The sequence below is a fragment of the Papio anubis genome, chromosome 2 (genome assembly GCF_008728515.1).
Source record: "Papio anubis isolate 15944 chromosome 2, Panubis1.0, whole genome shotgun sequence".
Lineage (NCBI taxonomy): Eukaryota > Metazoa > Chordata > Mammalia > Primates > Cercopithecidae > Papio > Papio anubis.
The window spans coordinates 120,102,187-120,174,275 of NC_044977.1; the positions used below are offsets into that span (position 1 = coordinate 120,102,187).

The following is a 72,089-nucleotide window of genomic DNA, read 5'->3' on the forward strand; positions in this document are numbered from 1 at the left end:
CAAGGAGAACTACAAAACAATGATGAAATTAAAATGACATAAACAAATGGGAAAATATCCCATGCTCATGGATTGGAATAATCAATATTGTTAAAATGACCATACTGCCCAAAGCAATATACAGAATCAATGCAATTCCTATCAAGTTACCAATGTCATTTTTGACAGCATTAGAAAAAAAAAATCCTAAAATTCATATGGAACCAAAAAAGAGCATAAATAGCCAAAGCAAAGAACAAAGCTGGAGTATCACATTACCTGACTTCAAATTATACTACAAGGTTATAGTAAGCAAAACAGTATGGTACTGGTATAAAAACCATATAGATCAATGGAACAAAATGAAGAACCCAGAAATAAATCCACATACCTACAACCAATTGATCTTTGATAAAATACACAGTGGGGAAAAAACATCCTATTCAAGAAATGATGCTGGAAAAATAAGCTAGCCATATGCAGAAGAATGAAACTGGACGTGCATCTCTCATCACATACAAAAATTAACCCAAGATTACATAAAGACTTAAATGTAAGACCCTAAACTATAAAAATCCTACAAGAAACCCTATAAACACTCTTCAGGTCACTGGCCTAGGCAAATAATTTATAACTACAACATCAAAAGCAAATGCAACAAAAACAAAAATAGACAAATGGGACTATATTAAATTAAAAAGCTTCTGCAGAGTAAAAACAATAATCAACAGAGTCAACAGACAACTTACAGAATGGGAGAAAATATTTCCAAACTGTGCATTTATCAAAGGACTAATATCCAGAATCATCAAGGAACTCAACCATATCAACGAGAAAAAATCCCATTAAAAAGTGGGTAAAGGACATGAACAGATACTTCTCAAAGGAAGATGCATAAGTGGCCAAGACACATGAAAAAAATGCTCAACATCACTAAGCAGAAAAATGCAAATTAAACCCATGTAATGGTTAATAATGAGTGTCAACTTGATTGTATTGAAGGATGCAAAGTACTGTTCCTGGGTGTGTCTGTGAGGGTGTTGCCAAAAGAGATTAACATGTGAGTCAGTGGACTGGGAAAGGCAGACCCACCCTCAATCTGGGTGGGCAAAACCTAATCAGCTGCCAGTGAGGCCAGAATACAAGCAGACAGAAGAACTTGAAAAGACCAGTCTGGCTTAGCCTCCCAGACTACATCTTTCTCCTGTGCTGATGCTTCCTACCCTTGAACATCAGACTCCAAGTTCTTCAGCTTTGAGACTCAGACTTGCTTCCTTGCTCCTCAGCTTGCAGATGACCAATTGTGGGACCTTGTGATCATGTGAGTTAATACTCCTTAATAAACTTATATATATATATATGATATATAACAGGATATATATGATATATAACAGGATATATACATATATATATATATATATAATCCTGTTCGTTCTATCCCTCTAGAGAACCGTGACTAATACAATCCACAATGAGATGCTATCTCACACAAGTCAAAATGACTATTATTAAAAAGTCAAAAAAAAAAAAAAAAGATGTTAGTATGAATGTGGAGAAAAGGGAACACATACATTACTGGTTTAAATGTAAATTAGTACAACCTCTATAGAAAACAGTATGGAGATTCCCCAAATAACTAAAGTAGAATTACAATTCAACCCAGGAATCCTACTACTGACTACTGGGTATCTACTCAAAGGAAAAAAAATCATTACATAAAAATGACACTTGCGCTCATATGTTTATTGCAGTGCTATTCACAATAGCAAAGTCATGAATCAACCTAAGTGTCCATCCACAGATGAGCAGAGAAAGCAAATGTGGTAAATATACACCATGAAATACTATGCAGCCATAAAAAAAGAATGAAATCATGTACTTTGCAGTCCAGGATGGAGCTGGAGGTCATTCTCCTAAATAAAATAACCCAGAAACAGAAAAACAAATATATATGTTCTCATTTGTAAGTGGGAGCTAAACAGTGGGTACACCTGGACATAAAGATGAATATAATAGACACTGGGGACTCCAAAAGCGGGCAGGGAGAGATGAGGGTAAGGGTTGAGAAATTAATTGTTGGGTCCAATGTTCACTATTTGGGTTATGGGCACAATAGAAACCCAAACCTCACTATTACATTGTATATCCATGAAATAAAACTGCACATGTACCCCCTGAATCTAAAATAAAATAAATATAAATGTTCAATATATCAAAATTATCAATATAAAACCTTAGTTTTTAAGCTTTTTTCTCCCTAAGGAGTTTTTTTATTTAGGTAAAATTTACTATACTACAGTGAATTGCACATCTTTATTTTACAAACTGATGACTTTCAATAAATATATATACCCAAGTAATTCACACCTGTCAAGATACAGAATATTTCCATCACCCAAGGGAGTACTCTCATGCCTCTTTCCAGACCATACACCACCCCCTCACCCAGAGAAAACAATTTTTCTGATTTTGTTCACTATAGTTTTGCCTATTCCAGATCAGATAAAGTACATTACAGTATAAATTATTTTGCTTGGGTTCTTTCACACATTCATGTTGTGGCTGTCAGTTTGCTTCATTTTATTGCTGAGTAGTGCTCCATTTTATGAATACCATACAGTTTGTTTGTCCAGTGAAGATAAATATTGATGGACATTCGGGTTAGTTCCAGTTTTTAGCTGAGTTAAGGTGCTATAAACATTCATGTATAAGCCTTTTTATACACATATAATTTATAGATATATAATTTCATTTTTGTTGGATAAATACCTAAAATTGGCATTGTATAAGAAACTGCCAAACCTTTCCCTCAATTGGTTGTACCATTTTATAATCTCACCAGCAATGTATGAGTTATATTAATATTAATATATCTTGATCAACATTTTATCTTTTCAGTCTTTTCATTTTAATCATCTGGTGAGTCAATAGTGCTTTTTCATTGTGATTTCACTTTTGAGTTTCTCTGATAACTAATGATATTAAGCACCTCATGCTCTTTATTTTATTGTTCAAAGTGTTCCAGCTTTGGCCATTGGAAGCTGTTTTTGCTTGCTTTTGTGCTCTTATAAAGCATCCTTATAAAGGTAGGTGTGTCTTTTGGTTTTTTGTTTGTTTTGAGCACTTCCTTACATTCTGTTACCACAGGATGTTCCTGGCTTATCTTGAGTATTTCCTGCCCCAGTTCTGGAATCAGTCATTTCTCCAAGTCCTGATTCCTTTTATTAGAGAATGTTATTAGAAACTAGAATCTGGAGACCACACTTGCTCATTGCTACTGGGATATTGTTGCTTGTAGGCTGTCTTAGCTGACAGAGCAAGGATATATGTGTGTGTATGTGTGTGTGTGTGTGTGTGTACTAACCTGTGCAATACATATATCTATAAATATTTCTGCTTGCAACTATCTGTAGATCTATTTAGCTAAACATAAGTTCATACATATGTCTCCAACTCTTATATAGTACCATATAGATCATTCTAATCTTCTTTTCCGGCTTATCTGTAGATTCTCACTCCAGCAGTGAGAAAACTGGCTTGTACCCTACATCATCCATTTACTTAATTGTTCAATTCCAGTATAGATATATAGTAGTATTAGAATTGTTAATCCATATCCTCATGGAAAACATCTTTATCAACTAGAGTACAGTGCTTATATGCAGTTCCTATTGTATTTAGCCTTATAGACTTCACTCATTTCCATAGTTATCTAGGTTGTCACCTTCCCCATCACCTTCACTGAGGTTGTTTTACATATCTGTAATACAGATTCTCTTGTCATATATGCATTCCTTCTTGGATATCCCAATCTCTTAAATGATTTTCTTAAATTGCATACATTGAGTTTCACACTAGAGTTGTAAAGTTGTATGGGTTTTGACAAATGCATGCCATGTATCTACTATGACAGTAACATATAGGATAGTTTCACAAACCTAAACTTTAACTAGTCAACTATTAAACTTTCAACTATTCAACTAAAACTAAAACTAAACTTCAACTATTGAACTCTCCCTACATCCCCCTAAACTCTTGCTAACAACTGACTTTTACCAACTCTTTAGTTTTGTCTATGCCAAAAAGTCTTATAATCAGAATTATGCAGTATGTAGCCTTTTCAGACTGGCTTCTTTCACTTAGTATTACACATCTAAAGCTTATCTGTACATTTTTCATGGCTTGATAGATCATCTTTCATCACTGACTAAGATTTCACTGTATGGATATGCCATCGTTGGTTTATCCATTCACCGATTGAAAAGTTATCTTGGTGGCTATATATATTTTCTTTCTTATTTTCTCTCATTATAGCTTGGCCACTCATTTTGATAAGAAGTTTTATATTTGATTAATTTTAACGTATGTCTTCTTTTACGGTTATTCCTTTCTATGACTTGTCTAAAAATTTTTTGCCCTCTCCCATGGTACAAAGATATGTCCTTACATTTCCTTCTGTAAGTTTTATTTCATGTTTATGTTCATAATCTACTTTCAGTTAATATTTTTTATAAGTGGTTCCTTCTATTAAAAAATCAAATTTTGTATTGTTTCTTGCTAACATATAGAAATACAATTGATTTTCCTACTGTCTGTTTTATACTCACTTATTAATTCCAGAAAACTCACTTGTTAATTCCAGCCCCCTCTTCATAGATTTCTTGTCATTTACCACATAGATTAACATGTCATCTATGAATAAAAGCAATTTATATATTTATTTCTGATCTATATAGTTAATTTTTTTCTTGCCTCTTGCAATAGGTCAAATCTCCAATACAATGTTGAATAAGAGTGGTTATGGTGAATATCCTTGTCTTGTTCCTGTTCTTAAAAGGTATGATAGGCAGAATTCTAAACATGTGCCCTAAGATTCCCATCCCCTGATTATTCAAATACTAATCTAGATACTGCTGTGTAGAGACTCTGAAGATAAATTTAAGGTTACTAATAAACTAACCTTAAATTAAAGAGATTATTTTGAATTAGCTAGGTGGACCCAATGTAATTACATAAGCCCTTGAGAGTAGAAGAAGGCAGAAGAGTCAATCAGATACATGCTGAAGAGGAAGTAGCAGAGAGAAGATGATGCAGAAAGGGAGTTCAGAAAGATTCAAAGTATAAGGAGGATGTAACCTGCCATTGCTGGCTTTGAAGATTGAGAAAGGGGCCATAGGAATATGAGTGGGTTCTAAAAGCTGAGAACAATCTTCAGCTGACAGTAAGCAAGGAAATAGGGACCCCAGTACCTCAAATGCATGGAACTGGAATCTGCCAACAACCTGACTGAGTTTAGAAGTAGATTCATTTGTAAAGCCTCCAGAAACACACACACACACACACACACACACACACAAAACCAACCAAACAAACAAAAAAACAGCCTTGTCAATCTTTTGAGATGGTCCTGCTGAAATCCAGAGGAGAACACAAACTGAGCCATGCTATGCACAAGCTTCTGACATAGAGAACTGTAAGATTAAAAAACGGATATTATTTTAGGCAGGGTGCAGTTGCTCACGCTTATAATCCCAGCACTTTGGGAGGCCAAGGCAGGAGGATCATGAGGTCAGGAGTTCAAGACCAGCCTAGCCAACACAGTGAAACCCCATCTCTACTAAAAATAAAAAATTAGCTGGGTGTGGTGGCAGGCACCTGCAATCCCAGCTACTCAGGAGGCTGAGGCAGGAGAATCACTTGAACCCAGGAGGCAGAGGTTGCAGTGAGCCAAGATTGTACCACTGGACTCCAGCCTGGGTGACAGAGCTAGACTCTGTCTCAAAAAAAAAAAAAAAAAAGTATTGTTTTAAGACACCAGATCTGAAGGGGAGGTTCCAAGATGGCCAAATAGGAACAGCTCCAGTCTACAGCTCCCAGCATGAGTGACACAGAAGATGCGTGACTTCTGCATTTCCAACTGAGGTACCAGGTTCATCTCAATGGGGCTTGTGGACAGTGGGTGCAGGACAGTGGGTGCAGTCCACGGACTAGGAGCTGAAGCAGGGCAAGGCATCGCCTCACCTGGGAAAGGCAAGGGGTCAGGGAATTCCCTTTCCTAGCCAAGGGAAGCCATGACAGGCGGCACCTGGAAAATCGGGTCACTCCCACTCTAATACTGTGCTTTTCCAATGGTCTTAGCAAATGGCACACCAGGAGATTATATACCACACCTGGCTTGGAGGGTCCCACACCCACGGAGTCTTGTTCACTGCTAGCACAGCAGTCTGAGACCAAACTGCAAGGTGGCAGCAAGGCTAGGGGAGGGGCGCCCGCCATTGCTGAGGCTTGAGTAGGTAAACAAAGCAGCCAGGAAGCTCAAACTGGGTGGAGCCCACCACAGCTCAAGGAGGCGTGCCTGCCTCTGTAGACTCCACCTCTGGGGGCAGCGCATAGATGAACAAAAGGCAGCAGAAACTTCTGCAGACTTAAAAGTCCCTGTCTGACAGCTTTGAAGAGAGTAGTGGTTCTCCCAGCATGGAGTTTGAGATCTGAGAACGGACAGACTGCCTCCTCACGTGGGTCCCTGACCCCCGAGTAGCCTAACTGGGAGGTACCTTCCAGTAGCGGCTGACTGACACCTCATATGGCCGGTTGCCCCACTGAGACAAAGCTTCCAGAGGAACGATCATGCAGCAACATTTACCGTTCTGCAATATTTGCAGCTCTGCAGACTCCGCTGGTAATACCCAGGCAAACAGGGTCTGGAGTGGACCTCCAGCAAACTCCAACAGACCTGCAGCTGAGGGTCGGACTGTTAGAAGGAAAACTAACAAACAGAAAGGACATCCACACCAAAACCCCATCTGTACATCACCATCATCAAAGACCAAAGGTAGATAAAACCACAAAGATGGGGACAAACCTGAGCAGAAAAGCTGAAAATTCTAAAAATCAGAGTGCCTCTTCTCCTACAAAGGCATACAGCTCCTTGTCAGCAATGGAACAAAGCTGGATGGAGAATGACTTTGATGAGTTGAGAGAAGGCTTCAGAAGGTCGGTAATAACAAACTTCTCCGAGCTAAAGGAGGATGTTTGAACCCATCACAAAGAAGCTAAAAACCTTGAAAAAAGATTAGATGAATGCCTAACTTGAACAAACAGCATAGAGAAGACCTTAAATGACCTGATGGAGCTGAAAACCATGGCACGAGAACTACGTGACGCATGCACAAGCTTCAGTAGCCGATTTGATCAACTGGAAGAAAGGGTATCAGTGATTGAAGATCAAATGAATGAAATGAAGTGAGAAGAAAAGTTTAGAGAAAAAAGAGTAACAAGAAATGAACAAAGCCTCCGAGAAATATGGGATTATGTGAAAAGACCAAATCTACGTCTGATTGGTGTACCTGAAAGTGACAGGGAGAACGGAACCAAATTGGAAAACACTCTTCAGGATATTTTCCAGGAGAACTTCCCTAACCAAGCAAGGCAGGCCAACACTCAAACTCAGGAAATACAGAGAATGCCACAAAGATACTCCTCAATAAGAGCAACTCCAAGACACATAATTGCCAGATTCATCAAAGTTGAAATGAAGGAAAAAATCTTAAGGGCAGCCAGAGAGAAAGGTCGGGTTACCCACAAAGGGAAGCCCATCAGACTAACAGCAGATCTCTCGGCAGAAACTCTACAAGCCAGAAGAGAGTGGGGGCCAATATTCAACATTCTTAAAGAAAAGAATTTTCAACCCAGAATTTCATATCCAGCCAAACTCAGTTTCATAAGTGAAGGAGAAATAAAATCCTTTACAGATAAGCAAATGCTTAGAGATTTTGTCACCACCAGGCCTGCCTTACAAGAGCTCCTGAAGGAAGCACAAAACCTGGAAAGGAACAACCGGTACCAACCACTTCAAAAACATGCCAAATTGTAAAGACCATCATTGCTAGGAAGAAACTGCATCAACTAATGAGCAAAATAACCAGCTAACATCATAATGACAGGATCAAATTCACACATAACAATATTAACCTTAAATGTAAATGGACTAAATGCCCCAATTAAAAAGACACAGACTGGCAAATTGGATAAAGAGTCAAGACCCATCAGTGTGCTGTATTCAGGAGACCCATCTCATGTGCAGAGACACACATAGGCTCAAAATAAAGCAGTGGAGGAAGATCTACCAAGCAAATGGAAAAAAAAAACACAAAATAAATAAAAGCAGGGGTTTCAATCCTAGACTCTGATAAAACAGACTTTAAACCAGCAATGATCAGAAGACACAAAGAAGGCCATTACATAATGGTAAAGGGATCAATGCAGCAAGAAGAGCTAACTATCCTAAATATATATGCACCCAATACAGGAGCACCCAGATTCATAAAGCAAGTCCTTACAGACCTAAAAAGAGACTTAGACTCCCACACAATAATAATGGGAGACTTCAACACCCCACTGTCAACGTTAGACAGATCCACGAGAGAGAAAGTTAACAAGGATATCCAGGAATTGAAGTCAGCTCTGCACCAAGTGGACCTAATAGACATCTACAGAACTCTCCACCCCAAATCAATACAAAATACATTCTTCTCAGCACCACATCACACTTATTCCAAAACTGACCACATAGTTGGAAGTAAAGCACTCCTCAGCAAATGTACAAGAACAGAAATTTTAACAAACTGTCTCTCAGACCACAGTGCAATCAAACTAGAACTCAGGATTAAGAAACTCACTCAAAACTGCTCAACTACATGGAAACTGAATAACCAGCCCCTGAATGACTACTGGGTATATAACAAAATGAAGGCAGAAATAAAGATGTTCTTTGAAACCAAAGAGAACAAAGATACAACATACCAGAATCTCTGGGACACATTTAAAGCAGTGTGTAGAGGGAAATTTACAGCACTAAATGCTCACAAGAGAAAGCAGGAAAGATCTAAAATTAATACCCTAACTTCACAATTAAAAGAACTAGAGAAGCAAGAGCAAACACACTGAAAAGCTAGCAGAAAGCAAGAAATAACTAAGATCAGAGCAGAACTGAAGAAGATAGAGACGCAACAAAACCCTTCAAAAAATCAATGAATCCAGGAGCTGGTTTTCTGAAAAGATCAAAAAAATAGATAGGCCGCTAGCAAAACTAATAAAGAAGAAAATAGAGAAGAATCAATCAGACGCAATAAAAAATGATAAAGGAGATATCACCACCAATCCCACAGAGATTCAAACTACCATCAGAGAATACTATAAACACCTCTACGCAAATAAACTAGAAAATCTAGAAGAAATGGATAAATTCCTGGACACATACACCCTCCCAAGACTAAACCAGGAAGAAGCTGAATCCTTGAATAGACCAATAACAGGCTCTGAAATTGAGGCAATAATTAAGAGCCTACCAACCAAAAAAAGGCCAGGATCAGACAGATTCACAGCCGAATTCTACGAGAGGTAGGAGGAGGAGCTGGTATCATTCCTTCTGACACTATTCCAATCCATAGAAAAAGAGGGACTCCTCCCTAACTCATTTTATGAGGCCAGCATCATCCTGATACCAAAACCTGGTAGAGACGCAACAAAAAAAGAGAAATTTAGACCAATATTCCTGATGGACATCGATGCAAAAATCCTCAGTAAAATATTGGCAAACCGAATCCAGCAGCACATCAAAAAGCTTATCCACCATGATCAAATGGGCTTCATCCCTGAGATGCAAGCCTGGTTCAACATACACAAATAAATAAACATAATCCATCCTGTAAACAGAACCAAAGACAAAAACCAAATGATCATCTCAATAGATGCAGAAAAGGCCTTCAACAAAATGCAACAGCCCTTTATGCTAAACACTCTCAGTAAATCAGGTATTGATGGAACGTATCTCAAAATAATAAGAGCTATTTATGACAAACCCACAGCCGATATCATGCTGAATGGGAAAAAACTGGAAGTATTCCCTTTGAAAACTAGCACAAGACAGGGATGCCCTCTCTCACCACTCCTATTCAACACAGTGTTGGAAGTTCTGGCCAGGGCAATCAGGCAGGAGAAAGAAATAAAGGGTATTCAATTAGGAAAAGAGGAAGTCAAATTGTCCCTGTTTGCGGATGACATGATTGTATATTTAGAAAACCCCATCGTCTCAGCCTAAAATCTCCTTAAGCTCATAAGCAACTTCAGCAAAGTCTCAGGACACAAAATCAATGTGTAAAAATCACAAGCATTCCTATACACCAATAATAAACAAACAGAAAGCCAAATCATGAGTGAACTCCCATTCACAATTGCTTCACAGAGAAGAAAATACCTAGAAATCCAACTTACAAGGGATGTAAAGGACCTCTTCAAGGAGAACTACAAACCACTGCTCAGTGAAATAAAAGAGGACACAAACAAATGGAAGAACATTCCACGATCATGGATAGGAAGAATCAATATCGTAAAAATGCCATACTGCCCAAGGTAATTCATAGATTCAATGCCATCCCCATCAAGCTACCAATGACTCTCTTCACAGAATTGGAAAAAACTACTTTAAAGTTCATATAGAACCAAAAAGACCCTGTATTGCCAAGACAATTCTAAGCCAAAAGAACAAAGCTGGAGGCATCACGCTATCTGACCTCAAACTATACTACAAGGCTACAGTAACCAAAACAGCATGATACTGGTACCAAAACATAGATGTAGACCAATGGAACAGAACAGAGCCCTCAGAAATAATACCACACATCTACAACCATCCAATCTTTCACAAACCTGACAAACACAAGAAATGGGGAAACGATTCCCTATTTAATAAATGGTGCTGGGAAAACTGGCTAGCCATATATAGAAAGCTGGATCCTTTCCTTACACTTTGTACAAAAATTAATTCAAGATGGATTAAAGACTTAAATGTTAGACCTAAAACCATAAAAACCCTAGAAGAAAACCTAGGCAATAGCATTCAGGACAGGCATGAGCAAGGACTTCATGTCTAAAACAATAAAAGCAATAGCAACAAAAGCCAAAATTGAGAAATGGGATCTAATTAAACTAAAGAACTTCTGCACAGCAAAATAAACTACCATCAGAGTGAACAGGCAATCTACAGAATGGGAGAACATTTTTGCAGTCTACTCATCTGACAAAGGGCTAATATCCAGAATCCACAAAGAACTTAAACAAATTTACAAGAAAAAATCGATGCTGGGCGCAGTGGCTCAAGCCTGTAATCCCAGCACTTTGGGAGGTTGAGATGGGCGGATCACGAGGTCAGGAGATCGAGACCATCCTGGCTAACCTGGTGAAACCCCGTCTCTACTAAAAAATACAAAACACTAGCCGGGCGAGGTGGTGGGCACCTGTAGTCCCAGCTACTCGGGAGGCTGAGGCAGGAGAATGGTGTAAACCCGGGAAGCGAAACTTGCAGTGAGCTGAGATCCGGCCACTGCACTCAAGCCTGGGAGACAGAGCGAGACCCCATCTCAAAGAAAGAAAAAAAAAAGAAAGAAAAAAAAAAAAGAAAAAATCGAACAACCCCATCAAAAAGTGGGGAAAGGATATGAACAGACATTTCTCAAAAGAAGACATTTATGCAGCCAATAGACACATGAAAAAATGCTCATCATCACTGGATTAAATAAGAGAAATGCAAATCAAAACCACAATGAGATACCATCTCACACTAGTTAAGAATGGCGATCATTAAAGTCAGGGAAACAGCAGGTGCTGGAGAGGATGTGGGAGGAAACAGAACACTTCTGCACTGTTGGTGGGACTGTAAACTAGTTCAACCACTGTGGAGACAGTGTGGCGATTCCTCAGGATCTAGAACTAAAATGCCATTTGACCCAGCCATCCCATTACTGGGTATATGCAAAAAGTTATAATCATGCTGCTATAAAGACACATGCATGCGATATGTTTATTGCAACACTACTCCCTATGCCTGAACTGGAACCAGCAAATGTGCATCAATGATGCGACTGGATAAGAAAATGTGGCACAGATACACCATGGAATACTAACTGCAGCCATAAAAAGGATGAGTTAAATTGTCCTTTGTGGGACATGGATGAAGCTGGAAATATGTTCTCAGCAAACTATGTGGGACAGAAAACAAACACTGCATGTTCTCACTCTTAGGTGGAGTGAACAATGGTACACTTGGACACAGGGTGGGAACATCACACACTGGGCCCTGTTATTCAGAGGGTGGGGGGTGGGGGAGGGATAGCATTAGGAGATATACCTAATGTAAATGGCCAGTTAATGGGTGCAACACACCGGCACATGTATACATATGTAACAAACCTGCACATTGTACACAAGTACCCTAGAACTTAAAGTATAATAAAAATAAAAATATAAACAAAAAAAAAAGACACTAAATCTGTGGCAATTTGCTATGGTCACAATAGAAAATAAATAATGGAGGGAAAGCATTCAAACTCTTACTGTATAATGTTCATTGTTGGGCTTTTTTCATAAATGCACTTTATGTCATTACAAAAGTTCCTGTACACTCCTAGTTTGCTGAGAGTTGTTTTCAAGAACGGGTATTAGGTGTTGTCAAATGCTTTTTCTATACAGACAATCATATAATTTTTTAAACACTTTTCTGTTAATGTGGTGAATTATATTAATTTTTCTATCTCCTCTGTAGGACAGTCATGGAAAGAAATGTAATTTTTCATAGAAAGCATACAAAGGAATAAATCTGTAATAAGACCTCCACCATGGCATATTAGAATTATGAGTGAGGGAGTATTAATCATTACGTTTCTTCTTTTTTAACTAACAGATTTATTGAGATATAATTCCCTTACTATAAATTGCATCCTTTTAAAGTATTTTAAGTAACAAACTTGGTGATATAATTCCCTTACCATAAAATTCATCTTTTTAAAATATAATTCAATGGTTTTTAATATATTCAGCATTGTGCAACCATCAACATTATCTAATTTCAGTAAACTGTCATCACCAAAAAAAAAAACCTTGTACCCCTTACTAGTCACTCCTAAATTCTCCCCTCCACCCAAGCATTATAGATTTGCCTATTCTGGGCACTTCACATAAGTGGAATTATAGAAGATGCAACCTTTTGTGACTGGCTTCTTTTACACTGTACAATTTTTCAAGTCTGATCTACATATAAGAACTTCATTCTTTTTATTCCTGAATATTCCGTTATAGAATACCACATTTCATTTATTCATCCATCAGTTGATGTTTGGGTGGTTTCCACTTTTTTACTATTATAAGTATGCTGTTATGAACATCAGCATACGAGTTTTTTGATAAATGTACATTCTCAATTTTCTTAGGCATATATCAAGGTATAGAATTCCTAGGTCACATGCTGACTCTAAGTTTAACATTTTGAGAAACGGACAAACTTTTCCAAAGCAGATGCACCATTTTACAATGTATGAGAGCTCAAATTTCTTCACTCTTTGCCAGCACTTGATATTGTCTGTGTTTTTTGTTTTAGCTATCTTACTGGGTGCAAAGACGTATCTCATTGTAGTTTTGATATGCATTCCCCAATAACTAATGATGTTAAGCATCTTTTTATTTGCCTATTCACCATTTCTATGTATTCCTTGGAGAAATGTTTATTGAAACTGTTTGCCCATTTTTTAATTGGGTTGTCTTTATTGTTGACTTAAAACAGTTCCTTTTTTTTTTTCTTTCTTTCTTTTTTTTTCTTTGAGATGCAGTCTTGCTCTGAGACCCAGACTGGAGTGCAGTGGCACAATCTCAGCATATTTCAATCTCCGCCACCTGCATTCAAGCGATTCTCCAGCCTCCGCCTCCTGGGTTCAAGAGATTCTCCAGCCTCTGCCTCCTGAGTAGCTGGGATTACAGGAGTGCACCACCATGCCTGGCTAATTTTTGTGGTTTTAGTAGAGACGGGGTTTCACTATGTTGGCTAGGCTAGTCTCAAACTCCTGGCCTCAAATGATTCATCCGCCTCGACCTCCCAAAATGCTGGGATTACAGGTGAGAGCCACTGCGCCCGGCCCTTTTAACAGTTCTTTACATAGTCTAAATAAAAATCCCTTATCAGGTATTTTATATATTTGATATGATATATATATATATGAAATATTTTCTCCCTTTCAATGGTTTTTTTTTTTTTTTCACTTTCTTGATGGTGTCCTTTGAGGTACAAACAATTTTGTTTCTTTAAAAAAAACAACATTTGGAGGCGGAGCAAGATGGCCGAATAGGAACAGCTCCAGTCTCCAGCTCCCAGGGCCGGCGACACAGAAGATAGGTAATTTCTGCATTTTCAACTGAGGTACTGGGTTCACCTCACTAGGGAGCACCGGACAATAGGTGCTGGTCAGCTGTTGCAGCCCAACCAGCGAGAGCTGAAGCAGGGCGAGGCATCGCTTCACCTGGGAAGTGCAAGGGGGAAGGGAATCCCTTTTCCTAGCCAGCGGAACTCAGACACACAACACCTGGAAAATTGGGTAACTCCCACCCGAATACTGCGCTTTAAGCAAACGGGCACACCAGGAGATTATATCCCACACCTGGCCGGGAGGGTCCCACGCCCACGGAGCCTTACTCATTGCTAGCACAGCAGTCTGCAATCTAACGGCAAGGCAGCAGCAAGGCTTGGGGAGGGGCACACGCCATTGCTGAGGCTTAAGTAGGTAAACAAAGCCCTGGGAAGCTTGAACTGGGTGGAGCTCACAGCAGCTCAAGCAGGCCTGCCAGTCTCTGTAGACTCCACCTCTGGGAACAGGGCACAGCTAAACAACAACAATAACAACAACAACAAAAAAAGCAGCAGAAAGCTCTGCAGACGCAAACGACTGTCTGACAGCTTTGAAGAGAGCAGTGGATCTCCCAACATAGAGGTTGAGATCTGAGAACGGACAGACTGCCTGCTCAAGTGGGTCCCTGACTCCTGAGTAGCCTAACTGGGAGACATCCCCCACTAGGGGCAGACCGACACCCCACACCTCACACGGTGGAGTACACCCCTGAGAGGAAGTTTCCAAAGAACCAGACAGGTACACTCGCTGTTCAGCAATATTCTATCTTCTGCAGCCTCTGCTGCTGACACCCAGGCAAACAGGGTCTGGAGTGGACCTCAAGCAATCTCCAACAGACCTACAGCTGAGGGTCCTGACTGTTACAAGGAAAACTAACAGGAAAGACACCCACACCAAAACCCCATCAGTACGTCACCATCATCAAAGACCAGAGGCAGATAAAACCACAAAAATGGGGAAAAAGCAGGGCAGAAAAGCTGGAAATTCAAAAAATAAGAGCGCATCTACCCCTCCAAAGTAACGCAGCTCATCGCCAGCAATGGATCACAGCTGGACGGAGAATGACTTTGACGAGATGAGAGAAGAAGGCTTCAGTCCATCAAACTTCTCAGAGCTAAAGGAGGAGTTACGTACCCAGCGCAAAGAAACTAAAAATATTTGAAAAAAGAGTGGAAGAATTGATAACTAAAATAATTAATGCAGAGAAGGCCATAAACGAACTGACAGAGATGAAAACCATGACACAAGAAATATGTGACAAATGCACGGGCTTCAGTAACTGACTTGATCAACTGGAAGAAAGAGTATCAGCGATTGAGGATCAAATGAATGAAATGAAGCATGAAGAGAAATCTAAAGAAAAAAGAAGAAAAAGAAATGAGCAAAGCCTGCAAGAAGTATGGGATTATGGAAAAAGACCAAATCTACGTCTGATTGGGGTGCCTGAAAGTGAGAGGGTAAACGGAACCAAGTTGGAAAACACTCTTCAGGATATCATCCAGGAGAACTTCCCTAACCTAGCAGGGCAGGCCAACATTCAAATTCAGGAAATACAGAGAATGCCACATAGATATTCCTCGAGAAGTGCAACTCCAAGACACATAATTGCCAGACTCACCAAAGTTGAAATGAAGGAAAAACTCTTAAGGGCAACCAGAGAGAAAGGTCGGGTTACCCACAAAGGGAAGCCCATCAGACTAACAGCAGATCTCTCAGAAGAAACTCTACAAGCCAGAAGAGAATGGGGGCCAATATTCAACATTCTTAAAGAAAAGAATTTTCAACCCAGAATTTCATATCCAGCCAAACTCAGTTTCATAAGTGAAGGAGAAATAAAATCCTTTACAGATAAGCAAATGCTTAGAGATTTTGTCACCACCAGGCCTGCCTTACAAGAGAGAGACCCTGAAGGAAGCACTAAACATGGAAGGAACAACGGTACCAGCCATTGCAAAACATGCCAAAATGTAAAGACCATCGAGGCTAGGAAAACTGCATCAACTACTTGAGCAAAATAACCAGTTAATATCATAATGGCAGGATCAAGTTCCGCATAACAATATTAACCTTAAATGTAAATGGACTAAATGCCCCAATTAAAAGACACGAACTGGCAAACTGGATAAAGCAGTCAAGAGACCCATCGTCTGCTGTATTCAGGAGACCCATCACATACAGAGAACATACATAGGCTCAAAATAAAGGAATGGAGGAGAATCTACCAAGCAAATGGAGAACAAAAAAGCAGGGGTTGCAATACTACTCTCTGATAAAACAGACTTTAAACCATCAAAAAGATCCAAAAGAGACAAGAAGGCCATTACATAATGGTAAATGGAGTTAATTCAACAGGAAGACCTAACTATCCCTAAATATATATGCACCCAATACAGGAGCACTTGAGATTCATAAAGCAAGTCCTTAGAGAGACTTACAAAGACACTTAGACTCCACACAATAATAATGGAGACTTCAACACCCCACTGTCAACATTAGACAGATCCACAAGATAGAGAAAGTTAACAAGGATATCCAGGGGTGTAGACTCATCTCTGCAGCAGCAGACATAATGAGCATCTACAGAACTCTCCACCCCAAATCAACAGAATATCACGTTCTTCTCAACATGCACTTATTCAAAATTGACCACATAGTGGAAGTAAGGCACTCCTCCCAGCAAATGTACAGAACAGAAATTATAACAAACTGTCTCTCAGACCACAGTGCAATCAAAACTGAGAACTCAGGACTAAGAAACTCAATCAAACCGCTCAACTTCATGGAAACTGAATAACCTGCTCCTGAATGACTACTTGGGTATATAACAAAATGGAAGGCAGAAATAAAGATGTTCACTGAAACCAATGGGAACAAAAGATACAACATACAAGATATGTTGTATAGGACACATTAAAACAGTGTGTAGAGGAAATTTATAGCACTAAATGCCCACAAGAGAAAGCTGGAAAGATATAAAGTGTACCTAACATCACAATTAAAGAACTAGAGAAGCAAGAGCAAACACATTCAAAAGCTAGCAGAAGGCAGAAATAACTAGATCAGAGCTGGAACTGAAGGAGATAGAGACACAAAAACCCTCAAAAATCAATGAATCCAGGGTTGGTTTTGAAAAGATCAACAAAATAGATGAGCTGCTAGCAAGACCTAATAAAGAAGAAAAGAAACAGAATAAAATAGGCCTTAATAAAAAGTAGTGAGAGCAGATATCACAACCGACCACACACAGAAATACAACCATCAGAATACTATAAACACCTCTCGCCAAATAAACTAGAAAATCTAGAAAGAAATGGAAAATTTCCTGGACACTTACACTCTCCCAAAGACTAAACCAGGAAGAAGTTTAGTCCTGAATATAGACCAATAGCAGGCTCTGAAATTGGGGCGTGGTGGCCGCCTACCAACAAAAAGTCAGGACCAGATGGATTCCTGTGAATTCTATCAGAGGTACAAGGAGGAGCTGGTACCATTCCTTCTGAAACTATTCCAATCAATAGAAAAGAGTCTCCCTAACTCATTTTATAGAGGCCAACATCATCCTGATGCAAAGCCTGGCAGAGACACACACGAGCAATTTTTAGACCAATATTCCTGATGAACATTGATGCAAAATCCTCAAATAAAATACTGGCAAATCAGATCCAGCAGCACATCAAAGCTTATCCACCATGATCAAGTGGAAGCGATCCCTGGGATCTAAGCCTGCTTCAACATCATGATAAATAAGCATAATCCAGCATAAACAGAACCAAAGACAAAACCACATGATTATCTCAATAGATGCAGAAAGACTGACAGCATTCAACAGCCCTTCATGCTAAAGCTCAATAAATTAGGTATTGATGGAGCGTATCTCAAAATAATAGAGACCATTTATGACAAACCCACAGTATGATTACTGAATGGGCAAAAACTGGAAAAATTCCCTTTCCAAAACTGGCACAGACAGGGATGCCCTCTCTCACCCTCCTACTCAACATAGTGTTGGAAGTTCTGGCTAGGGCAATCAGGCAGAGAAAAGAGGTGAATTAGGTTAGGAAAGAAAGTCAAATTGTCCCTGTTTGCAGATGACATGATTGTATGTTAAACCCCCATTGTCTCAACCGAAATCTCCCTTAAGCTGATAAGCAACTTCAACAAAGTCTCAGGATACAAAATTAATGTGTTACCACCAAAATCACAAGCATTCTTATACACCAGTAACAGACGACAGAGCCAAATCATGAATGAACTTTGAAACGAATTGCTTCAAAGAGAATAAAATACCTAGGAATCCAACTTACAAGGGATGTAAAGGACCTCTTCAAAGGAGAACTACAAACCACTCTCAGTGAAATAAAGAGGACACAAACAAATGGAAGAACATTCCCGATCATGGACCGGGAAGGAATAATATGCATTTGAAAATGCCACCATACCAAGGTAATTTATAGATTCAATGTCATTCCACGTCAAGCTACCAATATGAGTTTCTTCACAGACTTGGAAAAAACTGCTTTAAAGGGTCATATGGAACAAAACCCGCATTGCCAAGACAATCCCACAAGTCAAGGAGAACAAGCTGGAGGCATCAAGCTAACTGACTTCAAACTATACTACAAGGCTACAGTAACCAAAACAGCATGGTACTACAGTACCACTGGAGCAGAGGTACCGAGTCCTCAGAGCCAATACCACACATCTACAACCATCTGATCTTTGATAAACCAGCAAAAACAAGAAATGGGAAAGGATTCCCTATTTAATAAATGGTGCTGGGAAAATTGCATGGTATACATAAGTAGAAACTGGATCCCCTTTCCTTACTCCTTATACAAAGAAATTAATTCAAGATGGATTAAGAGATTTAAATGTTAGACCTAATACCGTAAAAAGCCCTAGAAGAAAACCTAGGTAATACTATTCGGGACATGAGGCATGGGCAAAAGGACTGCATGTCTATAACACCAAAGCAATGGCAACAAAGCCAAAATTGACAAATGGGATGCTAATTAAACTAAGAGCTTCTGCACAGCAAAGAAACTACCATCAGAGTGAACAGATAACTTACAGAATGGGAGAAAATTTTACAATCTACTCATCTGACAAGGGCTAATATCCAGAACCTACAAGAACTCAAATAAATTTACAGAAAAAAACAAACAACCCCATCAAAAGTGGGCAAGGATATGAACAGACATTTCTCAAAGAAGACATTCATACAGTAACAGACACATGGAAAAATGCTCATCATCACTTGCCGCAGAAAATGCAAATCAAAACACAATGAGATACCATCTCCACCAGTTAGAATGGCAATCATTAAAAGTCAGGAAACAACAGGTAACAGAATTTGATGTGGAAATGAACACTTTTATACTGTTGAATTGGAAGGATTTGTATACAACTATATATATATATATATGGATTCGATTCCTTCCATTATGGAAAACAGTATGGCTGATTCCTCAAAGGATCTAGAACTAAGAGAAATTACCATATGACCAGAAGCATCCATTACTAGGTATACCTTACCCAAAAGGATTACGCATAAATCATGCTGCTATAAAAGGGCTTACGCTACACGCATATATTTTATTCTTGGCACTATTCCTATGTAAAGACCCAGGATCAAGCCAAATGTCCATCAAGTGACAGACTGGATTAAGAAAATGTGGCACAGATCACATGTGGAATACTATGCAGCCATAAAAAGGATGAGGGAATATCCTTGTAGGGACATGGATGCAGCTGGGCTCATATTCTCGGCAAGCTATCACAAGAACAGAAAACCAAACACCGCATGTTCTCACTCACTTAGGTGGGAACTGAACAATGAGATCACCTGGACTTGGGAAGGGAACATCACACACCAGAGACCTATCCGCGGGGAGGGGGAGGTAGAGGAGGGATTGCATTGGGGATTATACCTGATGTAATGACCAAGTTGGTAGGTGCAGCACACCAGCGGCACAAGTATACATGTAACAAACCTGCATGTTATGCACGGTACCCTAGAACTTAAAATTATAAAAAAAAAAATGGCTTATTTATTTTAGGTTCAGGTGTACATGTGAAGGTTTGTTACACTGGTGAACTCATGTCACAGGGGTTTGTTGTACAGATTATTTCATCACCCAGGTATGAAGCCCAGTACCCAATAGTTAACTTTTCTACCCTTCTCCCTCCTTCCATCCTCTACCCTCAAATAGACCATATCTGTTGTTTCCTTCTTTGTGCTCATGAGTTCGTATCATTTAGCTAAGCCTCGAGCTCCATCCATGTTCCTGCAAAAGGCATGATCTCATTATTTTACAGGCTGCATATTATTCCACAGTGTGTATGTGCCACATTTTCTCTGTTCAATCTGTCATTGATGGGCATTTAGATTGATTCCATGCTTTTGTGAATAGTACTGCGATGAATATTCACGTGTATGTATGTGTCTTATGGTAGAATGATTTATATTCCTCTCGGTATATACCCAGTATCGGGATTGCTGAGTCAAATGGTAGTTCTGCTTTTAGCTCTTTGATGAATCACCACATTTCTTTCCACAATGGTTGAACTAATTTATACTCCCACCAACAATGTATAAGTGTTCCCTTTTCTCTGCAACCTTGCCAGCATCAGTATTTTTTTTACTTAGTAATCGCCATTCTGACTAGTGTGACAAGTTATCTCATTGTAGTTTTGATTTGTATTTCTCTAACAAACAATGACATTGAGCTTTTTCTCACATGTATGTTGGCTGCATGTATGTCTTCCTTTGAAAACTATCTGTTCGTGTCCTTCGCCCAATTTTTAATGAGGTTGTTTGCTTTTCACTTGTAAATTTTAGTTCCTTATAGATTCTTGGTATTAGACCTTTGTCAGATGCGAACTTCTTCCTGATTCAGTCTAGGTTTTGTAGTTTGTGTGCATAGAGGTGTTCATAGCAGTTTCTGATGGTTATTTTTATTTCTGTGGGGTCAGTGGTAACATTCCCTTTGTCATTTTTAATTGTGTTTATTTGGATCTTTTCTCTTTCTTCTTTATAGCTTGCAACCTATCAACTTTTTCAAAAAACAAACTCCTGGATTTGTTGATCTCTTGAATGGTTATTGGTGTATTGATTTCCTTCAGTTTAGCTCTGGTTTTGGTTATTTTTATCTTCTACTGCCTTTGGAATTGATTTGCTCTTCCTTCTCTAATTCTTTCAGTTGTGATGTTAGGTTGTTAATTTGAGATCTTTCCAACTTTTTGATGTGGACATGCGGTGCTATAAACTTCCTTCTTAACACTGCCTTAGCTGTTTCCCAGAGATTCCGGTATGTTGTATCTTTGTTCTCGTTAGTTTCAAAGAACTTCTTGATTTCTGCCTTAATTTTATTATTTATCCAAAAGTCACTCAGCAGTATGTTGTTTAATTTCCATGTAATTGCATGGTTTTGAGTTATTTTCTTAGTCTTGACTTCTACTTTTACTGCACTGTGGTCCAAAACTGTTTGGTATGATTTTGGTTCTTCTGTATGTGCTGAGGGTTGTTGTATGTCCAATTATATGGTCGATTTTAGAGTATGTGCCATATGCTGAGGAGAAAAATATATATCCTGTTGCTTTGGGGTGAAGAGTTCTGTAGAGGTCTGTCAGATCCATTTGGTTCAATGTTGAGTTCAGGTCCTGAATATCTTGGTTAATTTTCTGCCTGGATGATCTAATACTGTCAGTGGAGTGTTTAAATCTCCCACTATTATTGTGTTGAAGTCTATGTCTCTTTCTAGGTCTCTAAGAACTTGCTTTATGAATCTGGGTGCTCCTGTGTTGGGTACATATATATTTAGGATAGTTAGGTCTTCTTGTTGAATTTAACCCTTTCCCATTATGTAATGCCCTTCTTTGTCTTTTTTTTTTTTTTTTTTAATCTTTGTTGGTTTAAACTCTGTCTTGTCTGAAATTAGGATTGCTTTTTTCTGTTTTCCATTTGCTTGGTAGATTTTCCTCCATCCCTTTATCTTGAGCCTACGGGTGTCACTACGTATGAGATGGGTCTCTGAAGACAGCATACCATTGGGTCTTGCTTTTTTTATTCAGCTTGCCTCTCTGTGCCTTTTAAGTGGGGCATTTAGCCCAGTTAGATTCAAGGTTAGTCTAAGAGTCTGTTCTCAGACTACTAATAAAGACATACCAGAAACTGGGTAATTTATAAAGAAAAAGAGGTTTAATGACTCACCATTCCACATGGCTGGGGAGGCCTCACAATCATGGTGGAAGGTGAAGGAGGAGCAAAGGCACATCTTTCATGGCAGCAGGAAAGAGTGTGTGCAGGGGAACTCTCCTTTATAATGTCACCAGGTCTCATGAGATTTATTCACTATCATGAGAATAGCACAAGAAAAACCTACCCCCATGATTTAATTACCTCCCACCAGGTCCTTCTCATGACACATGGGGATTATGGGAGCCACAACTGAAGACAAGATTTGGGTGGAGACACAGAGCCAAACCATATCAATCCATCCCTGGCCCCTCCCAAATCTCAAGTCCTCACATTTCAAAACCAATCATGCCTTTCCAACAGTCCCCCAAAGTCTTAGCCCATTCTAGTATTAACCCAAAAATCCAAGTTCAAAGTCTCATCTGAGACAAGGCAAGTCCCTTCTGCCTATGAGCCTGCAAAATCAAAAGCAAGTTAGTTACTTCCTAGATACAACGGAGGTTACAGGCATTGGGTAAATAAACCCATTCCAAATGGGAGAAATTGGCCAAAACAAAGGGGCTACAGGCCCCATGCAAGTCCAAAATCTAGCAGGGCAGTCAAATCTTAAAGCTCCAAAATTATCTGTTTTGACTCCATGTCTCACATCCAGGTCACACTGATGCAAGAGGTGAGTTCCCAAGGCCTTGGGCAGTTCCACTCCTGTGGTATTGCAGGGTACAGACCCCCGTCCTGGCTGCTTTCATGGGCTAGTGTTGAGTGCCCGTGGCTTTTCCAGGCACAAAGTGCAAGCTGTTGGTGGATCTACCATTCTGGGGTCTGCAGGATGGTAGTCTCATAGCTCCTCTAGGCAGTGCCCCAGTGGGGACTCTGTGTGGAGTCTCTGACCCCACATTTCCCTTCCACACTGCCCTAGCAGAGGTTCTCCATGAGGGATCCATCCCTGTAGCAAACTTCTGCCTGGACATTCCACACATCCTCTGAAATATAGGCAGAGGTTCCCAAACCTCAATTGTTGACTTCCGTGCACCCACAGGCTCAACACCACATGGAAGCTGCCAAGACTTGGGGCTTGCACCCTCTGAAGTCGTGGATCATGTTGTACCTTGTCCCCTTTTAACCACAGCTGGAGGCTGCGATGCAGGACATCCCAAGTCCCCAAGCTGCACACAGCAGGGGTTCCCTGGGCCCAGCCCATGAAACTATTTTTTCCTTCTAGGCATCTGGGCCTGTGATGAGAGGGACTGCCAAGAAGGTCTCTGGCATGCCCTGGAGATATTCTCCTTATTGTCTTGATGATTAACATTCAGCTTCTCATTACTTATGCAAATTTCAGCAGTGGGCTTGAATTTCTCCCCAGAAAATAGGTTTTTCTTTCTACTGTATCATCAGGCAGCAAATTTTTCAAACTTTTATGCTCTGCTTCCTCATGAACACTTTGCCATTTAGAAATTTCTTCCTCCAGATACTCTAAATCATCCCTCTCAGGTTTAAAGTTCCATACATCTCTAGGGCAGGGGCAAAATGCTGCCAATCTCTTTGCTAAAGCATAATAACAGTCACCTTTGCTCCAGTTACCCAACCAGTTCCTCATCTCCATCTGAGACCACCTAAGTCTGGACTTTATTGTCCATATCACTATCAGCATTTTAGTCAAGGCTATTCAACAAGTCTCTAGGAAGTTCCAAACTTTCCCACATTTCCCCATCTTTTCCTGAGCCCTCCAAACTGCCCCAGCCTCTGCCTGTTACCCAGTTCCAAAGTCGCTTCACATTTTCAGGTATCCTTATAACAGCACTCCCCCACCCCCCACTACTGGTACCAATTTACTTGTATTAGTCTCTTCTCACACTGCTAATAAAGGTATACCTGAGAGTGGGTAATTCATAAAGAAAAAGAGGTTTAATGGTCTCACAGTTTCACATGTTTGAAGAGGCCTCACAATCATGGTGGAATGGGAAGGAGGAACAAAGGCACATCTTACACGGTGGCAGGCAAGAGAGCGTGTGCAGGGGATTTGCCTTTTATAAAAACATGAGAGTTGTTCACTATTGAGAACAGCAAAAGAAAAACTCACCCCCATGATTGACATACCTGACACCAGGTACCTCCCATAACACATGGGGATTATGGGAGCTACAATTCAAGATGAGATTTGGGTGGGGACACAGCCAAACCATATCAGTTAGTATTGATATGTGTGGATTTGATCCTGTCATTGTGCTGTCAGCTGATTATCGTGCTTGCTTGTTTGTGTGGGTGCTGTATAGTGTCACTGCTCTGTATATTTAAGTGTTTTTGTTTTAGCTGGTAGTGGTCTTTCCTTTCTGTATTTAATGATTCTTTTTTTTTAAATATAATGTGCTTTTATTTAATCATAATACTGAACAATCTTTTTTGAATGTGCTTAATATAAACATTAACTGAAAATGATAGATTATTTGTTTTATTTTATTTTATTTTATTATTATTATACTTTAAGTTCTAGGGTACATGTGCATAACGTGCAGGTTTGTTACATATGTATGCTTGTGCCATGTTGGTGTGCTGTACCCATCAACTCGTCCAGCGCACCATCAATTAGATCATTTACACCAGGTATAACTCCCAATGCAATCCCTCCCTCTACCCCCTCCATTGATAGGCCCAGCTGTGTGATGTTCCCTTCCGAATCCAAGTGATCTCATTTGTTCAGTTCCACCTATGAGTGAGAACATCGCATTTGGTTTTCTGTTCTTGTGATAGTTTGCTGGGAATGATGGTTTCCAGCTGCATCCATGTCCCTACAAGGACACAAACTCATCCTTTTTATGAAACATAGTATTTCATGGCGTATCTGTGCTACATTTCTTAATCCAGTCTGTCATGATGGACTGTTTGGGTTGAAGGGATTCAAGTCTTTGCTGGCCCAATGAATAGTGCATGAAATAAACATCGTGTGCGTATTATTTTATAGCAGCATGATTTATAATCCTTTGGGTATATACCTAGTAATGGGATGGCTGGTCATATATGGTACTTCTAGTTCCTAGATCCTTGAGGAATCGCCATGCTGTTTTCCATAGTAGTTGAACTAGTTTACAATCCACCAACAGTGTAAAAGTGTTCCTATTTCTCCCACATCGTCTCAGCACCTGTTGTTTCCCTGACTTTAATGATGCAGCCATTCTAATTGGTGTGAGATGGCATCTCATTGTGGTTTTGATTTGCATTTCTCTGATGGCAAGTGATGATGAGCATTTTTCCATGTGTCTGTTGGCTGTATGAATGTCTTCTTTTGAGAAATGTCTGTTCATATCCTTTGCCCAGTTTTGATGGGGTTGTTTGTTTTTCTTGTAAATTTGTTTTGGCAGGTTCTTTGTAGGTTCTGGATATTAGCCCTTTGTCAGATGGGTAAGATTGCAAAATTTTCTCCCATTCTGTAAGTTACCTATTCCTCTGATATGGTAGTTTCTTTTGCTGTGCAGAAGCTCTTTAGTGAATCCCATTTTGTCAATTTTGGCTTTTGTTGCCGTTGCTGGTGTTTTAGACATGAAGTCCTTGACTATGTCTGTGTCTAGATAATTATTACCTAGGTTTCTTCTAGGCTTTTTTATGGTATTAGGTCTAACATTTAAAATCTCTAATCCATCTTGAATTAATTTCATTATAAGGAGTAAGGGAAGAAGGATCCAGTTTCAGCTTTCTACTTATAGCTAATAATTTCCAAGCACCATTTATTAAAATGGGAATCCTTTCCCCATTTCTTCTTTGTCAAGGTTTGTCAAAGATCAGATGGCTGTAGATGTGTGGTATTATTTCCTCAGGGACTCTGTTCTGTTCCATTGGTCTATAATATCTCTGTTTTGGAGTACCAGTACCATGCTGTTTTAGTTACTGTAGCCTTGTGGTATAGTTTGAAGTCAGTTAGCGTGATGCCTCCAGCTTTGTTCTTTTGACTTAGGATTGCCTTGGCAATGTGGAGGCTCTTTTTGGTTCCATATGAACTTTAAAGCAGTTTCCAAGTCTGTGAAGAAACTCATTGGTAGCTTGATGGGGATGGCATTGAATCTATAAATTACCTTGGGCAGTATGGCATTTTCCACGATATTGATTCTTCCTATCATGATGCGTGGAATGTTCTTCCATTTGTTTGCAATGTGTCCTCTTTTTATTTCCTGAGCGAGGTGGTTTGTAGTTCTCCAGCAGAGAGGTCCCTTTACATCCCTTAGCCAAGTTGTAGTTCCTAGGTATTTTATTCATCTTTGGGAAGTAATTGTGGATGGAAGTTCATTCATGATTTGGCTCTCTGTTTGTCTGTTACTGGTGTATAAGAATGCTTGTGATTTTTGCACATTAATTTTGTATCCTGAGACTTTGCTGAAGTTGCTTATAGGCAGGGAACAGAACAATGGGGTTTCCTAAATATCACAATCATGTCATCTACAAACAGGGACAATTTGACTTCTTCTTTTCCTAACCGAATACCCTTTAATTCTTTCTCTTGCCTGATTGCCTAGCCCAGAACTTCCAACACTATATTTGGTAGGAGTGGTGAGCATCCCTGTCTGTGCCAGTTTTGAAAGGGAATTTTCCAGTTTTTGCCCATTCAATTATCGCTGTGGGTTTGTCATAAATAATCTTAATATTTTGAGATACGTTCCATCAATACCGAATTTATTGGCGTTTTAGCATGAAGGGCTGCTGAATGTTGTCAAAGGTCTTTCTGCATCTATTGAGATAATCATGTGGTTTTGTCTTTGGTTCTGTTCCCCGCTATGCTGGATTATGTTTATTGATTTGCGTATGTTGAAGCAGGCTTGCATCCAAGGGATCAAGCCAGCGATCATGGTGGATAGCTTTTTGATGTGCTGCTGGATCTGATTTGCCAGTATTTTATTGAGGATTTTTTGCATCTATGATCATCAGGGATATTGGTCTAAGATTCTCTCTTTTTTGTTGTGTCTCTGCCAGGCTTTGGTATCAGGATGTTGGCCTCATAAAATGGTTAGGGGAGGATTCCCTCTTTTTCTATTGATTGGAATAGTTTCAGAAGGAATATGGTACCAGCTCCTCCTTGTACCTCTGGTAGGAGATTCAGCTGTAGTCCATTTGGTCCTGGACTTTTTGGATTTGGTAGGCTATTAATTGTGCCTCAATTTCCCAGAGCCTGCTATTGGTCTATTCAGAGTTCAACTTCTTCCTGGTTTAGTCTTGGGAAGTATGTGTCAGGAAATTTTCCATTTTCTTCTAGATTTCTAGTTTATTTTAGCATTAGAGGTGTTTATAGTATTCTCTGATGGTAGTTTGTATTTCTGTGGAGTGGGTGGTGATATCCCTTTATCACTTTTTTATTGCATCTATTTGATTCTTTCTTTCTTCTTTATTAGTTTTGCCAGCGGTCTATCAATTTTGTTGATCTTTTCAAAACCAACTCCCTGGATTCATTGATTTTGGAGGGGTTTTTGTGTCTCTCTCCTTCAGTTCTGCTCTGATCTTAGTTATTTCTTGCCTTCTATAGCTTTTTGAATGTGTTTGCTCTTGCTTCTCTAGTTCTTTAATTGTGATGTTAGGGTGTCAATTTTATATCTTTCCAACTTTCTCTTGTGGGCATTTAGTGCTATAAATTTCCTCTACACTGCTTTAAATGTGTCCCATACAACATATCTGGTATGTTGTATGCTGTTCATTGGTTTCAAAATTTATCTTTATTTCTGCCTTCATTTTGTTATATACCCACAGTAGTCATTCAGGAACCCAGGTTATTCAGTTTCCATGTAGTTGGTGGTTTGAGTTTCTTAGTCCTGAGTTCTAGTTTGATTGCACTGGTCTGAGAGACAGTTGTTATAATTTCTGTTCTTGTACATTTGCTGAGGAGTGCCTTGCTTGCAATTATGTGGTCAATTTTGGAATAAGTGTGATGTGGTGCTGAGAAGAGCGTGTATTCTGTTGATTTGGGGTGGGTTCTGTAGATGTCTCTGTATGTCTGCTTGCTGCAGAGATGAGTTCCAATTCCTGGATATCCTTGTTAACTTTCTATCTACGTGGATCTGTCTAATGTTGACAGTGGGGTGTTGAAGTCTCCCATTATTGTGTGGGAGTCTAGTGTCTTTGTAAGTCTCTAAGGACTTGCTTTTATGAATCCTGGGTGCTCTGTATTGGGTGCATATATATTTAGGATAGTTCTGGGTCTTCCTGTTGAATTGATCCATTTACCATTATGTAATGGCCTTCTTTGTCTCTTTTGATCTTTGATGGTTTTAAAAGTCTGTTTTATCAGAGAGTAGTATTACAGCCCCTGCTTTTTGTTTCTCCATTTGCTTGGTAGTCTTTTATCCATTCCTTTATTTTTGAGCCTATGTAATGCTCTGTATGTGAGATGGGTCTCCTAGATACAGCAGACTGATGAGTCTTGACTGTTTATCAGTTTGCCAGTCTGTGTCTTTTAATTTGGGGCATTTAGTCCACTTACATTTAAGTTTAATGTTGTTATGTGTGTGAACTTGATCCTGCCATTATGATATTAACTGCTGGATTTATTTTCCATGGATTAGTTGATGCAGTTTCTTCCTAGCCTCGATGGTCTTTACATTTTGTATGTTTTGCAATGGCTGGGTGCAGTTGTTCCTTTCCATGTTTGGAGTGCTTCCTTCAGGGGTCTCTTGTAAAGGCAGGCTGGTGGTGACAAAATCTCTAAGCATTTGCTTATCTGTAAGGATTTTATTTCTCCTTCACTTATGAGGCACGGTTTGGCTGGATATATGAAATTCTGGGTTAAGAAAATTCTTTTCTTCAAGAATGTTGAATATTGGCCCTACTCTCTTCTGGCTTCTAGAGTTTCTGCTGAGAGATCTGCTGTTAGTCTGATGGGCTTCCCTTTGTGTGGGTAGCTCCGACCTTTCTCTCTGGCTGCCTTAAGATTTTCCTTCATTTCAACTTTGGTGGTCTGGCAATTATATTGTCTTTACGGTTGCTCTTCTCAAGCAGTATCTTTGTGAATTGTTCTGTATTTCCTCAATGAGATTTGAATGTTGGCCTGCCCTGCTTCGGTTAAGGGAAGTTCTCCTGGATGATATCCTGAAGGTGTTTCCAACTTGGTTCCATTCCCCCCCTCAGTTTCAGGCACCACAATCAGGCGTGGATTTTGGTCTTTTTACATTATCCCATTTACTTCTTGCAGGCTTGTTCATTTCTTTTCTTCTTCTTTCCTTTAGATTTCGCTACCAAACTTCATTTCATTCATTTTGATCCTCAATCCGGATACTCTTTCTTCCAGTTGATCAAGTCAGTTACTGAAGCTTGTGCATTTGTCACGTATTTCTCATGTCATGGTTTTCATCTCTGTCAGTTCGTTTTATGGCCTTCTGCATTAACTATTCTAGTTATCAATTCTTCCACTCTTTTCAAGATTTTAGTTTCTTTCGCTGGGTACATAATTCCTCCTTTAGCTCTGAGAAGTTTACGATGGACTGAAGCTGCCTTCTCTCATCTCGTCAAAGTCATTCTCCATCTAGCTTTATCCATTGCTGGTGATAAGCTGCGTTCCTTTGCAGGGGTAGATGCGCTCTTATTTTTTGAATTTCCAGCTTTTCTGCCCTGCTTTTTCCCCATCTTTCTGGTTTTATCTGCCTCTGGTCTTTGATGATGGTGACGTACTGATGGGGTTTTGGTGTGGGTGTCGTTCCTGTTTGTTAGTTTTCCTTCTAACAGTCAGGACCCTCAGCTTTAGGTCTGTTGGAGATTGCTTGAGGTCCACTCCAGACCCTGTTTGCCTGGGTGTCAGCAGCAGAGGCTGCAGAAGATAGAATATTGCTGAACAGCAAGTGTACCTGTCTGATTCTTTCTTTGGAAACTTCCTCTCAGGGGTGTACTCCACCGTGTGAGGTGTGGGGTGTCGGTCTGCCCCTAGTGGAAGATGTCTCCCAGTTAGGCTACTCAGGAGTCAGGGACCCACTTGAGCAGGCAGTCTGTCCGTTCTCAGATCTCAACCTCTATGTTGGGAGATCCACTGCTCTCTTCAAAGCTGTCAGACAGAGTTATTTGCATCTGCAGAGGTTTCTGCTTTTTGTTGTTGTTGTTGTTTAGCTGTTCCCTGTCCCCAGAGTGGAGTCTACAGAGACAGGCAGGCCTGCTTGAGCTGCTGTGAGCTCCACCCAGTTTGAGCTTCCCAGGCTTTGTTTACCTACTTAAGCCTCAGCAATGGCGGGCGCCCCTCCCCAAGCCTTGCTGCTGCCTTGCCGTTAGATTGCAGACTGCTGTGCTAGTAATGAGGGAGGCTCCGTGGCGTGGGACCCTCCCGGCCAGGTGTGGGATATAATCTCCTGGTGTGCCCATTTGCTAAGACCCTTGGTAAAGCGCAGTATTGGGGTGGGAGTTACCCGATTTTCCAGATGTTCTGTGTCTCAGTTCCCCTGGCTAGGAAAAGGGATTCCCTTCCCCTTTGCACTTCCCAGGTGAGGTGATGCCTCACCCTGCTTCAGCTCTCGCTGGTCGGGCTGCAGCAGCTGACCAGCACTGATTGTCCAGCACTCCCTAGTGGGATGAACCCAGTACCTCAGTTGAAAATGCAGAAATCACCTGTCTTCTGTGTCACTTGCGCTGGGAGCTGGAGACTCTACTGATCCTTTCAAGATCTCTTGTAAGGCAGCTCTGGTGGTAACAAACCCCCTCGACATTTGCTTATCTGGAAAGGATCTTATTTCTCCTTCACTTAGGAAGATTTAGTTTTAGATACCTGGGCTTTCCAGGTTTCCCAGCAAAAGCTGTAACTCTGTCAAAAGAAGGAGGAGAAGGAAATTAGACCCCTCCCCCATACATATCTCAGAACTTTGGGAAGCCAGTGCAGGTGGATCACTTGAGGTCAGGAGTTTGAGACCAGCCTGGACAATGTGGTGAAACTACGTCTCCACTGGAAAAAAAAAAAAATAGTGTGTGTGTGTATATATATACATATAATAGGTGCCTGCCACCATGACCTGCTAATTTTGTGTGTGTGTATATATATATATACACACAAAAATTTGATATACGTGTGTGTGCGTGTGCATGTATATATACACACGAAATTAGCAGGACGTGGTGGCAGGCACCTATAATCCCAGCTACTCAGGAGACTGAGGCAGGGGTATCACTTGAACCCAGGAGGCAGAAGTTGCAGTGAGTTGAGATCGCACCACTGCACTCCAGCGTGGATGACAAAGCAAGGCTTCATCTCAAATAAATAAATAAATAAATATTAAGATTTTATTTCACTTTGTGTCCATTTTGGTATATTGTATTTTTCAAGAAATTTTATATTTAAAAATGCTTTATATTTAAAATGTTTCTTATAGATGGCATATAGTTGGGTATTTTGTGTAGTCTCTAATCTGACAATCTCAGCCTTTTGAGTGTTTAATCCATTTATATTTAATGTAATTACACATATGGCTAAATTTATCAATTTGTTATTTGTTTTCTATTTACCCCGTCTGATTTGTTTATTTGTTTATACTTTCCTGCTTTTTTTTTTGGACATGGGGGTGGTAAATCTAATATCGTTTAGAATTCCATTTCAATTATTTCAGTTGCTTTTTAGTGATTTCTCTTTATATTGCTTTTAATGGTTATTCTAAGAACTATAATATGCATTGTTATCTAATTTTAGTCTAGTTAGAGGAGTATTAGAAAACTTCACATGAAATCTAAAAACCTTGCAACAATATACTTTCACTTACCTCTCATTTTTTGTGCTGGTTATCATATGCATTACATCTACAAATGTAATAAACCCCAGATTACAGGATTGTTATAGTTTTTTAATCAATCATATGACTCTCAAAAAATTAGAAGAAAAATATATAATATTTTATATTTACCCATATATTTACCATTTCAGGTTTTCTTCCTACCTTCTAATAGATTTACATTTCCATCTGGAGTCTTCCTTAAATTCAACTTATAAATCTTATCGTTCTACTTATAAATATAGCACAGAGGTTTAATCAATTTTAAGCGAGCTTTTAATGAATGCTTGGTCCCAATTACAAACCTAAACACTCTTAAACAGTACATATTGTATTTAAAAGTTCAATACATTGCTTTTTCTAAAAGTACCTCAATAGTCTAGTAAGTAAATAAGACCTTTCCAAGTATAAACAGAGCTCTCATAAATAAAATAAATTTAAGTCATAAATATGGTGAGTCTTAAGATATTCTAAATGTTACCATATTATTTTAAAACTTAGTGTCATTAGTCTATTTTTTGTTGTTATACCAGAATACTTGAGACTAGGTTGTTTTTTAAAGAAAATTAATTTATTTCTTACAATTCTGGATTCTGGGAATTCCAAGGGTATGGTGCTGGCATTCAGTTGGCTTCTGGTGAGGACCTTCTTGTGTCATAACATGCTGGAGGGCATCACATGGAAAGGAAAAGAGCATGCCAAACTGACTTTTATAATAGACCCACTGTGATAACTAACCCATTCCAGTGATAACCCATTAATCGATTAACGCATTAATCCATCTTTCTGCCCTCATGACCCAATCACCTCTTAAAAGCCTCACCTCGTAATACTGTTCCATTGGGGATTAAGTTTCAGCATGAGTTTTGGAGGGAACATTCAAACCACTGCACTTAGAAAGACTTCAATTTAAAACTACAAGTTTAATCCAATCACTCAATTATACATTTTAAAATTTGGAATCTCAAAGCTTATCTTCACTTGAATATGCTAAGTTATCTTTAATATTACATACAATTAAAAATCAAATTTGTACCATCAATCCCGGGAGAAGACCCTATTTCTTTATTTCTATACATAACTCGGAACCTTCCCAAAGTTAAAACACATTCACCCACTAAGGAAACAATTGTATCATCTCAAACGATTTGAACTTGTCTGTTTCAATGGCAGAGCCATATTTGCTATCGAGATGCCCAGAGCTGCTTGATTCCTTTCTACATAGTTTTTCCTTCTTTCTCTCAATTGTGGCAGCTCCTTCAAACTATTTCATAAAATTCCCTTTTTGCTTAACTTTTTAAAAATTTGTTTCTTTTGCTTGCAACCAAAGAACTCTAACTAATCTACCAGAGAGTTGCAGCCCATACATTATCTTGCAAATATGGTTATTAAGAATTGGATAGAGCCAAGATGGGGTAGAAGATCGTTAACTCTAAGTTCAAATTACAAAAGCAGAACATAGTAGTCTGTGTTATGCAGTGGTGAAACCGCTCAACAAATTATCTCTTAGGCTGCATGGCCACTGAAAATGAAGCTGTAACTGAAGGAAACTGGTAACTGTTGCCTCCCAACAATTTAAAGAGTTTAAAGGATGTGAAAAGTTTTAGGACTTTGGGGGTGAGATGACAACTTCAGGCAGGACCAGGTAACTTAAACCACGAGAAGTTTGTTCCCTAAATTTAACCTTAGAACAAGAAAAAAATACTGACTCAAAAGCTAAGATTTCTTTGAAACAAATTTAAGAGTTTAAATCTGTGCATTGCTGTTCTGATTTGTAAACTTTAGGCAAGTGATAAGGGAAAGCTCTACAAGGAAAAATGGAGACATAGAAGTTGAAGTACTCCAAACCTCCAAATCCTCTGTAAATGCTATCAACACCACATAATCTGACAAGGAGTGTTTCTTGTAAACAACTGTATCTGCTTTGCCTGAGGAAACCGTCACTCCCTTGAGGAGGAAGCCATTAATTCCCTTATGCTCCACCCTTCATTGTTACTTAGGCCAGGATCCAATCCCAACGTGGAGACTGAAAGTCAAATTAAACTACCTGAAATTGAAATTAAACCACCTGAAAGTGAAAGTTTGGCCACGAAATAAGTTACAGGCAATTGTTGATTTATACGGTCAAAAATACAAAAATTATTTTGGAAACTCAGGGTGCCCAACCATAGATCAATAAAATTAAATCAGGCTTAATTTGTTGATGTAGGTATATATGTCATTGTACTTTTGTGCAGCTATGTAAGGCACTTTGCTGGTTTAGTTAATGCTATTCTAAATCCAGAGCTATTCCGTTTAAAAAGAAATCAACATGGTCGAACCTCCTTGATATAAAGCAGAGTGTGAAAGGAAAATAAATCTCACCAAGCCAAAGGGAAAAGTCAAGCTAGAAACTGCATCAAGCAAACCTGCATCCCATTTTATTCCTAAATAAGATAGCTACAAAGATAAAAAAGATACAAACCTCCCTCACAATTTGCCCACAAGAAAATTCCTCGTGGACCTCATGATCTTTACGCTAAAACAGTTCTGCTGATTTTCACCCTGGCAATGTAAATTGATAGCTTATCTTCACAGGTAAGGGACAAAAAACAGAACTCAAAGTCATCCCTCTGCTCAACTAAGACAAATACATATCTGATTGCTTCCTAGGCCCCACTGTTCATGTAAAAATGCAGATTCATGAGCCAGACTAAGGCATAAATAACTATTCCTCTAAACCCCTCTCACATGTGAATTGTGTATTCAGTGAAAGGTTGATTGAAGACTCAGAAAAATGCAACCATTTGTCTTTTATCTACCTATGACCTGAAAGCCCCACTGCCACCCCCAACCCCACCCCACTTTGAGTTGTCCTGTCTTTTCAGACTGAAACAATGTACAACTTACATGTATTGACCAACATTTCATGTCTCCCAAAAATATATAAAATTGGCCAGGCACGGTGGCTCATGCCTGTAATCCTACCACTTTGGGAAACCAAGGCAGGTGGATCATGAGGTCAGGAGATTGAGACCATCCTGGCTAACCCAGTGAAACCCTGTCTCCACTAAAAATACAAAAAAAATTTCCAGGTGTGGTGGCGGGCTCCTGTAGTCCCAGCTACTCAGGAGGCTAAGGCAGGAGAAAGGTGTGAACCCAGGAGGTGGAGCTTGCAGTGAGCCAAGATCGTGCCACTGCACTCCAGCCTGAGCAACAGAGTGAGACTCCATCTCAAAAAAAAAAAAAAAAAAGTATAAAATCAAGCTGTACCTTGACCACCTTGGTTACATGTTATTAGGACCTCCTGAAGCTGTATCACAAGTGCATCCTTAACCTTGGCAAAATAAACATTCTAAATTGATTGAGATCTGTCCCAGATACTTTTGGTTTGCAAGGTAGAAACAGGACTATTGTAGCAAGGCACTTTGTCAAGGGGTGGATGGGAAATGAAAGCTAGAGCAATCAGAATTCCATCTTCCCGAACTTTAACTCTTAGACTTTGTATTAACACTTGTAGGTTGTTAATTCTAATAGCATCAGATGAGACTATACAATGGTTCTTTCCACAGAAACTCTAAAGTTGCACAGTTTCTGTCCTTTCAGGCTTCCTTTCAAACCTGTAGTTATTCCACATGAGTCCTATAAAGACGTGCTTTTTGCTTAAATTGGTAGGAACTGTTTTCTGTTGCTTGCAACCAAAAAACCCTAAGAAATACAATGCTCTTTCTCATTCTCCTCTTCTGCTGGTGATCCTTTAAATAGCACAGAGCTCTATTTCTCACTCCTCTTTTTTCATTATGCATTCTTCCTCTAAATATTCCACTTTCATAGCTTTAATAATCACCTATATACTGATTCATAAACATGTATCTCTATTTCAGATAGTTCCCTTTCCCATAGGAACCTTAAACTCAATCTGCCCAAAAGTAAACTCGACTTTCCTTGCAAACTGCTTTTTCTCCTGTATTTTCTATCTCAATGAAAATTCACCACCATTCACCCAGATTTTTACACCATAAACTGTTGAGTCTTAATTTGACTCTTTCCTCTTCTTCGTACTCTGTGCTTCCACATTTTGACCCTTAACATTCAATTAATTATGACATTTTTTCCAGTTTCCCTTGTAACTCTGCAATCTTCTCATTCATCATGTTTGTTCAACATAATTATGTCTAATTGATTTCCTACCTCCAATATTTTCTCCTAAAAAATACTCCATATCACAACTAGAATGGTCTAAATTTTTTTTAAAAAGGCCGGGCACAGTGGCTCATGCCTGTAATTCTAGCACTTGGGAGGCCAAGGTGGGCAGATCACAAGGTCAGGAGATTGAGACCATCCTGGCTAACATGGTGAAACCCCCATCTCTACTAAAAATACAAAAAAAAAAAAAAAAAATTAGCCGGGTGTAGTGGTGGGCGCCCTATAGTCCCAGCTACTCGGGAGACTGAGGCAGGAGAATGGCGTGAACCAGGGAGGTGGAGGTTGCGGTGAGCCGAGATCACACCACTGCACTCCAGCCAGGGCGACAGAGCGAGACTCCGTCTCAAAAAATAAATAAATTTTAAAAAATAAAAATAAATAAAAATTTCTTATCATTTTCTTGTATGTACTGTTCCAATGCTTCTCTATTGCCCTTGGGAGAAAGTCCAAATTCACCCATCTTTATGGTACACACCATCATACTAAGCCATTTACAGTACAAATGATGCCATGATTCTGTCACAATACAACACACCTTTGTAACCCCATTTCCTTTGCCTAAAGTGCCTTTTCTAAACTTCTCTCCATTGCTAACTTCTATTTGTCTTTCAAATCTCAAATTGATATCCTCCCAGAGGAGCAGTTCCTGAACCTTCTAGACCTATGATGCCCAATATGATAGCCACCAACCATGCCTAGTTATTGAGCACTGAATTATGGCTACTCTGAATTTAGATGTACTGAAAGTGTAAAATACACCAGATTTTGAAGGCTTAGTATGGAAAAAAAGTCAAATATCTTAGTAATAATTTTTATATTGGTTACATGTAAAATATTTTGGACATATTATTAAACAGAATATAATTTTGAAATTAGTTTCCTTTTTTAACTTTATGTGTCTAAAAGAAAACTCAAAATTATATGTGGCTTGTATCAAATTTTAACTGAACACCAGCTGGCCTAGATAAGCCCCTTTTTTCAGTGCCTTATAGTTATTTCTTTACTAGCATTTGTTTTATATTTTAAAATTACTAGACTGTCTTCTGCACTAGACTGCAAGCACCTTAGGAACAAGAGGCTTTCTTGGTCAACACAGTAATACCAGAGGTAAGGCTGCTAAAGTACACACAGTCAATCTTCATTATTTTTTGATTCCATATTTGCAAATTTGCATACTTGACATAATTTACTTATAATCTCAAAATCAATATTTGCAGTGCTTTTGAAGTCATTTGTGAACACGCAAAGAGACTTGCGCCACCTAATGCACATTTAGCTGAGGTCAAACACAGTGATGCTCTCCCTTCTTGTTTCAGTTGTCAAACTGTAAACCAGTATTGTTTTCAGTCTGCTTTTTGTTGGTGATTTCACTGTACGAAATGGCCCCCAAACACTGTGCTGAAGAGCTGTCTAATGTTCCGAAACACAAGAAAGCTACAGTGTGCCTTACAGAGAGCATATGTTAGATAAGCTACCTTCAGGCATGAATTACATTGCTGTTGGCCATGAGTTTAATGTTAATGAATCAACAATATATAGTAAATCAGGTGTCTCTAAACAGAAACACACTAAAAATCACATATTAACAAATGTTGTGGCCCAGAGGCTCAGAGGAACCTAACCCTGTATTTCCCTTAGGAGCACTGGTTTAGTATTTGCCAATTCAGTGTTCTTACTGATTTCAGGAGAACTGACTGTATTTATTGAATAAGTGATGCCCAGTCATTTGATTCCAAACCCAAATCTTTTGTGAATGCAGTATATGTTGGTAGGTAGAGCAGTGACTCTGGAACCAAACTGCCTATGTTCCAATCTTGGTTTTCTGACTTACTAGCTTTGTATGCTGGGCAAATTGCTTAACTTTTCTCCTTTTTCCATAACTAAAAATGCAGGTTAAAACAGTACTGTTAATATTTGCCAGGGCCTGGGTGTAGAAGGAGGAAACTGATCACGAAAAGCCACTAGAAAACTTTTGGAATGCGGGAAATATTCCATATCTTGATCATAGCAGATGATCAAGATATCTTTTTCAAAACTCATAAAAAGAAAAGGGACAAATTTTACTTTATGCGAATAACTTAAAAAGGTTAAAAATAGAGAGCAGCAGTCACAATCAAAGGAATAATGCACATCAAAAATTTAGTACACTACCTGCGTATATAAATACTAAATACTATTAGTGATCATTCTAAAAACAATAGGGAAAAGTTAGGAGGTATAAGGAAAAGCAAAAACACCTAATGAACCGAGATTCTAACCTGGCTCTTTCTTTTTGGGGGGTTGGGCGTGGGGAGGGGGGTGGTCTCACTCTGTCACCCGGATTGGAGTGCAGTGGCCTGATCTCGGCTCACTGCAATATCCACCTCCCAGGCTCAAGTGATCCTCCCACCTCAGCCTCCCGAGTAGCTGGGACCACAGGTGCATGGCACCACACCCACCTAATTTTTTGTATTTTTGGTAGAGATGGGGTTTCACCATGCTGCCCAGGCTGATCTTGAACTCCTGAGCTCAGGCAACCCACCTGCCTCAGCCTCCCAACGTGATGGTATTACAGGCATGAGCCACTGCTGTAATGGCTCCTTCGTATATTAGCTAGAGGCTAAATTCAGTACATGACAGGGCAGTAACTTATTGCAAAAGTTAAATTGGACATGTTTGAAAGATATGTGAAAACTGTAGAGGCACATAGGAATGTGAGGTATGGGATTATTCATGAGACAGCAATAGGAAATCAAAGTACCACATAAATGCGGGTGTGGAACGGGAAATAATTTCCTAGGTCACCTCCCCAAGAGGATACTGTGGTGAGTTGTGAAATGAAACTGTGAAGGGGGAGCACATCTCTTTTAAGAACCTTTCTATTGCAGTCTACAAGCTCTAGATCAATTTTGAAGACCATCTAAGCGTTCTAATGTGGCAGGGTTAAACCCCAAACTCTAAGGAATGCCAATGCCAGGAGGAAAGAAGGCATGAGGTGGCAGAACACCTCTCTGGACCCACAATGCCATAGAAGTCAGACACCCTTCGCCTCCACAACTTCACAACAGCCTTTGCTGTGAGAAGTGGATTAATTCATTTCACTGCTGGCTTGTTAGCTGGCGGATGCTTCAGGAGTTCCTACCCGGGGGAGCAGCGCTGACTCTACAGGGGCACCCGGCGCCAGTCGCTGCCAAAAATCTCACCAAGGGGTGAATGGGGTCCTCAGGACCCGCGGTGCCGAGCTAGGTATTAAAATACCGCACCTGAGTTCTTCTTCAAGGACCAGGAGGCGGTTCGAACCCCAAGAAAGGCTGCAAGCTGAACCAGAAGCTCAAACCTAAAGTTCGCTTCACAGCCAGCCACACTGGCACTCGCTGAATCGGCGCGCCTCGCGAGTTCTGACAATTGTCATGTGATAACTGCCACGCACCTGATGGCAGAGGCCACTGGATGCCTTGCTTGGTTCCCATTAAAGTCGACTGCGACCCCAACGCAACAAACCTAAGAGTTGGAAGGCGCAAGTTCCTCTGCCAGCGAGCTCACCCTCGGCAATCAGACTGCTGAAAGTGCGCTCCACGCCGGAAGTGCACTAATCCGCAGCACGTGGGGTTGCCAGGGCGCTCTTCACGTGACTGGGCGGAGCCTCAGGAATCTGGTAGCCAATGGTAGCCCGAGAGGGCGGTGCCTGTGACGCTCCGGGGCCTATCCCGGAAATGGGGCTGAGGTGGGGGCGGGTAAGGGCGGGGAGGCTGGGGTGTGGAAAGTGTGGCGGCCCCGCCCCGTCTCTTGGAACTGCCGCGGCCGCCACCGCCGCCGCCGGCGCAGCAGCTGTAGGGGACCAGCGCGGGTACGCAGACGAAAGGCACTCTTTGCCAGCTGAAAGGTGAGGACCTGGGGAAAAGCTGGTGGGGATGGGGCCAGAGCGAGGCAGGGCCGGGGAAGGCGCCCAGAGCCAAGCGCTGACCGAGAGAAGGAAGGAGAATGGATGGGGGAACAGAGGCGAGCGCGGGACCGCCGGGGCTCAGGCCCAGGTGGGGCCGGGCCGAGCTGAGCCGAGGATGCCGGCAGAACAGGGGGCGCCTGTGCGGCCGCGGCGGCGGCGTTGAAGGGTGGAGGGCGGGGTGCGCGCCAGCTAGCAGAGGGCCGGGTGCCGCCGGCCAGGTTCTGTTACCCCGCATCCTTCGCGGGGACGTGCGGCCTGGGCTGGATACCCCGCAGTAGGGTTCGGGGCGGCGGCCGAGTGCTGGGCGGCGCGGGAAGGTCGCCGGCTTCTGCGGTGGGGCGATGGGGGCCGCAACCTGCTGTTTCCAGCGCGGAGGAGCGCCCAGGGCGGGTGTCCCCACCCTCAGCGAGCTCTTCTGCGACTTCTCATCCCACCTCCCCAAGCAATAGCTGGAAAAGTTTGTAGAGGCCAGAGTTAGAAAGTGTCCACTAGTCTAGGGTGGGTGTTCCTTACATGCAGAAATAACAGGCCCGTGATGCTTGGCACATAACTTGTCCGAAATGAGACGTTTCCGTGCCTACATACCCGTTGTTGAAAAGCAAACACAAACTTTGTGTGTAGTTCCCACGGAAAAACTACCATCTCCCCAGCCCACCATGGCGGACGAAATTGATTTCACTACTGGAGATGCCGGGGCTTCCAGCACTTACCCTATGCAGTGTTCGGCCTTGCGCAAAAACGGCTTCGTGGTGCTCAAAGGACGACCATGCAAAATAGTGGAAATGTCAACTTCCAAAACTGGAAAGCATGGGCATGCCAAGGTAAGTGCCCTTGCAGATCAGGCTTTGGCTTTGGCGTTGGGACTTTGATCATTTGTGTTCCGTTACAGATCATGAGATTTCTATACTTAAAATTTTGTAATAAGCACTGTTTTTTCCTTCCCACAATTACTGGGTGATCAGTTATTACGTTGAATACTGAAAGGTAGCAGTCCCTTCTTGGGCCCTTAACAATGTTCATTAACTGGGAACTGAAACTTTCCTGAATCCTAGTGACTTAGAAGATCTATTCAGTTTACAGATGAGAAAACCTGTTCCAGCAATTCTAAGAAACCTACACTTTATTTTTCTTGTGTAATCTCATAATTGAATCACTGGACTATATTGGGTCTTGACATGTGATACTGTTTAGTTGTTTACTGCCTCCTAATTGTAAGACCACTACTTTTTTTTAAGTAAAATCAGATGACCTTGGAAGGCGGAGAAAAGGAATCTGTCGTAATCAGCGTTGGTATTGTGCTCTTGTGTGTGTAATGAGTGATATACTTGGCAGAGATTAAACAGGTTTCCTGTTCTCCTCTGTTAGGTTCACCTTGTTGGAATTGATATTTTCACGGGCAAAAAATATGAAGATATTTGTCCTTCTACTCACAACATGGATGTTCCAAATATTAAGAGAAATGATTATCAAGTAAGCACTGATTTTCTTTCGAATGTTGCTTGTTTCTTCAAGGTGCAAATACTTTGTACTATCAGTAATAATTTGACAAAACCCAAGAGTAGTTTTGTAGGTTTTTCTAACCAATTATTAGGCACCACCTATCTTAGAAACTGGAGAAATAGTGATGTTTAACACTTGTACCTTTTCTAGGATTATTGCTAGTTTGCTATTTTTTTTCACATTCTTGCATTTTTTAAAAAGTCAAATACTTATTAGTGCTCCTCAGGCCAAGTGACTGCATATTGCAATTAAGTCCGATGTTTAGTAAAAGTACTATTCTCTATGTTATTATATATTTCTTATTCTAATTTAAAACATCCCTCCTGGATGTTTTGTTTCTTTTCACTGATCAGACCTAAGACATTCAAGAAACTACTGAAATTCATGTTCCTACCAAGTTTTTGTATTAATGAGTGTTAGTCAGAACCTGACATTCTTAAGTAGGGAAATAAGTTGAAAGCCATAAATATAAAGTACATGGTCACTGAGTATGGTGAAGAAAACACGAAAACTATGTAATTGGTTAAATTACGTTCAGTGACCATGCTGTGACCTTTTGCTAAATTATATATGTAAATTTCAAGTTTTAGTTCCAGCTATACATTTGGGTAGGTCATATTTAATGATAGCATTTTGTTGTTTGGAGTACTGATGATCACCAAATAATTGACCTTATAGGATGTGGAAGCTCAGATTACTCATAACTAAAGCTTTTCTTGAAAGTCTTCAGTTTCTACATCAAGCATATCATATATCAAACTCATTTCTGCTCATTTTACGTAGTAAAAACTACATAGTTGACACTGGTATTTGTTTTATCCAACTTAAACTGATTTTTTTCTGTACCCTTTATTGTATAAATTTTTTTAATGTTGCTATCAACTGCACTTATGCAATGATTTCCTTTTGCTGTTTGTCCACATGCAAACATACTTTTTTGTAATTTTAATCTAGTAAACACTTCTATGTTTTCATTTTCCAACTTGTCATAAATGTTTTCTAGGTTGCTTTGAAGTCTTTGTAGAAATTTGAATTGTCTTGCAAGTGGGTTTTTTTAACCAGGTAGATCTGGGTTTGGATCTAGTTCTGTCACTTTCTAGTTGGATGATTTTGGACAAGTAATACAACCTTAAGACAAGTAATACCCCATAAGAACTCCATAAGTAGATATGTACCAAAAAGTACTGTTCTGTTTCCCCCTTTTCCTATGTAAAAATTCTACTTAATCATTTCATTATTGTTGGAACACCAAATTTGATGTGGTTCATAGTGGGTGCTCAAAAAAATTTGTTAAATATATATTCTACTTAATCATTTCATTATTGTTGGAGCACCAAATTTGATGTGGTACATAGTAGGTGCTCAAAAAATATTTGTTAAATGTGTGATTACTGAATATGGTAAGGATAGTACAGTAGGCTAAAGCTGAGCATAGAATTTTGTCAAAATTGGGTTTCTCTTCATCTTAAAATGTGAATGCTTCAAATATTCAGTATTAATTATATTCAGTAATATTCATTCAATATAGAATGCTTTTGCCTGTTGCATGTTTCAGAAAGATGGTATCAGCAGTTCAGATAATTACTATTATACTGTGTTAAGGTTAGCCAGTCATTTATCGGAGCTCAAGACTTAAAGGAAAAATTTGATTTGGGTCCTAGACTAGGATGAGGCGAATGAAGTGAGGGAGGCTCTTGCCTCAGGCACAAAATTTTAAATAGAGACAGAACTAGTAACAATGACAAGCCATATAGGAGCTCAAGGCGCAAAGAAAATTCTGATCCCATCTTTATTTAAAATGTTGGTATTTTATCATAGGATTTTTTCATTAATTCTAATTTTTTTAAATATTGCATTAAAGTGCTTATCTGGTCACTGAGGTTTTTTTGGTGCCTTCTTTAATTTTGCACCCAAGACAAGTGTCTTACTTCACCCTTGTCCCAGCCCTTAGTATGTACACCGCACTGCAAAGTGGGTAAGAGGATGATTTAAGCCAGTCAGGCTTGGTCCTGGTCTCTACTTTGGCACTTAATAGCTGTGTGACCTTGGTTGACAAGTTACTTAACCTGTTTTGCTTTAATTTCTTTCTTTGTAAAGCAAAGACATAAATAATAATGTCTTATGGGATCATTTTGAGGTTTTATTAGTTAATACAACAATGCCTGGCATAGAAATTACTCATTATTTCTCAGCTCTTCATTTTCAAGTCAGCATAGAAAACTTATTTCTGTTAATTTTTTTTTAAAAGCTAGTTCTCCAGCCTGGGCAATGTGGTGAAACCCTATCTTTACAAAATACGGAAAAAAAAAAAAAAAATAGCCAGGCATGGTGGTGTACGCAGCTGTAGTCCCAGCAGACCCAGAGGCTGAGGTGGGAGGATCACTTGAGCCCCCGGAGGTCAAGGCTGCACTGAGCCATGATCACTCCACTGCGCTCCAGCCTGGGCGACAGAATGGGACGCTGTGTCAACAAAAAAAAAAAAAGTTCTGTGAGCCTTTCTATTTATATTTATTGTGCTTTGGTGATCTTCACTTACCTAACCAAGTGCCTTGATTAAATACCTACTCATTATTTGGCTGTGTGTAATCCTTTATATTTGCTGAATTCAATATTTTGAGTGCCAGTTTGGCAGTTGGCTAAAGAGAAATATGTATTCTGTTCATTATAGTAATTAAAAAGTAAACAGGAAACAAAACATATTAATATTTATAGTTTTAATTTTATGTGTTTTAAAATAAGTTCAGAATGAAAGAAAAAATGTCTCCTGACTTCTTTTTCAAGATTAGCTTGGATTAGAATTGCTTATTTACATTACTTCTCCCAAAAGTAGTTATAGATGTCTGGGACTCAGTGATGGTGTAAATTATAAATACATCCAGATGTAACTTTGGGAATCCCCAAATTCATAGAGAAATGCTTATTCAGACGTTAGTACTCTCTGGAATCGTATTTCTTTGGAAAGTTCTGTGTTGATATAAACCTCACCACAAGTTAAATGCCGTTTCTGCATTTACTAAAGTTTTACCTGCCATTTGAAGAACATTTTCCAGAAGGAAAACTAATTACTACAGACACATAAAGTACATATTGTGGATCTTTGGATTATTAGTGAATTGCCAAAACTGTGACTATTAAATCCCAGTATATTCTTCAAATATGTAGTATATTATTTGAATGTTGAGATACGTTAATTGAATTCAAATAAGTAGTATATCATTTGAATGCTGAGATGTGTTAATTGAATTCAGATAAGTAGTATATTATTTGAATGTTTAGATATGTTAATTGAATTCCCTGAGCTTAAAGTCTTTCTATAATTTTTACGTGTTTCATGGGAATCCTTGTGTTCTCAGATGGAAGCAGTCTTTCTTTGGAAATAGAAAACCTCTAAACCAATAGGGCCTAATATTGCAAGGACTAGAAGCAAATATTTGTTACAGGATCATTAAGGGTAATCATGAGAAGAGCCACTAACTTTAGTTCCTAGACCTGTGTATTCTATTATGGGAAAAATAGCACCATATATTGAAATATATTGTAACCTGCCAAAAACAACACTCTAGGCCAACAAAGTACCATCCAGCAGGTACCATATGTGAGTCTTCACTAGGCCGATCCACAGAGGCAAGCTGTTTTGGAATGATAGGGTACATGAACCAGCGAATTATCTGGGTGTTTCACTCCCTCGTTACTTTGTCTGTAAAATTAGTTTTCTAGTCAGAAGTGATGCAATGTGAGATACTATGACAGGAATGAGGCATTCTGTAAATTGGGATGAGATTTTAGCAGAAGCACTGCAGGCAAGAAAGGCAAATCCATATGTAGAGTAAAACTACTGCAATAAGAAAAAATTGCTGCCTGTTTCATGATGGAAGGGGTGCAGTCAGGTGACCAGCTGTTCTTCTGGGGAACATATCAAGACTTCTTGTTCATTTGTTCTATGTTCTTCCTCTGCCATATCAAGACTCTCCTGTTTCTGTGAGGTTTTCAGTAGTGGCTGTAGTCAGATGAGTATTGGTGAGAGAAAGCCTGTGTCATTGATCCCACTAAGCAAAGACGAGGGAAGCTACAAAAAGAAGCTGAGGTCAGGTGCAGTGGCTCACACCTGTAATCCTTGCACTTTGGGAGGCCAAGGCGGGCAGATCACGAGGTCAAGAGATCGAGACCATCCTGGTCAACATGGTGAAACCCTGTCTCTACTAAAAATATAAAAATTAGCCGGGCATGGTGGTGCGTGCCTGTAATTCCAGCTACTCAGGAGGCTGAGGCAGGAGAATCACTTGAACCCGGGAGGCGGAGGTTGCGGTGAGCTAAGATCCTGCCATTGCACTCCAGCCTGGGCGACAGAGCGAGAATCCATCTCAAAAAAAAAAAAAAAAGGCACCTGTATGTCTCTACAAAAAATACAAAAATTAGCCGGTGTGGTGGCACGCACCTGTAACCCCAGCTACTCGGGAGGCTGAGGCAGGAGAATTGCTTGAATCCGGGAGGTGCAAGTTGGAGTGAGCTGAGATCACACCACTGCACTGCAGCTGGTGACAGAGCGAGACTCGGTCTCAAAAAAAAAAAAAAAAAAAAAGCTGAATGGCATTCACACATTCACAGTGAGAATCACCTTGTACACCTAATTTTTTAGAGCCTAATCTCTACAGATTCCCTTGGGTGAGCATTCATGTGGACACATTCTTCAATTATTTGGAGAGGTCTGTAAACATACCACTTCTCCAAACCTTACTGTCAGCAGTTTTCCTATCTTGTTCTTTCTGTGTCCTTAACCTTCCAGCCAAATTGTTAGCTACAGCTGCTAATCAGTGCAAATACACACTTCTGGTTCTGTCTTCTTTCAGGTCCAGTGCTTGAAGTTCTTCCCAAACCCACTTTCAGGCCGACCCCTGAATGGCGTCATCATATAATGCATAACCATCTAGAAACCATTGTGAATATTTTCCTTTCTCAGTCATAGGCAACTCTCCATCAAGTCATTGGTATGAGTTGAGGGAGAAGTGTCAATGTGGTAAGAGAAGGTGTTTTCTGAGTCTGAGCCACTTCTTTTTTTTTTTTTTTGATTCGGAGTCTTGCTCTGTTGCCCAGGCTGGAGCCAGTGGCCAGATCTCAGCTCACTCACTGCAAGCTCCGCCTTCCGGGTTTACGCCATTCTCCTGCCTCAGCCTCCTGAGTAGCTGGAACTACAGGCGCCCACCACCTCGCCCGGCTAGTTTTTTGTATTTTTTAGTAGAGACGGGGTTTCACCGTGTTAGCCAGGATGGTCTCCATCTCCTGACCTTGTGATCCGCCCGCCTCCTAAAGTGCTGGGATTACAGGCTTGAGCCAGCGCGCCCGGCCATCTGAGCCACTTCTTATACAACTTGTTTGTACGTTTAGGTCCTTCTCAAGCTGATCTCATATACGCTACTTCCACTCAATGATGGAGAGCTGCTGTGCCTTCCCAGTTGTGTGGCTTGGTGGGTCAGATGATGGGTCAGGTGATGGTGGTGTTATTTGCTTAGGCTGTATAATAATGGTGATCAAGCATTCAATCTCTACCAGGAACCAGCAACTCTAAGGAAGTAGCACAAGAGTGCTACACTCTGGGGGAAAAGAAGGAAGAAATAAAAAGGAATAGGTGTTACCTAAACAAGTCTGGTTGTTTTGAAATAGATTGAGAAAAAAAATTAAATTCAGAAATTAGAACTAAGAAGGCACCTGGCCACGCATGGTGGCTCACGCCTGTGATCCCAGCACTTTGGGAGGCTGAGGCAGGCAGATCACGAGATCACGAGTTCGAGACCACCAGTGAGGTGGAGGTTGCAGTGAGCTGAAATTGCGCCACTGCTCTTCAGCCTGGTGACAGAGCTAGACTCTATCTCAAAAAAAAAAAAAAAAAAAAAAAAAAAGAGGAAGGCACCTGTAGGGATAATATACCTTCTCCAGCCTTCTGTTGTATATCAGTAGTACAAATGAGGCAAAGTAGTTTCCCAATAATTCCCCCTTTTCAGTGTTCTTTCCTATTCTGACTACATCTAAGACAGAATCTGTAGTCACTAACTCTCCCCACACTCCCTTTCAGATCATGTTTTGCTTCCTTAGCTTACTGTGCCTCCCAGCACTTAGTGGTTATGGTGCTTGTTCTAGAATTCATATATACTATAGCATTTTTTGTTTCACTTTTTATTGTGGAAATTTTCAAAGTGTAGTATAATGAATCCTGTGTACCTGTCACTCAGCTTCAACAATTACCAGTGTGATTACTTCTGTCTCTGCAAGTTTTTGACAAAGACACTGGGTCATTTCTTCTGTAGACTTTCCCACTGTATGGATTTTGCTAATTGCATTTCCTTGTTTTTTAACATGTTCCTCTGCCCCTTGTGTTTCCTGAAACTTGGTAGTAAGATGTAGAGTCTTGATCAGATTCAGTTCAGATTTTTATTTTCTTCCTTTCTTTCCTTTAACAGGACTACTCCATAATGTTCTATGCAGTCATTAGATAAATAAGTCTGATTGTTTCTCCTTTTGTGATATTATCAGATATGTGATCACTGTCTCAATCTATTAATTGGAGGAGACAAAATTTATGATCTGTCATTCCTTCATTTGTTTTTCTTAGCCAGAATACTCCTATAAAAAGAAACTTCCCTTCATCAATTTTTGTTTGTTTACCTTAAGAGACAGTGTCTGTGTGTATAGCAGGGGTGGTTGTATTTGACTCTTTCCCTTTAAGGTACAGTTTATAAAATAAATTGGTTCCTGGCATCCACTGAAGATGACCAAATACATATTTTTCATTATAAACTCAAACATTTAGACATACTTGTGTTTCAATCCACTGTTGTTATTGTCCTTACTGATTCTCACATTGTTCCATCTTGGCCAATGGGAGCTTATTCAAGTTAGCTCTTGAGTCCCTTTGACATGGGCCAAATTTTAATTCTCCTTGATAGCTCCTTGCTTTTTAGTACAACAGCTTGCTGCAGGTTCATCTTACATACTTCCTGATCTGGACCTGGAATTATCCAAGGAGCCCTGGATTATTTTAGTAGGAAATAAAAAATACCACATTCTTTTTTTTTTTTTTTGAGATGGAGTCTTGCTCTGCCATCCAGGTGGGAGTGCAGTGGTGTGATCTCAGCTCACTACAACCTCCACCTCCTGGGTTCAAGTGATTCTCCTGCCTCAGCCTCCCAAGTAGCTGGGACTCCAGATGCCATCATATCCAGCTAATTTTTTTATTTTTAGTAGAGACAAGGTTTTGCTATATTGGCCAGGCTGGTCTCGAACTCCTGACCTCAAATGATCTGTCCGCCTTGGCCTCTCCTGAAGTGCTAGGATTACAGGTGTGAGCCACTGCACCCGGCCAAAAATACCACATTCTGATAGCATTATAACTTCATATACTGTTCAGGAGCTTGGTACACCTTCACATGCCTTACATCTCTAAAGTTTTTTGACCCTCACCTCTGCTGTCTCCCTGCTTGCTACTAACAATAATTACTTTCTACCAAAAAAAAAAAAAAACTGTTCAAAAACATCTAAAAGTGATCAAATCAGTAGGTTTGTTTAAAGGTAAAGGACCAGAAGAAGATACTTATAACAATTTCCTTACCATCCCCACCTTCCAACTCTATGGAGTCAGAGAGAAGATGGAAACATTTGCACAAAAATATGCTTGAGGGCTTGACAGTGACACTGTTGCCTTTTTTTTTTTTTTTTTCCTTAAAGCTTGCAAATTACAAAGGGGAAAGTGTAACTTTGGAGTGGAAAAATCTGGCAGATAACTACCTTAGCGTATCAAAATTGGCATCACTTGTAATGGGACAAATTGACATTTGCCTCCTGATAGGATACTCTGAGGGCACATCATTTGTATAGTATTCCTTTCAAAAATGTTACCTTAATCATGAGGAAACAGTGAGACAAACACAAACTGAGGAATATTCTATAAAACAGTGAACCCCCAGGAGTTTGAGACCAGTCTGGGCAACACAGGAAGACCCTGTATCTACAAAAATAAAAATAAATTTTTTAAAAAAAGGCATAGTGGTTGTATGCATGTGGTCCCAGTGACTCTGGAAGCTGAGGTGGGTGGATAACTTGAGCCCTGGAGGTTGAGGCTGCAGTGAGTCATGATCATGCCACCACAGTCCTGCCTGCGTGAAAGAGCAAGACCTGGTCTCACAAAAACCAAACCCCCCAAAAAACAAAAAGTTGATGCCATGAAAGTTAAGGGGTGGGGGAAACTGTTAGAATTAAGAGACTAAACTGATATGATAGCCAAATAAATACAAGATATGACCCTGGAGTTAGGGAAATAAGTTGCCATCAAGGACAATACTAGGATAATTGGCAAATTTAAATATGTACTATATATTGAATAATAGGTTATCAGTATTAAATTCCCTGACTTTGAAAAATATATTGTTGTTATCTAAGAGCATATACTTGTTCTTGAGAAAAATACACTGAAGTTTTAATTGCTGAAAGGTCATGGCTGTTGCACTGAAGTATTTACTGCTGAAGAATCATGATCTTTGGAACTTACTCTCAATAGTTCTGTAAAAATAATAAGAATGTATATGATAGATGTTATATATGTTGGATGTATACATAGAGAAAATAGTGCACATGTGATAAATGTTAACAATGGCAGTATCTAGGTAAAGGATATGGGATTTCATTGCATTATTGCAACTTTTCTATAGAACTTAAGATTTTTTAATAAATAATTCAATTTAAAAGATTGTATTAGTCCATTTTCACACTACTATAAAGAACTACCTGAAACTGGGTAACTTATAAAGAAAAGAGATTTAATTGACTCACAGTTCCACATGGCTGGGGAGGCCTCAGGAAACTTATAATTATGGAGGAAGGTGAAGGGGAAGCAAGGCATGTTTTATATGGCAGCAGGAGAGACAGCAAGCAGGGGGGTACTGTCAAACACTTTTAAACCATCAGATATCATGAGAACTCACTTACTATCATGAGAACAGCATGGGGGAAACTGCCCCCATGATCCAATCACCTCCCACCAGGTCCCTCCTTTGACATGTGGGGATTATAATTCAAGATGAGATTTGGGTGAGGACACAGAGCCAAAGCATATCATTCTGTCCCAGGCCCCTTCCAAATCTCATGTTCTCACATTTCAAAACACAATCATTCCTTCTCTACAGTCCCTGAAAGTCTTAACTCATTCCAGCATTAACCCAAAAGTCCAAGTCCAAAGTCTCATCTGAAACAAGGGAAGTCCCTTCCGCCTATGAGCCTATAAAATGAAAAGCAAGTTAGTTACTTCCTAGATACAATGAGGGTACAGGCATTGGGTAAATGCTCTCACTTCAAATGGGAGAAATTGGCCAAAACAAAGGAACTACAGGTCCCATACAAGTCTGAAACCTAGCAGGGCAGCCATTCAGTCTTAAAGCTCCAAAATAATCTCCTTTGACTCCACGTCTTACATCCAGGGCACACTGATCCAAAAGGTAGGCTCCCAAGGCCTTGGGCAGCTCTACCCCTGTGGCTCTGCAGGGTACAGCCTCTGCAGCTGCTTTCAGTGGCTGGTATTGAGTGCCTGTGGCTTTTCCAGGCACATAGTGCACCATTCTGGAATCTGGAAGATGGTGATCCCCTTCTCACAGCTCCACTAGGCAGTGTCCCAGTGGGGACTCTGTGTGGGGGATCTAACCCCACCTTTCCCTTCCACACTGCCCTAGCAGAGGTTCTCCATAAGGGCTCTGCCCCTGCAGCAGACCTCTGCCTGAACCTCCAGACATTTCATACATCCTCTGAAATCTAAGCGGAGGCTCCCAAACCTCAACTCTTGCCTTCTGTGCACCTGCAGGCCCAACACCATATGGAAACCTCCAAGAATTAGGGCTTACACCCTCTGAAGCAACAGCCCAAGCTGTACTTTGGCCCCTTTTAGCCACAGCTGGAGCTGGAGTGGCTGGGATACAGGGCACCGGGCACCAAGTCCCAAGGCTATACAGAGCATCAGGGCCCTGGGCCTGGCCCACGAAACCATTTTTCCCTCCTAGGCCTCTGGGCCTGTGTTGGGAGGGGATGCCATGAAGACATCTGGAATGTCCAGAAACATTTCTGTGAATTTTTTTTTTTAAAAAAACTAGTTCTCCAGCCTGGGCAATGTGGTGAAACCCCATCTTTACAAAATTTTCCCCATTTGCAACATTTTCCCTATTGTCTTGGCTATTGATATTCAGCTCCTTGTTACTTGTGGAAATTTCTGCAGCTGGCTTGAATTTCTTCCCAGAAAATGGGTTTTTCTTTTCTACTACATGGTCAGGCTGCACATTTTTCAAACTTTTATGCTATTCTTGCCTTTTTTTAAACATGAGCTCCAGTTTCAGATCATCTCTTCGTGAATGCATATGACTGTATGCTTTCAAAAAAAGCCAGGTTACCTCTTGAACACTTTGCTGCTTAGAAATTTCTTCTGCCAGATACCCTAAATCATCTCTCTCAAGTTCATAGTTCCACAGATCTCTAGGGCAAGGCAAAATGCAGCCAGTCTCTTTGCTAAAGCACAGCAGAAGTGACCTTTGTTCCAGTTCCCAGTGAGTTCCTCATCTCCATCTGAAACCACCTCAGCCTGGACTTCACTGTCCATATTACTGTCAGCATTTTGGTCAAATTCATTCCACAGGTCTCTAGGAAGTTTCAGACTCTCCCTCATCTTTCTTTCTTCTGAGCCCTCCAAACTGTTCTAGTCTCTGCCTGTTACCCAGTTCCAAAGTGGCTTCCATATTTTCAGGCATCTTTATAGCAGTGGCCCAAACTCCTGGTACCAATTTTCTGTATTAGTCCTTTTTCACACTGCTATGAAGAACTACCTGAGACTGGGTAATTTATAAAGAAAAGATATTTAATTGAGTCACAGTTCCACATGGCTAGGGAGGCCTCGGGAACCATGGCAGAAGGCGAAGGGGAAGCAAGGCACATCTTACATGGCGGCAGGAGATAGAGCAAGTGAGGCAGGAACTGCTAAACACTTTGAAGAGAACTCACTCACTATCACGACAACAGCATTGGGGAGACTGACCCCATGATCCAGTTGCTTCCCACCAGGTCCCTCCCTCGACATGTGGGGATTACAATTCAAGATGAGATTTGGGTGGGGACACAAAGCCAAACCATATCAAAGATGAATTTGTTCTCATTATTTTTGTTTTTCATAGCTTAGTTTTATTTTTAAAAACTCTAATTGTATTTAATATAGCAATTTATTTTATAAGATGTTTAATGTTTGTAAATGCATTGTTTTACTAGATGTTTTATATTTATACATTTCACATTTGAAATGCTTTATATATTTCATGCCACAGTTTATGATTCTTAACTCTTAAAAAATAAAATAACTCCATTACATACATCGTTTTCAAAATATCAGTATTATTATTTGGCTTCTGTGTTTCAGTCACTAGTGGCACAGTAGGAACATTTAACTCTTGAAATAGACAAGCTCTGCTTTAGGGAATAACTAAACAGAAATCAGAAAGTTTTGCCTTGGAATGTTGTGGTTGTTTAAAAATTACACTTCAAGCTAGGTGGATTGGTGCATGCCTATAGTCCCAGCTCCTGGGAAGGCTAAAGCAGAAGCTCACTTGACCCCAGGAGTTTGAGGCCAGCCTAGGCAATATAATGAGATCCCCATCTTTAACTATATATCCATATATATATATATATATTTTAAAAATTACACTTCTACCTTAACCTCCTTGCTCCTACTTCTCTACCAGCCACCTCACAAATATTTGAGGGTCTAAGAGGTTAGTTAACATTCTTTGTTGTAGCTCTGTAGGATTTCTTACTTTTGAGATTTCTAGACATAAAAACAAATTTCCTGTGGTAGATGGAGTTTCTGTGGAGAGCCAGAGTCAGTTTTGATAGGCGCTGTATGTGGAGGAGAACAATCCCAACGATATGTCTGGGTTATATTGTAGTGGTTTACAGGGGTTCAAGGGCCATTGTCTTTGATTCCTTTTGTAGATATTAGCAGCCGGTATTCTGGATAATAGCCTTTTATAAAACGTATTAGGATTCTAGGCATACTAATGGTGTACATGCTTTCATTAATAGAATAAATGAGTGGAGGTTGGTTGTTTCCTCATTCCTGTAGTAAAAGAAGTTCAGTGGTATCAAAACTGTGCTTTTTTGCAGGTTGGGTTGACAACTGTGGTTTTTTTGTGTTTTTTTTCCGCTACTGTTATCCATACACTAGTAGATTTTGTTGTTGTTGTTGTTGTTGTTGTTGTTGGCTGAAGACCAAAAATTTTCCACTTAATTTTGCTCATACTCAAATTAGAAAATGCATTGTTTGTAATAGCAAAAATAACTTTTATGCCCAGTAATATGAAATTGGTTAAATCAGTTATAGTATGTCCATGCAGCTATGTGGTAGTTAACTAAGGTAGGTTTATATTTTCTGGTTAGAAAGTATTTCTAAGACATATTATTAAGTCAAAACAGCTCACTGTAAAGTACTTACAATATCCCATTTTTAAAAAAAGCAACTATATTTATTTTGTAAACATAAATGGAATACACTGTAAAGAAACCTAAACTGTTTAATAATGCAGAGATTGGGTATGAGAAGTACCGGGAGGAGTAAACTTATACTTCCATTCTGTACATATTTTATATTTTTTATATTTTTAGCATTTTTAAATACCAAGAATATTAATGTATTACTTTGTACTTACAAGAATATCAATTGCAATTTAACTATGTAAACATTACAAAGAAGTGGATATAATCTAATCAGCACAAATGATATAATTTCTTCTAATAGCTGATATGCATTCAAGATGGTTACCTTTCCCTGCTGACAGAAACTGGTGAAGTTCGTGAGGATCTTAAACTGCCAGAAGGTGAACTAGGCAAAGAAATAGAAGGAAAATACAATGCAGGTGAAGATGTACAGGTAAAGACTTAGAGAAGGATTGTTTTTGAAAACCATTTTGTAAAAACTTCAGCCTCAACTAGTTAACATAAAATACTACATATGGAATGTGGTTTAAAAATACTACTAAAATGTTGAAAATGATCTCTCAGGCAGGTTTTCCATAAAACCCTTAGAGACTCATTACCAAAGAAAGTATCAAAGTTTGTTTTTGCTACATCAACATTACTCTCAAACCCAAATTTGTTCTGAAGCTCTGCAGCTGACCCTTTTTTTGTTTTGTTTTGTTTTTTGAGATGGAGTCTCCCTCTGTCACCCAGGCTGGAGTGCAGTGGCATGATCTCGGCTCACTGCAACCTCCGCATCCCGGGTTCAAGTGAGTCTCCCCTCGGCCTCCTGAGTAGCTGGGATTACAGGCGCATACCACTACATCTGGCTAATTTTTGTATTTTTAGTAGAGATTGGGTTTCAACATGTTGGCCAAGCTGGTCTCAGACTCCTGACCTCAGGCGATCTGCCCACCTTGGCCTCCCAGAAGTGCTAGGATTACAGGCCTGAACAAGGCGCCTGGCCCTGAGCTATTCTTGCAGGTAAGAAATTATGCTAGTAGAGTGTTAAAAAGTGAAGGAGATTTACTGTCTTTGTTAAAACTTTCAGAAATGTAATGTGTAGTAAGTGTTCAAACATTTATAGTCATTTTTCCTTTTCCCTGGAAGTTGTCTTACAAACCACTATTTGAGAAATTCTGCTTTGGAAAACTGTAAAGAAAGTAGCTTGTTTTGGAATACCCCTTTCAGAAGTCCCTATGTATGAAATATCCACAAATATACAATATATAATGAACTAAGTATATCTTCTATGTGTATTGTCTCCTGAATAACCTTTTGCCTGCTTTTTTCCTTTTAGGTGTCTGTCATGTGTGCAATGAGTGAAGAATATGCTGTAGCCATAAAACCCTGCAAATAAATGGAAACATCAGGCATGAACACTGTTTAGGTCTGAATCAACTGCAGATCTAATTTGGTTCTAAGTTGTCACCAAAGCTATAGCCTTCATAAGCAACCTCATTTCTTTTTTTAATTGTTTTCAGAATGTGCTGGGTTAGTTTTGCAAGCAATTGATAATTTTTAAAAATTATCAATATGTATAATTTTTTTTTAAATTTTGTAGGTATGTTTCCTATAATATTCCTGTGGTTTTCAGTATGTCAGTTCAAGAAACAAACAAGATAGCTTCAGCAGATGTGACGTCTGAGCAAATCATTCCTGTGTTTTAGTTAAATGATAAACCAGGGTTTTAAATCAAACAATGTAGCATAAAGTGGTATTGAAGTACCACATTTAAGTTGAACTACTCTGCATTAATTACAGATTTAATATTAAATGAACTGATTATGTACTGGAATTGTTGCAGTTTCAGCCTGTGTAGGGCAAACACAAATCCTTAAACAAAAATCATGTTATCCAAAAGTGGCAGTTATTTTGGCGGCCACATGCAACCACGTAATTACTTTGGTCATACTATTTATCAAATTGTTGGCAAACTTGATGTAACCTTAGATGGTGGGTTTAGTCCCTTCTTATGGTTGGCAGAAGGGCACTGAACTGTTGGGTGAAAGTTAGCAAGTAAGATTATAAGGAAGACACAAAAGACAGTGGCAGAGAGGGTTCATTAAATCTATACATTTTTATGTGAGGACTTTGTAAGTCAGTATAAAAATGAAAAGTTGCTTTTCAGTTGCTTTTGCTTTTAACTTTGCCCCCAACATATAAAGGGAGTGATCTGCTTTACAGGATACTATGCAATGCTTGTTTTCCAACCATGTTGAATAAATACTACTATTTATCAGTAAATACTCCTTTCCAACTTTTTCTTTTCTTGTCTTTTTTTTTTTTTTTTGAAATTGAGTCTCACTCTGTCAGCCAGGCTGCAGTGCAGTGGTGCCATCTCAGCTCACTGTAACCTCTGCCTCCTGGGTTCCAGTAATTCTCCTGCCTCAGCCTCCCAGGTAGCTGGGACTACAGGTGTGCACTACCACACCCAGCTAAATTTTTTTGTATTTTTTTAGTAGAGACGGGGTTTTCACCATGTTGTCTAGGCTGGTCTTGAACTCCTGACCTCAGGTGATCCGCCTGCCTCAGCCTCCCAAAGTGCTGGGATTACAAGCATGAGCCACCACACCTGGCCCGTTTCCAACCATTTTTAAGTAGATTTTTTGACATTAATGTATTTATTAAACAAAAACTGAGAATTCCTTAAATTGATTTGGAATTTTTGTTAATTTTATGTCCTTTTTGTTCTAAAGTGAATTGAAAGTGAATCCTGGAAGCAACATTACTTTATATGAATATTATTATTTAACTTATTTTAAGTATATGCATTTTTTTCTGATTGTTGTGTGACTTAATTCAGTTGCTGGTGTGAAATATAAGTAATAAATAATTTTATAAACTGAATTATTTTAAAAGGTATTTTAGGTGATACCACTGCATTTCTATTTAATCTTTTGAGTCATATGTATATTATTTCCAGAATTTTAGACATTATCACAGGGTTTGTGAGGACCTTTGACTCAGTAACAATCATCATATTGGAGCAAAACACAGAACAAAATCACTATCTCAGAAATACCTTAATTCTCCAAGACTGGCTCTTAGACTTCTCCCATCATGCCTTGACCTCTAAAAAGTGCTTTGTTCCTATCTTCTGAAGGAAAGTATATCATATATGATGATGTAACTGATCTAATCAGTGACTGGTAATAGCATTAGTAACAGAAGATCCCAAGTTTTAGTTGCTTAATTTGTACATACTTTTAAATCTTGTCTTAGCCTCAGCAAACACATTTGGGGAAGAAGCAAGATACTTTAAGAGAAATGCAAAGAGGAAATTTCTAAAACACAAGAAATAGTGAGGTTGTAGTTAGTCGTTTTTAGTATAACATTTTAGCGTTTGCCCATCTAAAGCACAATTAAAATTAGGCTACATTCTTTCCAGTATTCTATTTAAGTACCTACTACATACTGCTCTAGTTTCTTAGTACTCTGCAATGTGTATCTTCATTGCTACTGGTTGGCATTGTAACTCATAGGAATTCCAGAAAATTATTAATCTGTGCTGCTTGCAGGTCATTCCTGTGGCCCCTCTTAACCATGCTGGTGTTATGATTTAGTATTAACTCTCAATTAGCATGCCCCTGTTCTTCCTAACTTGTAAAATTTCACATATATTTTCAATTGTGTACAAATTAAGGGTGTACAAATTATAATAATGCATCTCTATCTTCATACTTTGAATGGCAAAAGCTGTTTATGCATAAATATTTTCATTTTAAGTAATATATGAAGTGTAAATACTCTTGATATATAAGTATAGATTTTAAAGATATGGGACTTTATTTTCACATAAGTCAATAGATATCTCTCTAGAACAAAATATTTCATTTAGTAAAGCTTTATAAATTATATTAAAAGGAAGTAGGGAACATGTATTTTTAAACATAGAACAGAAGTGACTTCATTCTTTTTAGACATCAGCAATGTTAAAGTTGATTCCTAATATTTGTTGTACTTTGTAGCAAATGTTAAAAATCATGAGTTACCATGTATAGAATGTGGACTGTCATGTTGATAGATTGTACAATGATAAGCCATTTTTATCTGTATACATTTTACCAATTTATTAACAGGTTGAATATTTGTTTCTTTTTAGAACATTTTATTTATACTGTGAAGACTTTGTTATACCGTATTTGCTACAACATAGATCATATCATTGCTACTTTGACTTAGCATTTGCATCATAAACATAATTATGATGTTTTTTTCAGGCTCCCTTCCAGGGGCTGTCAGTCACTTGAAGAAATTGTTGCTAACCAAGCTCTTGACTCTGTTTCCCTTAATGATACAAGTCTCTGTACCAGTGCTTTCTGTTAATTACCAAAACTCTCCTGCAGTCAGAGCATGATATCTATAATAGGAGACACTGCAATAAAATGATTAGGCTGTAAAATTTGGAGACACAATTTTTCATTACAACACAATTTGCATGTGCACATGTACGCACATAGCTTTGTATGTTAGTTCTTTTTTCCAAACTCCCAACTCTTAAAAGTATTGTCTGGTGGTGCCTCAACTGTTGGTAACTTTTTTTTTTTTTTTAATTTACAACTTTTCCAGAACTTGTTTTTGTACTTTAAGGTTTCTCAATTCGATTATTTCTAGTTGAGCTGTAATATGAATGCATTGTTCTCAGGGCTGTTTGTGCTAAAAGCTGAAGCTTCATTATTTTAAAGCCAATTGCCTGAAAATATATTGCAGAATTTTCCCAAATTGTAATACCGTGATACATGCATATAAAAAAATCCTTAATGTCAACACACTTACACTACATGCTAAATAGTCAAGAAAAAAATGGAAACAGTGGCATCCATACCGGAATCTTGCCATATTTTTTCATTTTAGAATAGAATTTGGCAGTCTCATCTTAGAATCCTATCCTTAGATTATATCCGAAAGCATTCCTTTGGCATGGACCCCAAAGATAGTTTTGGAGCCAGGCATTGATGTAGAAGTTCACCAAACGTAGTTAGGGATAATAGATAAATTCATAATGCTCTTTTGGGTACATTGAAATGTTTACATACTGAATTCTATAATATGAACTAGGAACACATTTACTATGAGAAAATATGGCTCTTAAGCAGTGTAAGAGTGAAAATATAAGCATATTTCCATGAACAGTATATTGTACTGATCAGCAGTTCTCATTTTAATGTCATTTAGGCATAGTATTTCACAGTTGTCAAGCCTTTTTTCTGCTAACATTCAGACAAGTAACAGGCAACAAAGATTTAAGAAAAATTTATAGCGGAAAACCTTAAAAATTGAGACAATTCAATCTATTTAATCTATTAAATTTTTTCTCTGAATTGGGTATATGGCATCATTATTTGATTTTAGCAGGGAACATTTGGATTTAGCTTATGAAACACAGATGTTCTATGGGAACATGGCTTGAAGCCAATATGTAATTTAATGTTTTTCCATTAAACATCTGAACACCAACTTAGCTACCAAGTGAGGTCAAGTGCCTGAAAAGTACTGTATACATCTAATAAGCATGCTTTCTTTCCGTAAAAGATGCATCTTGCGAGACTCCGTCTCAAAAAAAAAAAAAAAGATGCATCTTATAGAATGGATACCAGGCTTTCACCTGCTAGAAACATACTTGTTGCCAAACTTTGCTATCTACCACTATTCCCCTCCTTAGAACAGGTAGAAACCTATTTTACAAAAGAAAAAAAAGACAGGTTACTGTATTTATATGAAGTCCCTAAAACTATTTCTTGGTATTGGTAGACTTAAGTTTATCTCAGATCAAGATTGCACTTTTTAAAAAACTCTGGACTATTTTCAGCAATGACTGAACAGCTTGTCACCCATCATAGCTGTGATCTTTTTTGAGGAGTTATTTATTGTGATTAATATCTACTATAAATAAGCACTCTTGTGCTTGTTACAAAGCATAATGCAAATTACTAGTTCTATACTAGTATAATGAAAATGACTAGTTCTATACTATTATGTACTTTGTCCTCCTCCCCAAAAAGGAAACAGTTTAGCATTGTCTAAATCTAGTGGTACTTTTTTAGTAATACATTTTTTTTCTTAGATACAGGAGAACTATTGCTTTTACTTGCAGAGACTCAAATGTTTTCACTAAAACTTTAAAATTCTAAGATATGTAGTATGGGTATTACTAATTGTGCATTTTACATTTCAAAAATAGTTAAAATTCAGATGTTAAGTCTTTGACTTAAAAAACCTTAAAATGTAGATAATACCCTAACAATAATAGCTTTGTTATATTATTAAAATATATTTGTCTGTTAATTTCATCAGTTGTATTAAATAAAAATAAAGTTAACAGCTTGCACTATTCTTGTATATCTACATCTTTAAAACAATTTCATACCCGAAAATTGTATGACTTAAGTGTATGTCACTTTAAAAGAAAATCTAACTTGTTTTTATTGAGTACTTTTATATTCTAGGTCCTCATGTAGTGCCCTAGCATTATGGCTGGGACTATTAATTTCTAAATATTAGTTTGAGGTTTAGGTACAGTGTTATTTTTAAATGTTTAATGTTTTTTAAACTATATAAAATAGTCACTCAGCAGGTACAAAAGACTAAAGACATTTTCCTCTCTTCATCCCCTTCCTATGTGTCCTTCCAGAGATATTTAATGTAAGAGAGGGCAATGCTACTTCCCTCACCCCTGATTTCCCAGGGTCTGAGGTGTTTCTTTCCTACAAGCTGGAGTTGCTGTTCCCTTTCCACAACATGAGTGGTGCGATAATTCCCTGAAGCAAACGCTTCACCCTTTTGCCAGTCCTCACCGTGTCTAATCCACACCAACTGGACATGTTCATTTCTAGGTGGCTCAGTGGTTTCTTCCTTATACACTGTACCATTCTAGAACATCCCTCTTGCTCCCTGACATGTGAGCCATGCCAGAGATACCATGGCAGTTGTCACCTTGTATCTATGATCATTACAAATACCCATAATCTACCAAATCCACAATGCAAAGTTGGGCAGTAAAAGAAGTACCAGTTAAGGTCTTCTAGCCTCTATCCCCACTCCTTTTTGCCATTTGCAAATTCGGTAGCCCAGTTACCCAGAGGGAGGCATAGGAGGGAAAAATAAGACTGAAAAGGGCTAATTATGAGTTGTGTCTCTTACAATTTACCTGCATCTTATCCTTCCCCCATCCCCCCATCATTAAATCATTAAACATTCTATCCAAATAGAATGCCCTTCTATGGAACCACATATTTGGAAACCATACTACCTGTCTAAATTATTCACTCCACTGGGAACTTACAATATCTGTTTCCCACAATACTTGTAGTCATATCAGTTACAACCACTGGGTGTGTATTGGTTCAAAAGGACCTACCTACAAGGTTATATCAATCCATTGTCCAATTTGAGAGGTTTTTTTTTTTTTTTTTTTTCTGAATCCAGTTAAAATAATTTTTGGCTACACCCAGGGACACTTCCCAGGACCACAATGACTTGTAGTCTAGTGCCCAAGAAAGCCAAAAAGGCCCAGCAGATCCCCAACAGATTCTAATGGAGAAGTTCATCGACTAACATTCATGGTGTGTCTGCATTTTTCCTTCATAATTATGTGAGTTTCACTTAATGTGGCTGTCACTGTAGCTCATTTTAATTGCTATACAATCAATGAGGTAAATCTGTTGCACATATATCAAATATTACCATCCTGATGTTAGAGATTTTCTTTCCAAGGCAAATAGAACTTTGACACAAAAAAAGGGCATTTAGAGCATAAAGAAAACAGCAGTAGCTTCTATAAAGCAGAAATATTAAAAACACTGTGTTACCAGTCCCAAGTGAAATTAAAAACAAACTAGAAAATAAAAAGGTCTAACTAGAAATTTAAAACCTATTATGCAGTGTACAATGAAAAGGGAAATACAAAAATTAAGGAATTCCTGAAAGATAATGAAAATACTATATATCAGAATCTATGTAAAAGTATTATCAGAGGAAAATTCATTGCCCTACCATCTATATAAATAAAAATGACAGAATGAACATAAATAAATAGTAAATCAAACAGCTAGAAAAATAAACCAAAAGGAAGCACACAGGAGGAAGTAACAATAACAAAAGCAGAAATTAATGAGATGAATAAGAAAAATAGCAAATAGATTAAAATTCTAGTTATTGGAAAAATTAAAATAGATTGATCATTAGCTATTATTTAATAAACATGAAGAAAGCACAAATGCAAAAATGGGAAATGATAAGAAGGAATCACTGATAATGTAGAGGAAATAAAAATAAAACAAAACTCTGCAAATCTATGCACATAAATTTGAAAACCTAGATGATACAGTTTCTTAGGAAAATATGGTTATTAAAATTGACCTCAGTAAAGACAGAAAGCTTAAACTGTAATTTTAATAGAACTACAGAAAGTTGTCAAGAAACTGTCCCACAAAGAAACCAAGCTGGGGTTGCTGTTCCCACAAAGAAACCAACCAAACAAAACGGGGTCCAAATGGTTTCACAGGAGAATTTTACCAAACTTTTAGAGACCATATGGTGCTAACGTTATGTACAATGTTTCAGAATAGGGAAAATAATCTAAATTCTTTTTACGAAGCAAGTATAACTTTGATCCTAAACCTGTTAAAAATAACAAAAAATATATTGAAGCAAAAATCCTAATATAATACTAGTTTTTAGACTCAAACACCACATGAAGAAAGTAATACACCAGTGTCTATCAGAAATGTAAGAATGGTTCAATATTAGAAAATCTATTAATATAGCTCACTATCATAGGACATATATTAATATATTGGGAAATCTTTTCATAGCATTTACTATATTAATAGGTATAAAGGGAAAAAATAAGGCCGGGCATGGTGGCTCACACCTGTAATCCGAAACGGATGGATGGCTTGAGCCCAGGATTTGAGATCAACTTGGGCAACATAGCGAAACCCCGTCTCTACAAAAAAAATACAATTAGCCAGGTGTGGTGGAGCGCACCAGTAGTCTCAGCTACTCAGGAGGCTGAGGTGGGATGATCACTGGAGCCCAGGGGGTGGAGGCTACAGTGAGCTGTGACTGCGCCTGCACTCCACCCTGGGTGACAGAGCAAGATCTGTTTCAAATAAACAAAATAATTGAAAAAACATGATTTTCTGCATAAATGCTGAAAAAAAATTAGGTAAAACAAGATCCATTCTTAAAAAATCTCTTTAGAAAATAGAGATGTAGGCCGGGGGCGGTGGCTCAAGCCTGTAATCCCAGCACTTTGGGAGGCCGAGACGGGCGGATCACAAGGTCAGGAGATGGAGACCATCATGGCTAACACGGTGAAACCCTGTCTCTACTAAAAAATACAAAAAAAACTAGCCGGGCGAGGTGGCGGGCGCCTATAGTCCCAGCTACTCGGGAGGCTGAGGCAGGAGAATGGCGTAAACCCAGGAGGCCGGAGCTTGCAGCTGAGCTGCAAGATCCGGCTCACTGCACTCCAGCCTGGGCGACAGAGCGAGACTCCGTCTCAAAAAAAAAAAAAAAAAGAAAATAGAGATGTATGAATACTTATTTGATGTAAATGTATTTATGTTTATATATGTTAACATGGTACACCTAACAGCTATGTATGTGTGTATACATATGTATAGACATGTGCATATATATGTGTGTGTGTCTTTGCATAAAATTCCAAAAGCTAGCCTTTTCCTTGGTGGAGAAATGCTGAAGGCAGTCTCACTAAGGTCAAGAACTAGACAAGAATGCTCAATATCTTGACCCCTATTGTTTTGGAAGTATTAGCCAGTACAAGTGGACAATAGAAAATAGACGTATTAAAATTTTAAGAATAAAAGAAAAAATAAGACTATTTTCTGTTTTCAGATGATCTGATAGTATATCTGGAAAATCCCAGATAATCAATGATAAAGCTAACTCAAACAATAAAGTTGTCCATCAAGGTAGCAGGAAATAAAATTAACATGCAAAAATAAATAGTTTCATATATACAAATAATAACCAATTAGAAGACATAATGAAAGGAAAATGTTCAAAGCCTATACAAAGAAAGCTATAAATCACTCCCAAAAGACAGAGTTGACCTGAACAAATTCCATATTATTGGTTGATAGCTAGTTAGTAAGATGATAGTTCTACCTAATTTAATTTATAATTTTAATACAGTCTTAATAAAAATACCAAGTTTTTTTAATGAAGTTAAACAAGTTGTTAATAAAGTTCATACAGAAATATGAACGTGCAAGAATCACTAGGAAAATATTGAAAAGACAGAGCTGAGTGGGGACTAGCATTACCAGAAATTAAAACATATTACAAAGCCTGTATATCAAAACAGTGAGGTACTGGCAAGTGAAAAGACAGATCAATGGAATAGAATAGAAAATCCAGAGTCTAAAATGCATTTCTCCAGAGAGCAATTTGCCTTTGCTTCTGTCTGGTGTTAACAATTCAAGCACACTTTAAACTACATACTCAGTTTGGAGCTTTTTCATGCTATCTGGGCAGAGCTAATTCAAGCTCCAAACATGTAGGATCATGGCTTGTCATTTCTGCTCCCTAAAAATTATTTTACTTTTCCACCAGCTCAAGCATACATTAAAAAATTATTTATAAAACTATATTTTAGGCCAGGCACAATGGCTCACACCTGTAATCCCAGCACTTTGGGAGGCCAAGGTGGGCGGATCAGTTGAGGCCAAGAGTTTGAGACCAGCCTGGTCAACATGGCGAAATCCCTACTAAAAATAGAAAAATTAGCTGTGCGTGGTGATAAGCACCTGTAATCCCAGCTACTTGGGAGGCTGAAGCAGGAGAATTGCTTGAACCCGGGAGACAGAGGTTGCAGTGAGCTGAGATTGCGCCACTGCACTCCAGCCTAGGCGATAGAGCAAGACTATGTCTCTAAAAAGTAAATAAATGCATACACAAAAATAAAACTATATTTTAGCCATTCGTAAGGTTGTTACATATGGAGGAGTTTTTCTGTATTTTTTTGCTTACTGATCCATTTACTAAGGCTTCAGCATCATATAGATCCAATGACTGAAGTTTATAATATATTAAATACATATCTATCATCTATTACAATATCTTATATTGAAAGAGCTGGAAAGGCACACTCCCTTTCATTGTTCTAAAGTGTCTTGGCTCTTTTCAGACATTTATTGAGTCGTAATTTAGAATTAGCTGTCAACTCAAGCCATAAATAACGAAATCACGTACTTTGCAGCAACATGGCTGCAGCTGGAGGCCATTATCCTAGGTAAATTAATGCAGGAACAGAAAACCAAATATTGTACTTCTCACTTATAAGTGGGAACTAAACATTGGATACTCATGGACATCATGGAATGTTCTCAACACACAAAAAAATGAAAAATGTTTGAGGTGTTTAATATCCAAATTACTGTGATTTGATCATTACATATTGTATCCATGTATTAAAATATCACATTATCCCATGCAATATTATATATAGAAATATATACAATGATGATGTATCAGTAAATTTTTACAAAATAGACACTGGGACTACTAGAAGTGGGTAAGGGTTGAAAATCTAACTATTGGGTACTATTTTCACTACCTGGGTGAAGGGATCAATCGCACCACAAACCCCACCATCATTATATATACTCACGTAACAAAACTGCACATGTACCCTCTGAATCTAAAATAAATGTTAAAATTATTTTTTTAATTAGCTGTCAAATTTTTTAAAAATAACTATGGGGTATTGACTAGCATTGTGTGACTATATACATGTGCACACGCGCAGTTTGGGAAGAACTGAATTATTTACAACTTTTAGTCTTCCCATCTGCACATTTCTCGTTAATATTCTTAAGTTTTGGGGGTTTTTTTGTTCTAATTGACATATTTTTCCCTCATTACAGTTTCTAATTAGTTAGTTATTTGGCGATTACTAGTTATTGTGAAACAGGTATGTTTTCATATCCTCTTTGTACAAATGGCTTCATAGTGCTTAAGGAGTTTATTGTCAAGACATGGAAGACTGCTAAAGACAAGCAAAATAAGAATTATTTCTGCTCCTCAGCTTAGGCAGCCCTTGAGGAGGAAATGCCAATGGCTCCCTTCTATCTCTTTAATGTTTGGAAAAAGAAATGTAATTATTGTGGCTCTTAAGGCAGACAACTAAAAAATCTTGTTGAAATGGATTTCTTCTAGGAATTCAGGGCCTCTCTTCAGACTCCACAAGTCATATGCTCTATTAAAGCATAGTTTCCACGATAACTACTTGCTGGCATAAAGGCCATGAACAGTTCTTACTTTCTGGGGTCATTCTTCAAATTAACAACAAAGTCCACCCCATCCCATACCCCTACCCCTAGGTATGATAATTTCATCTCCACGAAAACGTATTACTGCTAAACTCAAGGGGTTTAGCATGCCACCCTTCTAATCTGATGTCAATTTACAATACTTCAAAGCTCAAAAGCTACTTTTTCCTTTTGTCAGCGAGACACTTCCACCTTCGTATGTCTTATACATACTGATAGGTCACAGCAAACATTCATTGAATTTTAACTGGGGAGCATTTTGGATAGAAATCAAGAGACCTGGGATTAACTCTAAAACCCATGATAAATTATACCAAACGAATGAACAGGAAGCAAGCACTACGTGTTTTTCTCTTTAAGACAGAGTCACGCAGGCTGGAGTGCAGTGGCAGATCTCGACTCATTGCAACTTCCTCCTCCCAAGTTTAGCAATGTTCCTGCCTCAGGCTCCCGAGTGGCTGGGAATACAGAAGCGCACCACCACCCGGGCTAATTTTTTTTAAATTGTTTGTAGAGACGGATTCTCCCTATGCCTATGCTGCCAAGGGTGGTCAGGAACTCCTGGGCTCAAGAGATCCTCCGGTCTCGGCCTCCCAAAGTGCTGGGATTACAGGTGTGGGCCACCACGCCCATATATATATATAAATGCTTTTTTTTTCCGAGGACCTGGTCCCCGAAGAACCGATTTCCCTCAACAGTCATTTAGAAAACGAGGACCACAGACAAAACACAAATAGAAATAACTTTTTGGCTGGAGGAGTATAACTGCAATAAAAGAGGAGATCCCAAAGCAACCTGAGACACTGTCTTGCCCTGATTGGAAAGGGGATTCCGGTGATTAGTGAAAGATGACCCCTGCATCCCTCGCGTGCGTCCGTATCCGGGAGCAGCCACTTGGTAACTGTAGGGACCACTGCGATCAATCAGCTTGTACAGCCAGGAGCAGAAACCCGGGAGTCAGTTCAACCACCGCCACCCGCGTGCGCCCGCGGAAAGCCCATTCCGTGCTGGCGTCGGGCCGCGCACTGGTTTCCTAGGTTACCGGCCTCCGCGCTCCTCCTGCTTTCTTTTCCTGGAGGCGACAATCTGACGTTCTCAGCGCGTGACGCAGCACGCTTTGGTATAAATACAGACCGCTCGGTCGTAGCTTTCTCTCTGCTCGCGCGGCCGATTCGCAAAATGGCGCCGGTGAGTGAGCGATGTCTTGGTGGGAGTGTTGTGCGGCAATTTAATGATTTTTGCTGTAACGAATCTTGCATCTGTCGAGTGGGGACGTCTCAGTCGAGATAAAGGGAGTGGAGTAGTAGAGGCTGGGTCAGAAACACAACCAAAACGCGAGGATCCTGAATTGTTTTTCGAGACTCCTGGCATCTGCCATGCGGTTTAGTGGAGTTGGAGCTGGGCTCGGAAATGGTTTAGAATGGGTGGTTTTGGACACGTGGGAAAGAGGGAGGCACAGCTGTAAATTGGCCGGTGGTACTGCAATCTGAGCCATTTATTTACTGCCTTGCGCCTGATAACGCTTTTGCCACTCTGGACTGGGTAGGAGAAAGGTGAGTAATCCGGCCGGTCTGACGACCTGTGCCCCAGGCCAGAGGGAACTCCGAGGCGCTCAGCTCCCGCGATGGCCGACATCACGGAAGTTTCTGAGAACTTTCAGTTGGGGAAGAAGCTTCTCTGAAGTAATTTTTAGAAAAGTAAAAGCCTAGATTCCGGCAATGTGAAATGAACATGCTTCAGATATTGTACTTAAGTCATTAGTAAGGGAACCAGTAAGATGTTAAAATGTTCCTAAGAATATCTGAAAAGCTAGGTATATATGCGTAATTTACAGAAAAAGTTAGGATAAAATTGCTGGGCTAGCTACAAAACTGCGTAATGCCCAGCATGGCCATAAACCCTACAGGGTTATCTGTTCCATTAGACAGAAATTGTTTGTGTCTCCCAAATTAACTTCTGCGCCAACTGAGTGATTTTCTTCTGGTACATGTTACCGTGCTACCTGAGAAAGCAAACTAAGGTGTAATACTTGGTAGCCATTTGGGTGGATCTAAATTGGAGGTTATCATCTGATAAATACTGATTTGTATATGTTCCAGTGAATGTACATGGTTACTGGCTACAGCAACATTTTGCTTATGTAGCCATATAATATGGTCTTGGTATAAAAGGTTTGGATATGGAAAATTTAAGTTCCACGGTGTTGGCTTTTTTTTTTTTTTTTTTTTTTTTGAGACAGAGTCTGTCCCCCAGGTCGGAGTACAGTGGCATGATCAGGCTCACTGCAACCTCCGCTTCCTGGGTTCAAGCAATCCTCCCGACTTAGCCTTCTGAATAGCTAGGATTACAAGCATGCATCACCACACCTGGCTAATTTTTGTGTTTTTACTAGAGATGGGGTTTCACCATGTTGGCCAGGCTGGTCTCAAACTCCTGACTTCAAGTGATCCTCCTGCCTCAGCCTCCCAAAGTGCTGGGGCCGCGCCTGGCCTTTATTTGGTTGTTTTTAAAAAATTTTTTTCTTTTTTTTTTTTTTTTTTTTTAACCGAAGTCCTCTTCCCTTGCCTATAACAACGTAAGAATTGAATTTCCTAGACATAGATGGATGGAATCCTAGCTCTGGCACTTAACTGTGCTTGGGCTAGGAGGTTTACTAATCTATTTCCATCTGCAGTGGGGTGGCAGTAAAGCACGATAGTTTAAAATTGAACATCGGTGGTATGGAAAACAATGAAAGTCCATAACCTTTTGACAACTTGAACATATTAGGACTTGGTTAGAGGTTCACATCAATCCCGGGGTCGGTGGGGTTTTTTAATTTTTATTTTTGTTACATTTCTGTATATGTAACCTCACCGTACATTGTACGGATTGCATTGGTACAAACTTTAAAATTGTGTATACCAATTGAATAAATTGTTTTATATAGCTACATAATTATTTCACATTTATGTAGCAGAAAGACAAGAAGCCCAAAAGGTCAACCTGGAAGTTTAATTTGGACCTCACTCATCCAGTAGAAGATGGAATTTTTGATTCTGGAAATTTTGTAAGTATCATTCTACTTGGCTCATTTTTATAATCCGAGTTATTTATAGTGGTTTAAATGTGTAATATTTGATAATAACCTAAGCTCTATTCCTAGGGTACCTTCCCTAGTGAATATCTAGGGTTCTCTTCCCTAGTTGTGCATTTTTTCTGTTTTAAAATAGGAGCAATTTCTACGGGAGAAGGTTAAAGTCAATGGCAAAACTGGAAATCTCGGGAATGTTGTTCACATTGAACGCTTCAAGAATAAAATCACAGTTGTTTCTGAGAAACAGTTCTCTAAAAGGTTGGTACCTTTGCAAATTTTAATAAAATTATAGTAGTTTTTGGAATATTTCATGGAATATGTAATTATTACGTGTATTCTGTTTATATGCAAGAATAAATAAGAGCTTACTAAAGGCCTACATAAATGGGAAATTCAGTAAATGAGTGCCAGTTGCTGATTCTAGTTGTAAGTGTAATTTATTGCTAGAATATAGGGCAGTTGTGTCCATGGTCCCGGTCCCGTAAATTACAGGCCCTGTAAATCCAAGTTGTATGTAACCTTTAATGCTGAGTACTTTAGTATTTGAGTGTGTTAAAAGAAACATGTCTAATGTGTACATAGGAGGATTGTCTCAATGATACAAACCTTTTCTTAAAATTTTTTAAGGTTTTAGTTATTTATTCAGGAGAGGTAGCTGATCAGAGGCAAAGTCTTAACATCTTGCTGCCAGTTTTTATTTGTTCAATTTATTCATCATATATTAAATACTTCATGGGCAGCATAGGACTGGGTAACTCAACAGTGAACCAAGCAGGCAGTTTAACCACCACCAAGAAACTTCTAGTGGAGAAGGGAGAGAGTGAAATGGAATTAATCAAGCAGTGATAAGTGCTGTAAGGGCATAAAGCTAGTTGCAAAGTTTTTGGGTAAGTTGATAAGTTGTTCAGGAAATGAAATGCAGAATTGAGCCTTGCAATTGGGGGATAATTGTTACAGGCAGGATGAACCAGAAGCCTGGTGGATTAAAGTAATAGTAACAAAGCCAGTGTGTCTGGGGTGTAGTGTTTTGGGAGGAATGCATGAGGTGGGAGGGTGTCTGGGGAGCAGATCTTGAAAGCCATGGGATGTGTAAGGGGAAGCAATTGTTTATTGTGGCTGAAAAAGACTAGGGTGATACATCTGGTGGAAACTGAAGATATAAGAGCTGATTTCAGTAAGAGACGATGATGGCTTGGACTAAAGTGGTTGCAGTACATGTTAACTGAGATTATAATCACTAAGGATTCAGAGATAAAAATGTAGTAGCTGTCCTCAAGGATCTTACAGATAATCAGATAATTACTATGAAGTACAACTCTGATTACATTAGATGTAGAGAGGGCCTAAGAATTTTCAGAGAAGTTGAGACTTAATGAGCATAGTAAGAATTTAACCCTATTAATAGGTTCCCTCTTGAGCCAGGGTGGAATTGGGAGTTAGGGGGCTTAATAGTGGTGAAGGGGGTGTTAACGTTTTCACATATATATACACACACACATAATATATTTGAAGAGTAAAATCATATTGCTTAAATAATTTGGCTGTGGCAGTATGACAAGAGGATGCTACCCTAACAGTCTTGCACAATGCATAGTGTGAAAGGAAGGATGAAATATTTTGGAGGAAGCTAGGTACAGAAAAGATGAAAATGATGTATATTTTTCATACAATAAACCTTTACATAGTAGGAATTGTATTTCTTAATGAAATTTATGTTTTTATGTTAAAGGTATTTGAAATACCTTACCAAGAAATACCTTAAGAAAAACAATCTTCGTGATTGGCTTCGAGTGGTTGCATCTGACAAGGAGACCTATGAACTTCGTTACTTCCAGATTAGTCAAGATGAAGATGAATCAGAGTCGGAGGACTAGGCAAAGGCTCCCCTTACAGGGCTTTGCTATCAGTGAATAAAAAATATTATACTCTTAAACTTTTGTCTCATTCTTTGAGTATGCTGTTTACATGATTTTAATTTCCATCTGATAATTTCTATCAACAGTATTTAAATAGCTTATAGCTAGTAGAACTTTTTTCCCAGGATTTCCAAAATCTTTTGTGTACTCAGGTAAAAGTAGTGTTATATAGGAAATCTTTTTTTTAGACAGTCTCGTTGTGTCTCACAGGCTGGAGTGCAGTGACTCAGCTTCCCAAATAGCTGGAATTACAGGTGTGTACCACCATGCCCAACTAATTTTTTGTACTTTTAGTAGAGTTTGGCCATGTTGGCCAGCCTGGTTTTGAACTCCTGACCTCAAGTGATCTATCCACCTGGGCTTCCCAAAGTGCTGGGATTATAGCTGTGAGCCTCCGTGCCTGGCCAGGAAATCTTACTGTAGAACAATTGTTTATATAGCTGTATAAAATGTATATGATTGTCTTGGCAGTCTCAAATATCATTTTTAATAGTTTGTAAATGTAATCTCAAGTGCTTAGAGCAGTTCTTTCATGTAAGTTGCTCTGTGTTACTCTTC

At 39.1% G+C, this 72,089-nt stretch overlaps 2 protein-coding genes and 1 long non-coding RNA gene across 4 annotated transcripts; 2 read left to right on the top strand and 1 right to left on the bottom strand.

Moving 5' to 3' along the window:
* Positions 1-32,657: 32,657 nt before the first annotated feature.
* On the bottom strand, positions 32,658-39,968 carry LOC108584386. Its single transcript, XR_002520478.2, has 2 exons — positions 39,703-39,968; positions 32,658-32,772 (listed from the first exon to the last, which is right to left on the bottom strand). It is a non-coding gene; the product is annotated as an uncharacterized LOC108584386 (long non-coding RNA).
* Positions 39,969-39,996: 28 nt separating this feature from the next.
* Positions 39,997-59,811, top strand: EIF5A2 (eukaryotic translation initiation factor 5A2). Its single transcript, XM_003894842.5, has 5 exons — positions 39,997-40,155; positions 40,837-41,036; positions 41,581-41,685; positions 54,521-54,652; positions 55,538-59,811. Exons 2-5 carry the CDS (start codon positions 40,872-40,874, stop codon positions 55,595-55,597), a joined length of 462 nt encoding a protein of 153 aa, XP_003894891.1. The 5' UTR covers positions 39,997-40,155; positions 40,837-40,871; the 3' UTR covers positions 55,598-59,811.
* A 7,597-nt stretch (positions 59,812-67,408) lies between these two features.
* RPL22L1 (ribosomal protein L22 like 1) lies at positions 67,409-71,548 on the top strand. 2 transcript variants are annotated; one of them, XM_009201371.2, is made up of 4 exons: positions 67,409-67,727; positions 69,496-69,588; positions 69,752-69,873; positions 71,345-71,548. In XM_009201371.2, the coding sequence occupies exons 1-4, from the start codon at positions 67,719-67,721 to the stop codon at positions 71,487-71,489; spliced, it is 369 nt and encodes a 122-aa protein (XP_009199635.2). In that variant the 5' UTR covers positions 67,409-67,718; the 3' UTR covers positions 71,490-71,548. The 2 variants fall into 2 exon arrangements, with proteins under 2 accessions (XP_009199635.2, XP_003894892.2); XM_003894843.3 differs by having other exon boundaries at positions 67,648-67,727; positions 69,499-69,588.
* Positions 71,549-72,089: the final 541 nt, after the last annotated feature.

Coding starts and splice junctions, on each gene's coding strand:
- EIF5A2 (XM_003894842.5), top strand. CDS start 40,872: ATGGCGGACGAAATTGATTTCACTACTGGAGATGCCGGGGCTTCCAGC. Junction 41,037..41,580: donor GAAAGCATGGGCATGCCAAG/GTAAGTGCCCTT, acceptor CTCCTCTGTTAG/GTTCACCTTGTTGGAATTGA. Junction 54,653..55,537: donor ATGCAGGTGAAGATGTACAG/GTAAAGACTTAG, acceptor TTTTCCTTTTAG/GTGTCTGTCATGTGTGCAAT.
- RPL22L1 (XM_009201371.2), top strand. Junction 69,589..69,751: donor TTTTTGATTCTGGAAATTTT/GTAAGTATCATT, acceptor GTTTTAAAATAG/GAGCAATTTCTACGGGAGAA. Junction 69,874..71,344: donor GAGAAACAGTTCTCTAAAAG/GTTGGTACCTTT, acceptor TTTATGTTAAAG/GTATTTGAAATACCTTACCA.